The following is a 72,089-nucleotide window of genomic DNA, read 5'->3' on the forward strand; positions in this document are numbered from 1 at the left end:
ACCCCCACACAAGTATGCATGCTTCATCAGCATGCCACATTCAATGTTCTGGTCTTATACTTGTCCCATGCAATAAATATACCAATGAAGTTAGAATTAGGTCACTTAGGAGCCATTTCTTACATAAGTGTTAAATGTACAACTAGATCACTTCACTAATATTAAGTAGTTTTTCCAAAATGGAAACCAGTAGCAATATGTTGGCCCCAATAAAGATTACAAAATGTGGGTTTCATCAGTGAAAACTAAAAGCACATTTTCTTATACATACTTAAAAATTTACTATTTGAGTGAACTACTACGGAACACAAAATAATGTAAATAAGCATTTTGTGGGTATATTTTAGTAATGATCACTCCTGACTAACTCAACAATTATGCCAACTACCCATTTATTCCTCCTGGAATATATATATATATATATATATATATATATATATATATATATATATATATATATATATATATATATATATATATATATATATATATATATTTATAATCTGCACACGCTCTTAGGAAGAAAGCCCATCCAGGCCTAAGATGGCAGAGCTCAATTACATGGTCATAGCTCCTCAACATACCAAATTAAAAATAAAATTATTCCTGAACTGCAAAAGAATGCAATTTTGTTTTTACCATCTCCTTGTATGGGGGGGGTATTTGTCATAAGAATGCAACATGCTCTGAGAGAAAAAATGATCCCCCAAAAATATATGCAGACAGACTAAATTCTTGTTAGATATACATGCACAAATAACAGTAGCACAGAGTTTAAAGACAGGAATACACAGGGATGGCTTTATGTTCAGGCTACTACCGTGCTATGTATAATCTCAATATATGAAGTGACTGCAAACAAAAAAAAAAAAAGGGTTAAATCACTTCGTAGCAGGAGATGAAAATCAGACAGACAAAATGTATCTTGGTATCCCTAGTTTATAGAAAAATCAAGGATTGCAAGGCACCAAAATCCTATATACAGTATATAATAGAGAAAATGAAGGAGCCAGATAGACTTAAGGTGCCAACAAAGAACGCTTCAATAAAATAAGTGAGAGAATATATATATATATATATATATATTTTTCTCAAAAAGGAGGAATCTAAAAAGACCTAGTAAAATGGTCCTCCCTTAGGACCCTCCCACAGCATTATGACACATTTACCTCACCGATGTGCTAGGGGGTCGGTTATTGCTGTGGGAGGGTCCTAAGGGAAGACCGTTTTACCATCTGTGTTTTTCGGCTCCTTTAGGAATAATAAAATACTGGATTTTATTGAAGAGTTTGTTGGCAGCTTAAAAAAATTACATCTTGCTCCTTTTTTCTTTTAGAATCCCGCAATAACTTTTAAAAGCAAAAGAAAAACTGTACATCACTAAAACAAAAAAAAACACTACCAATAAATAGTCCCCAGCTGAAACGAAAAAGGCATTGGTGCCCCGACTCCTAGGATTCTTTCAGCCACTGATATTGCTTTAAGAATCTTAGTTTTAGAATAAAATAAAATTAAGTCTCTAAAATTATCACACTATACTGGCTAAAGAAAATCTGTCTGTCATGCAAATCAACTGGTTTTAGTACTTTGAGTCACTGACCCAGAATATCTATACAGATCTGGAGTTCTGACTTCACTCTGACATTCTAACCTACATATTTTTCCAGATCAGTGAATAGAACTTCCAGAAAGTCTACAATTGTTACTCTTGTTATTCTCTCACTACAGGTTCCCCTTAAGATGATTTAGGCCAAAGACTAATCGCATAAGGGGAAACCAATTATACAATAGTCACATAATTACTATTTTAGGTCAAAAGTGTAATTTTACACAATTTTTTTTATTTTACAAGACTAAGTGATCACCACCAATCTTAGGATCACAGCTAAGGCTGCATTCACACCTGGGCGTTTTGTCGCCTGAAGCGCGACGCTCAAAAACGCTAGAGGGGAAAACATACATTATTCCCTATGGAGATGGTTCACATCTCCATGCCAAAACGCCTGATGCCGAACGCCTGAAGCTCAAACAAGTTCCGGACCCTTTTTTGTGTCACGCGAATTGGGCGGTTTGGGCGTTTCCATTTCCCATAGAAAGTAATGAAACGCTTGATTCAAGCGACTAGCGCGACGAGCGTTTGCTACGGGCGTTTTGTCGCTTTAATCAATAGAACATTTCACCCAGGCAGAAGATAAAAAAATCTACCAACATAGCAACAAGTGATGAAAAGATGATCATTTTTCCTATTGGATAAAATTAAAAACGTCGGACGACGCTGTATGCAAACGCGCAAATAAGCATGAATACACGTGACAAAACGCCAGAAAAAACTACCGAACGACCTACGCTCAGGTGTGAATGCAGCCTTAAAGAAGTCTCAAATAGTTACTGAGCAATCAGGCATCACAATAGGTGTTTTCTGTAAAAGATGGCAGTAAGGAAAACTGGGGAGGTTTTGCAGCCAATTAGGTAAACACATCAGTTTTCTAACTTTTATTTAAAAAAAAAAGAAAAATGAAAGCTGGAGTATGATCGATGTAGTCGGTAATCTTATTTGGCTCCAGTTCCTGATGCTTTTCCTTCCCCTACAAAGAGATGGGGAACACACAACTATAAGAGACATCAATACCACATAGGTTTGTTTTATTTTAAAAACCACACCAGCCTTCGACCTCCTTTCAGTGAAAGCAGGCATGGACCACTTTTTTTTATACAGACTTAACATGTCGAGCCATTCAACTAGGTATATTTTAATACCGTATTCTTTAGATCTGGACTTTGTATTTTTTTCTCCCCACAGTGTTTAGACTGGAGTGTCTTCCATACTTGGAACAGTTTATAGGTAGCAAATTTATACAGGACAAAGGTCAATGACCCTGGAACAGAAAGTGATGCTATAAGGCTTAATTTATACATGCAGATTAGGAAATTTCCACAAAGTAAACCAGTAGGAAGAACACCCAGCAAAGATATACTTAAAAAAATAATAATAATAATGCTCTCCTGCTGCCTGCACTAAACTTGGCTCCAATGTTTTCAGGGGTGCATCTTCTGGGTCCCCCACAACTCCCACTGGTTCCTCAATTTATTACAGATACATTAATGACATGAAGGTCATTGAGAGCTGCAGGAGACCCAGAAGGACAACACTGCTGACACATTGGTTTACCAGCAGTCTTTAACCACTTAAAGACCGCCTCCTGCATTTACGTCAGCAGAATGGCACGGCTGGGCACGTGCTGTGCTATTGTCCAGCCGTGGGGGCGCGCCCGCGACCCGGTCCGACGCTCCGGGACCCGATTGCCGCGATCGGTCCCCGGAGCTGAAGAACGGGGAGAGCCGTGTGTAAACACGGCTTGCCTGTTTTTCACTGTGGCGGCGGTGGGATACATATTCGATTACGTCACACCTACAGCCACACCCCCCTACAGTTGTAAACACACATGAGGTCACACATAACCCCATCAGCGCCCCCTGTGGTTAACTCCCAAACTGCAACTGTAATTTTCACAACAATGCATTTTTTGCTGCGAAAATGACAATGGCCCCAAAAATGTGTCAAAATTGTCCGAAGTGTCCGCCATAATGTCGCAGTCACGAATCGCTGATCGCCGACATAAGTAGTAAAAATATATTTTTTTTAAAAATAAAAATGCAATAAAACTATCCCCTATTTTGTAAACGCTATACATTTTGCGCAAACAAACCGATAAACGCTTATTGCGATTTTTTTTTAACAAAAATAGGTAGAAGAATACGTATCGGCCTAAACTGAGGAAAAAAAAAATTATATATTTTTGGGGGGTATTTATTATAGCAAAAAGTAAATATTGCATTTTTTTCAAAATTGTCACTATTTTTGTTTATAGCGCAAAAAATAAAAACCACAGAGGTGATCAAATACCACCAAAAGAAAGCTCTATTTGGGGGGGGGGGAGGACACCAATTTTGTTGGGAGCCACGTCGCACAATTGTCTGTTAAAGCGACGCAGTGCCGAATCGCAAAACCTGGCGGGGTCCTTCAGCTGCATTTTGGTCCGAGTCTTAAGTGGTTAAGGGGCCATGTCGCAGTGTTGTAGAGATCTGTTGCGTAGGCAGCAGGAATAGCGCACATTTTCTGTATTTTTACAGGTATATATTTGCTGTCTGTTTTCTTTATGGAAAGCATTTTACATTGGTGGTACCCAAACTGCTGTCCATAGCCCGATGTGGTCCTTTGCCTGCCTCCAGCCCTTGGGGAACTAATCCTTCCACAGACAATGATATGGCACCATTTCTGTCATGGATACCAGCAAGGGGCAGTTTTCCCCGCCCCAATAAAACCAGTGGGGCACGTTTACCCTCTCACATTGGGGCATTTTCTACTGTTCAAAGTTCAGCCCCCCTAAAGCCTGGACGGCAGTAAACTGGCCCTTTGTAAAATTTAGAGACCCCTACTAGGCATCAGAGGCTGCTGGGGAATGAATTTCAATGTTTGAGCTGTGATCAAGGCGGTTGTGCCAAAACGTTAGCCCCTTGTACCCTTTTATTTGTACCCAAGAAACCATTTACTAAGGATTTGGAGTGCCAGCTTCTTCTGGAATCTGCTGGGGAATGAGACTGTTCTCCCTGCTTTTAAGAACCCAATGTTAAAAAAAAAAAATCATAACTGAAGAAACATCTGCCTTAGTGAGCTAGGGAAAGGGAGGAGCATCTGATAAAGTAGTAGATGCAGAAGTCAGCCCAAGAGATGCTTCAGCCCTAGATTTCCTGGAAAGACGAGCTTTCCAATCTTTCTGCATCAATTTCCACCTTACATACATTGCAGGCAAATGTCAGGAGCAGATTTGTTGTCACAGAGTGATCATGCTTTAGTGTGCCAAGACACGTTGCTTACAGTAAGAAAGCCATTGATCTTCTAGAAATACTCCAACCCACTGACTATATGCCGCTTGTCACTGCAAGCAGCAAAAAGTAGTAATATGCAGACTGTCAAAACTTGAAAAACGGCAAAGCTATAGAGCAGCAGCGCATGTGTTGTGGGTAGATGCAAGAGCCACCAGAGTGCAACCAGAGCACTTGTTACAGGGCAGACAATGAAAACTCTCAGATCAAGAGAAAGTCATTCAATCTAATTGGCAAGGAACTCAAAACAGCAACATGGCTTAGAAAACAAGCTGCCCAGCTGTAAGCAGAAAAACACTGCCCAAAAAGAAAAAAAGGGAAAACCAAGTCCACTACAAAAGAAGCCAGACAGCAATGGTAATAAAGTGCTATTCTCTCAATGATGTTTGCGAGACAGCTTTAGTACATGGCAAATACTTGTTTGTCACAGCACATACTCATGATGTACTACAGGCCCTAGTCCCGACGTTCAACGAGGAATCCCCAGAGAAATACTGGACAAACCATAACTAGAGATCTGTGGTTGCTGGAAAAGATTGGGTTGTCATCGCCAAGAATGCAGGGCCATTGCAGAGAACACCAGCACAGAAAACTGGAAAAACCTACATTCAGCAGACACTTCTAGGATTTAACCCATCCAGCATAAACCAAGCAGTGCTCATTGGCTGACTGGAGAAGCTTCTAGGATTTTAAATATCCAGCATGAATCTACCAGCAGAGGTTAAATGAGAACATATTCCCAAAAGCAAGCAAAATCCAAGCAGAAGTACATACTAAAAAGACACCCAAGTGCAACTAGTAAAAGCATGAGATGAGGATTGTAGTCTTAAGGGGGCAGACCTTCAGTTTACATGCTTTGTGCGTTTCTCCTGTAGGCTGCAGTATAACCCTACATTGCTTAATACCATCCAGCCGGGTCCCTTAATGGAAAGAGTACACCTAAATAAACCAGTTAACTTTAATAAATTCATATTTTTGGTCTGAAAGTATCCTTTCAGATATTTCTGAATCTGCAAGTTAGTTACACTGCTAGAGAGCCAAAGAGTAGCTGGCATTATGGCTGTTGCAAAACACTTAAAACTGAAGTTTATTCAGCTTGTATTTCACCTCTCACCCCCCCCCCCCCATAACACACCAATGTTAAATAAAAATGTATTTACAGTGAAAAAGAATGTGTACCTCTTGGAATTAACTGGTTTTCTGCAGTAATCTGCCATAAAATGTGATCTGCTCCTCATCTAAACAAATACAATGTGCTTGATAGACAGGAAAACTAGAATTGTTTGTGTTCTTTATTGAACACGCCCATTAAAACACATTCACAGTGCTGGAGGAAAAAGGTAAACTTGAGAATAGCTAGTGGGACCACCTTTGGCAGCAAGGACTTAAAGCGTTTTTGGTAGCTCTGAGCTGCACAACGTTAAAAGGAGAAATTTGACCATTCTTTAACCACTTGCCGACGGCGCACCGTCGAAATACGTCCACAAGGTGGCTCTGCTGGGCGAGAGCACGCAATATGACGTCCTCTCTCCCAGCTGGGCGAGAGCACGTAATATGACGTCCTTCTCTCCCAGCGCGCCCCCCGCTCGCCCCCGACTCCCGTGCGTGTGCCTGGCGGGCGCGATCGCCGCCGGGCACACGCGATCGCTCGGTACAGAGCGGGGAACGGGAGCTGTGTGTGTAAACACACAGCTCCCGGTCCTGTCAGCAGGGGAAATGCTGATCTTCGGTTCATACAATGTATGAACAGAGGATCAGTGTTTCCCCTAGTGAGGCCACCCCCCCCCCCCCCACAGTAAGAACACACCCAGGCATACTTAACCCCTTCCCCGCCCCCTAGTGTTAACCCCTTCACTGCCAGTGGCATTTTTATAGTAATCCAATGCATTTTTATAGCACTGATCGCTATAAAAATGCCAATGGTCCCAAAAATGTGTCGCAGTACCGAAAAAAAAAAAAAAACGCTGATCGCAGCCATTACTAGTAAAAAAAATATAATAAAAATGACATAAAACTACCCCCTATTTTGTAAACGCTATAACTTTTGCGCAAACCAATCAATAAACGCTTATTGCGATTTTTTTTTACGAAAAATATGTAGAAGAATACGTATCGGCCTAAACTGAGGAAAAAAAATGTTTTTTTATATATTTTTGGGGGATATTTATTATAGCAAAATGTAAAAAATATTCATTTTTTTCAAAATTGTCGCTCTATTTTTGTTTATAGCGCAAAAACTAAAAAACGCAGAGGTGATCAAATACCACCAAAAGAAAGCTCTATTTGTGGGGGAAAAAAGGACGCCAATTTTGTTTGGGAGCCACGTCGCACGACCGCGCAATTGTCTGTTAAAGCAACAGAGTCCCGAATCGCAAAAAGTACTCTGGTCTTTGGGCAGCAATATGGTCCAGGGGGTAAGTGGTTAACAAAACTGAATCAGCTCAGACACATTTGTAGGATGTCTGGTGTGAACTGCTTTCTTGGAGATTATTCCACGGCATCTCTATGGGGGTTAAAGGAAAAAAAAATGTTTTGCTGAAATTACTGTTTACAGGGTATAGAGACATAATAGTTAACCGATTCCTTTTAAAAATAATTAAAAATAAGATAAAAATCAATCATATAATGTACCTACAGTTTCGTTTTTGGATGCCGTTTCCTGCTTCTGTGATGTACAGAGACTCAGAGCCAATACAGGGCAGTGGTGGTTTGTAAAACGAAACCGATTACTGTGTGTCTAAAACCCCTCAACACCAATCACACCTCCTTGATTAGTGACCACAGAGAGAAAGCTCCCATTACCTTTTTCCATCAGGAAAAAGACAACCAGGAAGTGTTCAGAACAGAGAAGGATTACAGCAACATCAGAGCAAAAACGAACAATGAGGACATGAAACCAGGACTGCAGTAAGGTAAAGGAAGCCATTTAGTTAAAAAAAAAATGTTTTCCTTTAGTGACCCTTTAAGTTCTGGGCCACGCCAAAAAGGAGTTTTTTGGAAGCTAGTCTATGGTGGTTTTACTTTGATGCTTAGAGTCATTGACACCCTGACATTATCCTGCAGGATATTTTGGAAAACTTGGGAATTTTCTCCTTAATGATGGCAAGTGGTCTGGGCCCTGAAGCAGTAAAGTCCAAATCATGATGTTCCATCATACTTCACTGTTGGCATAACGTTTTGATGCTGGCAAGCGGTGCACTTCTTGCACCATACACAGTGCTGAGCACTCCTCCCGAACAATTCAACCATTGTCCACAAAATATAGTCCCAGTAGCGTTGCAGTTTACCAAGGTGCTCTTTGCTGTACATTTGAAGTTTTGCCAATGTACTTTTTTGGCGAGCAGCAGCTTCCTCTGTAGTGTTCTTCCATGGACACCCTGCCTGTTCAAAGACTTACATGTGGCACTCACAAATCAGGATGTTTGCCAGTTCCAATGAGGTCTTCAAGCTTTTACTCTTGGATTCTTTACCTCATTGAAGATTCCGCTTTATGCCTTGGAAGTCATCTTGGCTGGGTGCCCATTTCTAGGAAAAGTAGCCACAGTACTAGCGGTTTCCAGTCAACAGTTAAATTGTTTAAATGATGGGTGCCCAAGAGAGATTGCTTTGTATCCCTTACCAGCCTTATGCAGATCAACTACTTTTGATTGTATGTATTCAGAGACTTTTGAGGCATTTTTCACATCTGCTGATGCTACTCAGCAAATCTTAAAATGTTTGAGTGTCAAATTGGCTCCCAAGCCACACCTCCACTCATTTCATTAATTGGACTCCAGATGTGCAAGCTACTGACTCCAATTGGCTTCCTTTGAAGTAAATAGTCTGTTGGTTCACTTTATTCTTCTCCGTCACTGTGAATGTTTAATTCCTTGGGTCTTTATTGACCACATATATTAAAATTGTTTGAATGTTATCATCTTGCTAGATAGACTTGCTACAGCAGCTTGTAATGCACATTAAAAAGTTTACAGTGTGCAGTGAAAATCCAAGGTAGAAATTTTAGCACAGGAGGGGTTTGTACACATGTGTAAGGTGAAATGCAAGGCCAGAGTTCAGTTGTAAATGCATTAAAAAAAAGTTAAAGTTGCCATTTTAACTACTGGCCTTATTAACCTAGCCCGATGAGCCTCAATATGTTGTTCTCTTGTAGCTAGTACACAGTTAAATCAGAGAATGTCTTTTTGCGTGTCACAGACTCCCTTTAAAAGTGTTGCACGTGGTCACTGAATTAGCAGATTAGTAATTTGTGCAACATGCTAGCTGCTAAATTTTTTAGCAGCGGCTGCCCAAAAAGTATATTAGAACTGGCATTGCCTAGGATTTCATTAAGTACATTTTGGTTTCCATTTTTGTTTGCATTTGCATTCTTTTCCCTGAGAGGCAATTCTCTGGTCCATTGTTTCCTTATAGAAACATGCAACCAAGATACAAGGCTGAAATCATCCTCAAATGAATCATTCCATAACATAATGGAAATCATGCTTGACAGGGTCCATCAGCTAATGAAGCAGGACTACACGGTATTAAATATTTAGATTGTAAGCTCCATGAGCAGGACCCTCCTATTTCTGTACTGAACAGTGTTGGTGCTATGTAAATCCTGTATAATAATAAAATAGTGTGTAGGTTTTCAGTTAAGGTATGCAAAATTCATACATTAAATATATAGATTTAATGTCTATACATTAAGGTGATCCAATATGAGAAGAAAAAATAGGACAAAGCTTGTCGTAAGGATTACTCTTTATTTCCCCATGACAGCCTAGCTTGTCTTCTACATTTTACAAGCTTTTTTGTATCTAGTTTTAAACTTTAACCATGTTTCAGATGACAAGGAATGCTGCAAAAATATTCTAATCCAACAAAGTTTATAATCACAAAATAATCTGTATCCATTCTACAGTGTTTCAGAATTACCAGTTAACTTTAAACACAAAAGTAGATAATGATGCTCATGGTGGCTAACTCAGTATGTTTTATCATAGCAACTTGTTGTTCATGCAACACTTGTGCTCAAGGGGAAGGCACAGCAATTCCTACAATGAGCCACCTTATAAAGAATTCAGATAGTTATACAAATACATTTATGTTGCTTTAATTTAGTATGCATTACCTCTGAAAGAGGCAGTCTGCCAATTAAAAAAAAAACACTTGCATCTGTACAGCCAATGCAAGTTTTAAAAGATACAAAGTTTATCTCTTTAAAGTGGCTCAAAATAGATTGTTCATGGCTGCCTACATCTAAAAGATAAAACAATTCTAAAACAGACTGCCTAGGCAGAGTAAAGGTGGTGAAACCATGAATCAGTTTATACAGATAATCACACCTCCTAATAGTCTGAATGTAGCAGTACATATGCACCAAATACCATTGTGGGTTTCCATATCATTTTCATAGAAAACAAACGCCTGAAAACAAACAGGGTTGTAATACAGCACAGCTTCTACCACAACTGAAACAATTTGTACAGGACTGAACAAAATGGATCTAGAAAAACTATGCTGTCCATTTCCACATGCAAAATGGATCAATGTTCAATTTCAAAACGAAAGGATTGCTTCGCTCATACCACTCGTTACGTTGCTCTACACGTTCACGTACGGTAACGCTTGTACTGAAAGGGGGGGGGGGGCAAAAAAATAAAATAAGGGATAATCCTGTTCTTTTTGAAAATTCCTGTACACAAATCAGCATTTACTATATGGAACAGACTGCATAACAACCATTTCATCTGGTGCAAATGCACAGGGTTGCCTTCTTTCAACTCTGATGTATAAGCAACCAACTTAAAAAAAAAAAAAAAAAAAAAAAAATTTACAAGCCATACAAGTTAGAAACTAAAATGAAAGGAAAAAAACTGAGGCAAAGTAAAAAGAAAGCACACAGGCTGTAGGAGTAAACCAAAATCTGCTGCTATACCGGTCTTTGTTTTCATGTCCAGTGTAAGGTAACACTTATGAACTTATTGTGATTTTCTAGGTTTTTAGTATCATCCCCCTGAAGGCGATTCAAGCTTGCATGCGTCCACATACAGCACCACACCCATACTCTCGTACACACGCCACTCCTGGACTGGGAGTCTGCTTCATGAGTGAATAGCCTCACGTTCGTAAGACGAGCCTGGCTCCACAACACTGTGTCCAGACATTCATTCAATGCTGTCCATTCATACGGAGCTTCTTAGCAAGGCCTGGGGCTTATTCTCCTTGGACTTATGCGGGCATCCTACCCATAGGTTTCTTTGTATGCTTACAAGGCTTGATGAGAGTACTGCATTTTCCTCATTTGCTCTGTAAGATCAATGATCCCTTTCAGGCACTGAAGATCTTTGACCTGTAGCCCTTTTCCTCTGCACAACCTATATAAGCATTCGGTGTGAAGTTTTCATTACATTTGCCATTCATTCTCACTCGCACCCACTCGCCATCTTGACATCATTTGGTCTTTACTGTCATCCAAATGAAGTCCGCACATTTCTGTCTCCGATTTAATGCAGCAGCAGATCCCATGAGCCAAGCTTGATGGATCAAACCAGTTTTCAGTGCTGCACTGTACCTAACTTCCAACAAATCTTCCTAGAAATGAAACCCTTCTGCTGGTACGTTGGCAGACGAATTGAAATTGAATGTTCCACCTTGTATTGTTTCTGGAACAAGGCTAGAATCTTCATCAATCTGCCAAAAAACAAAAAAAAAGAGAATAAAAAATTAAACCAAAATAAAAAACATTTTTTTACTAAAAAAGTATGGACACACTACTTGCAGGGTTACAAGCAGCTAGTGAGATCCTTCTTAGAATATCCCATTACAAATACACCAATCCTCAAGCCAAAGGAAGTTTGGCTGATGCAATTTTATCAAGATGTTTAAGATCATATTAATGAAATGCATACAAGGTTTGGGATAAGGCAAAACATTTTCAGGCTAGTGCAAAGTAATGCGATTCAGAAGTGAGCAAATTCCAGCACAAGCAGAAAGTAAAGTGCAGAAGGAAAGCGACAAAATTTGTTCATCACACAGTAACAATATCACCAAGCTCTGCATTCCAGGGCACACCCCTCATCGCCCAGCACCCAATGCCACCAATAAGAGTTGAACTCTTGTTCATCGTTCACACGCCAGCATTCCACCAATGACATCTGGATTACTGTGCACAGACTTGCTTTTTTAAAAGTCACAAAAAAAATCAAGAGATTAAAAAGGTCAAGTTATCCCAGATAAACTTTCACAATACTGGCATAAACCGTGAAAGCGTGCTCTGCTGAAACAGCTTCTCCCTAGCAAGTCTATGCAAGCCAGTACTCATCTTTACTTGCGACAACCAGGTGGCAGTAATAATACTAGATGATGCTTTTAAAAACCAAGCAAAGGGGACCTTCAGCCTGAAAGAAGTCAGTTTACATCTTCAACAATTGCAGCTGCTCCAGACCACCACAAGCGAAAGTTAAGGACAAATTGATAATCTATCCCTTTACAAAGTTTAATCTTTTTTTTTTTGCCCCAATAGTGGCTTGGAGCATGCATGCAAGCAAGCAAGCAGACTGCTCCTGGCTTGGAGGCTCCAGTGTCTAACATCTATCAGTAAACAAGTACCCCAGCAACTGACTTAAGCAGGCTGCATTGACGAGTACTGAAACAATAGAAGAACCTAAAATACTTTAAATGATGGGGGGAAAAATACAAAAAAAATTCACTGCTTCACAATCCTGCAGAAGCCATTAACATTACCATATACTTAGAAAAAAAAGTGACATGGCTTCTGAGGAGGGAATCTTATTTTAACCTTACCTCCCTTCCATCGTATGTCAAGTTATGAATAGTTTTCGGATTCCGAAGCGGCCGCCTATTCAGTAAAAGTCTTTAATGCCTTTTGTAACCATTCCTAAGTCTAACCACTTCAAAACTGGGCTAATTCTGTGTGATGTGGAGATTGAGACCCTTTAAACTCACCCCCCCCCCCTAAATCTATCTGGCTATTGAACTTTATTGTCGTCAGAAGGGATGAATAATATCTCGTTATAGCATTGGCCCTGACAAGTCCTTTTCATGGATATCTGGATCTATTAGACCCCAGATCTCTCCTCTGGCCTCCAAAGTAGCCGATCAAACTTCTGTTTCTTCACAGTGCATATCTGCATCATGGCTGCAAGTACCACCATTGTTCGACGATAGAGAGATTGTGTGTGTGTGTATATATATATATATATATATATATATATATATATATATATATATATATATATATATATATATATATATATATATATATATATATATATATATATATATATATATATATATATAACATTACACACACACACGCATGTTGGTCATAAAGTGATTAAAGTGCAGAACCTCCATTCTTTATAAACTTGTGCTATTACACAAAATTATTATTCAGTCACAAAAAACACCAAGCTAATCAATGTAGCATGTTTAAGTTACTTGAACTATCCTGTGTACAGAATTTGTGTAATTGGGAAGTTAAAAAAAAATGTTTTAGCTTGTCTGGACAAATTTAGCAACACAAGCATTGGACTTACGTCTGATGAGAAAAACTGGTCAATTATTTCAAAAGCCAATTTGTAGATATCTTCATTCTCATGGCTTTGCAGCTGTTCAATCTTCTCCAAGCCTGTTTTAAAGGGTAGGGTGAAATATTATGCAAAACATTAACAATGTTTCCCCCCCCCCCCTCCCAAAATGACTGGGCACCCATTTGTATTACAAATAACCACAAAATGTACATAGCCGTAACTTGGCCCTGGCTCGTTTTGCCAGCATATAAATCAAGCAAATATAAACAAACATTAGGAGTAGGTCCAGCCTGGATGAATTATTATTTTTTTTTAAGGGCACTTGCCTGTCCAGGAAGCCCACAAAGTTGGCATTCCAGCCAATCTTCGGATCGACTCCCAGGTGTTGCAGCAGTCATTCCTGGTAAGGGAACCAGGCAGTGAAGTTTCCAATTGAAACTTGGCCGTGGTCAGTCTTCTGGAAGTGGGGAAGGGAACCTGTCAAGCTGTTCCCCTCTCCCCTGAAAGGTGCCAAATGTGACACTGAGGGGGGTTGGGGGGCTTTAAAGAGAGGAGTGGAAGTTCCACTCTTGGGTGGAACTCTGCTTTAAATTAGAGGAAAAATAAATATAAAAGCCTAAATAGTCTATCCCGATTTCCATATAGCAAAACCTGAACAGTGACAGTTGGAGAATAAAATGCTTACATGGTTGTAGAAGCAAATCCTCTTACCTGGCAATCAAAGATCCATGGGCTTAACAAAGGAAAAATAATGAAGACCAACACAAGCACTTGTAGGCATCACAAGGCGTCAGCACTTCTGCAATGTTACTTTAGGCACTTTTTAGGCCGAGTTTGGTTCAATTAAAAGGGATGGGTTACAGGGGGAGGTTTGTGCAGAGCTAATTTTCATTTGTTTTGGATGCTGGCGCTAGCCTCCTGGCACTAAGGCCCATTATTAAAAAAATAAATAAAAAGGAAATGATATATATATATATATATATATATATATATATATATATATATATAAAAAAAAAAAAAATGGGGTTTAAAGGGGTTGTAAAGGTAAAAAATGTTTCCCTAAAAAGCTCTCTTTACCTTAGTGCAGTCCTCCTTCACTTACCTCATCCTTCCATTTTGCTTTTAAAATGTCCTTATTTCTTCTGAGAAATCCTCACTTCCTGTTCTTCTGTCTGTAACTACACACAGTAATGCAAGGCTTTCTCCCTGGTGTGGGGAAAGCCTCTTGAGGGGGCGAGCAGCAGTGTCAGGACACTCTACTTTGCAGATAGAGAAAGGAGCTGTGTGTTAGTGGGCGTCCTGACACTCAAGAGGCTTTCTCCACACCAGGGAGAAAGTCTTGCATTACTGCGTGTAGTTACAGACAGAACAGGAAGTGAGGATTTCTCAGAAGAAATAAGGACACTTAAAAGCAAAATCGAAGGATGAGGTAAGTGAAGGTGGACTGCACCAAGGTAAAAGCCATGGGGGGGGGGGATGTACCTTTACAACCCCTTTAAGTGAACCTGTATTCCTTTGTATACTCCTTTCAGTGCTTTGTATACTCCTAAACATGAGTGTCTTGTCTAAAAGCAATTACTTATAACCATCACTTCATTACTGAGTCTGTCACTCCCCATCGAATGAAGATACCTCAGTGGAAAATAAGGGAAGGGCATAGGCAAGGCAAATGTAAGAACGGGGATAAAAGCAGAGCTGGTCTCTGCATGTATAACATACCTCCACACTCCTCAATAAGGTTGGCTATGGTCTCAGCCTCATCATCGGCCATTTTCAATATATTGCTTAACCCGTCCAACACTACTTGTATGACCTGGGCATCTTTTACAGTCAACAGATTGCAGAAAGGAGGAATTACATTCTGTTGGATTAGATAAGCCACCTACAAGCAGAAAACCATCACAATTTTAAAATCACAAATCTCATCCAGCTGATTAAAAAGTCCTACACACCAGCTGATTTAGCTACATTAACTTACATTTTACACAGTACATTTTTTATATTATACACTGTAATGACTACTTTCCTTCCTGTTGTCCTTTGCTTTGACTATAGGAATTTGCTATAGTGACAAACACATTCAGACAGACTCTTGAAAGCTACAAAAAAAAAAAAAAAAAAAAACCACCCCAAACACACACAAGCTTCAAGTTCTGATTACATAAGATTTAATTGATAAACTCCTGAAAATATCTGCTATATGTCCCATTCAGATTTTTCACACAACCGCTCGTTGGGAAAGGCTACCTTTAACTTACAAAACCATCCATTTCTAATATTGCTTTAATCCAGGGGTCTCCAAACTTCCTCAGTTCAAGTCAAGGGCATATCCTCAATGTGCACAGATTGAGGATTCAGGCTAGCAGAAGACACCCATGGTCTCCACTTCCCCCTGCCCTAGCATTCACAGAAGCAGGGACCAGGCATGCTCCATCGCCTGGCTCCAGCTGCAGCCAGTCTGTAAACCTTACAGTAGCAAGGGAGACTCTGAAGAGGACCCAAATTAAGGGGAGAGTATCATTTTTACATAAAGATCCAAGTAAAACATACTTATAACTGAATACTGATCCCCCCCCCCCCTCCCACAAATATCTAACACATACAATGTAGCGCATGTACTGAAAAGTTTGGAGACCCCTGTTCTAATCAATACACAGCCCCCTCTACCAACAGTTGTGTCCGATATGGAAATGGTGCATACATGCTTTATATAGCGCCAACAGTCTATTTTATAGAAGATTGAGTCACTGAGAAATTCTTAGGAAATCAGAAAAACTTAAGCGGGGAAGAAGTTACTCACTTGATCTTTCCTTCCACTGATCGTTAAATTGCTTATTGCCCATGCAGCCTCTTTCTGAGTGCCAAAATCACCCTGCGCAGGAGGAAATGCAAAACACAATATTTAAGATATTACTTCATGTTATGGCTACTACAAAAAAAAAACCCCACACAAAATCCCATTCAAATTTACCTTATCCAATAAGTGTATGATCATTGGCACAAGGTTAGCATCAATAACAGCTTGAACTTGTTGTTGGTTTCCTGCAGTGATGTTGGACAAAAACCAGACTGCCTCCTGCAATATATACATACCGCATATCAAAATTCATACATAATCACAAAATGCAACCAGAATATGAGACAAAGTCACAATAACCTGTTGAAGCAGATTTCGACCCACTTTTACAAGGTGGTCTTAAACTAAAGACCCCCCATCGTTTAGAGAGGGAGAGATGGAATTTTATATATCTATATATGAAAATTTTGAAGTAACAAATGTAATTCCATCCTAAGCCAGCCACGGTGTTGGACATTATGTCCTCTTCTGTGGCGAGCCCCCCTCCTTCACCCCCACTGCTTTCTGGGACTTGTGTGTGTCCCAGGAGTTGAGCTGGCCAGTCACAAAGCGTTGTGCAACTCACACACGCACAGTAGAAAACCAGTTCTGAAACCTGAAGGCTCCACTACCAGTTTCTTTTAGTTGGAATGGCGGCACCGGCTCCCGAGCTGGTGGACGAATCGGCCTCGGAGGGCTGACATCACAGGCTCCCTGGAAAGGTAAATTTTCTTTATATAAAGTCAGCAACTACAGTACTTGTAGCTGCTGTCTTTAAAAACACACACACACACCTTTTGTGGCTGGGGCTCCGCTTTAACCCGAGTTGCTAGCACTTTTTTTGGTAGAACTGGGAAGGGTTAAGATCCAATTTTATCACCGAGTGCTTATCAGGGAAATGTCCACTACTTTCTGTAGTGTCTATACAGGAAGGCAACAACTTCCTCATGGGACAAAGCAAAAATGCACTTTAAGAGTTGAGATTTTTGCTGCCATCGTTGGCAAGGATCCCCTCATGGTTTTGTTGGGCAACCTGAACGGGGGTGGGGGGGGTTGTATTGTATCAGAGGCTCCAAATCTGTACACACCCTTCCCCCAGACTAAAAATGTTTTAGCTAGAGCTACAACTTAATACCCAATCCAAGTGATCAAGACAGGGCACTTAAGGTTGCTTCACACTAGCCCATACAGTAAAATGCAGCATTTTAATCATGTGGGCAGTTGTTAGTGTGAAACCCAGCAAGGAGCGGTCCAATACGAGTTTCAGCACATAAACATCCCCCAATTCTATACTTCATTCAGGTCTCTGCTCAGCAGTGTGGTGTGTTGCGATGAAAAGCGGCGACATTTAGTGCACTGTGGGAAAATGCACAGTGTGGAAAAAAATGCTAGTCACTGCACACCCTCTAAATTTTAGTATTAATTTTCTGGAAGGCAACAGTCAAAACACAAATGTCCCTGATTAGTTAAACTTATAGGACAATGTGCTGAATACTTAAAATGTGAGAATAAAAGACAGTCTGCTGAGTAAACTCATGCAAAGACCTGGTGTTCATTTTAATTTCTTTTTAGGGCCTTGTACTCTTAATTGATGGCGAGAAGTTAACACATGTATAGAAAGTGAGAAGTACTTACCTTGTTAATCTTTTCCTTTATATGAGTAAGCAAGGCTGGGAAGTGTGACAGAGCATCACAGTTCAGAACAACTTGCGTCTGTTCATCTGTACCAGTGACAATGTTACCTACAGCTCTTAAAGCAGCAGTCTGGAAGAGGAATACAAAGCAAAAAAAAAAAAACTTACTCATTTCTAGAAAATACTTTAATAGAAATATGTTCTGCATAATCTTTGTAAGGCTCACCTGCACTTTCACCTCTGGGTTACTTAGAAGGGGAACCAAGTTTGTCACGATGGAAGAGTCTATAACCATCTGTATTTGTTCATTACCAGCATCCGTTAAATAGGAAAGAGCCCAAACAGTGTCTACCAAAATCTAGGCATAAACAAAGTAAATTTGTTAAAAAAAAAAAAAAAAAATTGTTTCCATCCTTATGGTTTGTTCAATACAAAAAGTAAGAATTTTGCAGTAAAACCCTTCTCTTAGAGTTCGCCGATGACAGAAAATTATATGGTCGGGTTATATTGCCACCTACAGGAGGATTTGACACCAGCAAACAAATTCAGTAAGCCAGCCCAGGGTAACTCGTCCCATCATGAAATACAAAAAGCATGATTATAATACAAAGAGGTGCACTCCTGGAAAGGGACACAGGAAGCGAGTCAGAAAATTGAAAGGCGATACAACTGAGGTGAGCAACAGCAAACAAAATGCAAAAAAAAAAAAAAAAAAAGTCCGCCTCCCAAAGCTGACAGAAGACGTTTTGAAATCTCTGAACAGAAGACCAAATGGCTGCTTTGCAAATCTGGAAAAGGTTTAGCCTGATGCTAGAGAGCCCAAGAGGTATGCACAGAGCCAGTAAGAAAGGAATTAGACTCTACGCAAGTGGAACTTTAGTCAGAAAATTAAGTCATGCTAGATCACTTTAGGCTGGCCACTTTTCCAGATATAGCCAAATAAAACAAAAAATAAGTGCCTATTCTGTGTAAAATCCAGTAATACACGGTCTCACCCTATTCTGCACATGCGCAATTATTTTTTTAGACACTGTGCCAGTGGGGTCAGTGTAAGGAACAGTCGCCATTATTGTGTCAGTGGAAAGAATAAATTACCCATCAATAGGGTCGGTGGGAGGGAAAAAAAATAAATAAAAATACACCTCACTGGTGTCAGTGGAAGGAATGTTTCCCATGATTGGTGTCAGAGGGAATATATTTCTACCCCACTGGTGATTACAGTGCACACACATTTTTGGAGCACAATTATTAATCTAGAATAGGGGTAGGCAACCTTAAAGAAGGCGGAGATCTACCTGAACATGGAAGACAAAGATCACCGAGCACAATGTCACCTCCTCACACCTGAATTAACCACTTAAAACCCCTTCCCAACTAGACCAATTTTCAGTGCGCTCACATTTTGAATGACAATTACTCAGTCAGGCAACACTGTACCCATATGAAAAAAAAGATAAAAATTGTTTTAAAAATGCATTTTTCTTGGTTATAAAAATGTTGCATCTGTCTTTGTGAAAGTTGTAGAGTCTACAAGCTATGGTGGCAATCACCGAAAATTGATCACACCTTATGTTCTGACGGCCTATCTCATTTGAGACACTAACAAGCCAGGAAAGTAAAATGAGCCCTTTTGGAAAGTAGACATGCAACGCTGGTTCACGCTGCTGCGTTTTGACATGCGATTTAACATGTCAAATCGGTGGCATTTGCCAGCCATGACACCGTCCTAATCTGTGCGACGCCGCATCTGTGGCGCTGCACCGATTTCAAAAAGTAGTTTCTGCGCAGAGGTTTCCAATCGCAGCCGAAATCGGGACTGCCAGCGGGGGCTATATCGCGCGGCTTCACTTCCGCAGCCCAGCGTGAACCTGGGCTCCCACCAAATTGTCATATTAGCAGGTTATTTCTCACACACCAAGTAGCAATTGCGTGCATTGCAATCATTCGTTTAAATCAGGTGGTGGAGGAAACATATCGCTTCCTCACCACCCAAACACACCGATTGCTTTTTAGGGGAGCAGCAGTGCCTGCCACAGCACATTTGCAAGTTTCTTGGGTTAGCTGTACTTTGCTCTAGACTTACTATATCCTGCAGGAAAGGTGCACTTAAAGTGCACCAAAAACTCTTGCACCAGTTTTGGTGCGATTTCAAAAAGTGCACCAAACCTGCAGGATATATAGTAATATAAGTCTAAGGCCAGCACAGGAAAGCTACAGCTAGGTCTGGGCAAACCACAGCACAGATCAGTGTGAAAGCTGCCCTATACCATTATGCCCAGTGTATTGCATCACACTGACCTGAAGATCTCTTCTTCCCTGCTGCTGGCACCACTCTGGAGACAGATAGCTGGGATAAGAGGTGGACTGCAGTTTGTATCACTCTGCATGGGAAAGGAGCCAGCACTACAGAGAAAGCATCAGCTTATGCAGCTCTTTCTCCCTACTATAGCTCCAACTTTACAAGTAGTCCCTTCTGCATTGCACGCCGATACGGTAGTTCAGCAAGCCCAGACCACAATCTACCAGTCATCTGTCTGCGATCTACTGGTTGCCGACCCCCGATCTTCTTTGCTAAAGAACATTTTGTTCATCAAGTTATGTTAAAGTGCAACCCCCTTCCACCACCTGCAGAAGTGATTGAGTGGGTTATTAGCCACCGAGATCACTTCTGCAAAAAAAAAAACATCGCTGGCTGAAAAGATCCATACTGGGATACCTGTGGGCATCATCACAGTATAACAGAAAACCAAGGCCGTCCATGCACGTACTTTGGGCGTCAAGTGATTAATGACAAAAGGAAGCTCTCAGAAGAAGGTCGTCCAGGTATCCCACGATAGCAATCCCGCAGCAGGGCCAGAATCAGGGCGAGCACCTTGGTGAAAACCTGCGGTGCTGAGGCCAGGCCGAACGGGAGGGCCACAAATTGAAAGTGGTCCCCCCCGACCGCAAAGCGCAGAAACCTCTGGTGTTTTGCGCATATTGGGATATGCAGGTACACGTCCTTGATATCCAAGGATGCTAGGAAATCCCCCTGATGGAGCGCTGCTATTACTGAGCGAATCGACTCCATCTTGAATTTTTGCACTGACAAAGCAATTGAGGGCCTTGAGGTCCAGGATTGGACGGTCCCCATCCTTCTTGGAGACTACAAACAGATTGGAGTAAAACCCCTGAAACCGTTCCATCGAGGGAACCGGCACAATCACTCCCCTGACCAGCAGATCCAGGACAGCTCCTTCAGGCGATCCGGAGGTTGGAGGGAAAAAATCTTTGGCGGACAAGAGAATTTCTATCTTGTACCTTGAGGAAACTACTTCGCAAACCCAACGGTCGGAAAGAAGAGACCTCCACCGAGCTGCAAATTCGCAAAGCCAGCCCCCCACCCGAGATATGGGCGGGGGCAGACCTATCCGCAGGCTTAAATGGGAGAAAATAAATTTTGGACAGCCGCACTCCAATAAAGGTAAAAAGGTGGTGCCTTTTATTCTGGTAAAAAAAAAAAAAATACTACAAAAGCAAGAAAAACAAAAAACAAAACAGCAAACAGTTGGGTAATAGAGCCAACTAGTTTCACATTGATAACCAATGCTTAGTCATAGCTAGATTTTGGGCCATTTTATTCACCACTTAGGTACATCTGGAGCGGCGGTTCCTTCTCCCTTATCCGCAGGCTTGTTCGGCTTGCGCAACCAGGGGCGCTTTTGCCTTTCAGTGGACGCCTTAGCACCCTGGAAACGTTTTCCTGCCGCACTTGGCGGGCAAAAAAAACGCTTGGGGGTAGTAAATGGGGGCCCTTGCTTACGGCGAGGCTCCTTATCCTTCCCAGATTGCAGGAGCATAGTGCTCTTACTGCCTGTGGCACCCTTTATGATGTCATCTAGGGACGCCCCAAAAAGCCGTTCACCCTTAAAGGGCACGTCCACCAGGGCCTTCTTAGAGGACTGGTCCACAGACCACCACTTTAGCCACACAAGGCGGCGTAGTACCACCACGTAGGCAGAGGCCCTGGAGAGCAAGGGGAGCGTATCCAGGGCTGACTCAGACAAATTTTAGGCCTTGCACCAACTGGTCGGCCAGGTCTACACAGAGCTCAGAAGCCTTCTGCGCCTCCAACTCCTGCACCAAGGACTTGGCCCGTTCGGTAAGCGTCTGAAACAACAGAGCCCCGGCCAAAACCGGTCTCACCGCCGACCCCACCACTGAATATGGAGCGGGCCACAGCCTCAGCTCTCCTATCTGCGGGGTCCTTTAATGCGGGAGCCCTTTCCACAGGTAACGTGGTAGCCTTGTTCAGTCTGGACACCGGAGGGTCCACTGATGGAGGAGATACCCTTTTGAGGAGGATTTCCTAAAAAAGTGGGTAACGGACAGCAAAGTATTTTGGTACTACAAAAACTTTCTGCGGCCGTTCCCATTCCTTGTACAACAGTTTGTCCAGATATGGAACACAAGGAAACACTTTTGCGGTGAGGGGGGGGGGGGGGGGGAGGGGCTTGCGGAACCCAAAAGGAACCGGCATGTCTGATGCCTCCGCCAAATCCTCAACGTTTTTGAGTGTCCCGCACCGCAGTGATAAGAGCTCCAACAAATTCCTTATCATGCTTTGACCCTGAAGCAGAGTCATCCTCACTGTCCGTGTGGGCCAAGTCTGCATCATCCAACATAACGGAACCAGAGCCAGATACAATAGCAGGGCCTGATTCCGTGTCAGAGACATCCCCAGTAGCAGGGAGGGGGCGCTTTTTACCCCCCTTCTGGCCACTTGCTGCTTCAATCCTGGCAAAAAACACCTCAAGGACTGCTGCCATATCATCCACCGAGGTCGCAGGGGCACTAAGGGTTAACTCTGGCATGGTTGGGGTAGAAGCCTCTGGTTCAGACTCCATGCTGACCCACCTATATATGCCGCCTTCGTACTGCAGAAAAAACGGGACCCACAGGCCACCCTCCCGGTTGTTACAGAGAGCAGGGGACTCACCACCAAGAAACAGGCTGTACTGCTGTGCAGAGCTGAGAGCGCTGACCGTGCTGTGTCATCCCTCAGGATGAATGCTGCGGCTTCGCGCCGCTATTCCAGACACTAGAGGCCAAGACTTTTCCAAGATGGCCGCCGACATGCAGAAGAAACAGCAAGTGGGCTACAAGAAAATGGCCGCCAACATAAAGAACCGCGTCACCGGTAAAATGACGGCCGTACACGTGTTTTAAAATACTCAGTAACATACAGCAAACACTGTCCAGCACAAGTAAAAAAACACCCCACAGCAGCACAGCGCCCCGACAGTAACAGAGCCCCCCCCGGTGGACCCCCCACCTCACAGCCGCCACCCAGAACGGGGGAAGGAGGGAGGGGAAGGGAGAGAGGAAAGCAGGGCGGACCCTCAGTCGACCTCCCCAGGAATGCACCAGCCGAACCACCCTCCCGAGGCAAGGGGATACTACTTACCCATTCTGCGACCACCAGCTGGAGGCATTCCAGACAGACCCAACGTCCACAGGTAGATACGGCATGGCTGTCAGCCCGGCACACTGTGACACGGGCATAGAGACCGGTCATATGTGTGCCCTGTAGCATGTAGCTCACAGGCCGCCCCTGGAGTAACGGGGCATGTCGTGGACGGCCTAGCTAAAGGCCGACAAACGCTTGATGGCCAAACATGGGGGGACTACAAGGATCAAGATCCAGCCTGTCACCCAGTCGGCAGTTAATAGTAGATTCCAGGAAAAAAATCAAATAAAGGCGAAAAATCTCAAAAAAATCTCCAGAGCACATGGGCTCCAGAAGGGCCAGGTCTTCTATCGCTAGGCAAAGAAAAAACTGAGGCTGGATGTTCCATAGAGTGGGATGTACCCGGGGGACACGCCCCCTGGGAGGTGCTGTACTAAGAGAAGTGTTTTTAACACTTAAAGTGCTGTTTTTTTGCCTAGTCTCTCCTGAAAGGAAATGTATATAACCCTAAGGTCAATGCTGCTGTGTCCGTCCATGAACGGAAGAGAAAAAAAAGTTGCTGGCTCTTTCCATAAAATGCACAATGTGAACATGACCTATAGAAAACCATGTTTAGACTGTAGTGCATTTCTGCAAAACTGAAAATGCACTAAAAAATGCATAGGTGTGAACCAGGCCTAAGTGAGGGGTTCACGGGGCTAGCTGCTTCTCCTCTGGCAGAGAAGGGACCTTGTGGAAATTCAAGAATGTAATGGGGGAGAGAATGTCCCACTGCTAGGATACTTACAAAAGTAGCCTAGAAAACCCCAGATATGCGACCCCCTCCAAGTCCACTGTCCTGAAATCATGGAAAAGCATATACAGGAAAGCACCTGCAACTAGCATGAAGGCCTGAGGGAAACTAAAACCATTGAGATGTTCCTGCTAGGCTGGACAAAAAAAAAAAATATATACTGTGGACACTAGGTGACTGCTTTTTGATTGTGGATGATGGGTTTCCAATTTTAGGTAGGTGGAGCAACCCTTTCATGTGCTGTCCTGGGGAAAAAAAAAAAAAAAAAAAAGCCCATCCTCCAAGACACTAAAACACATACTGGGGAGAAGTTAGCATTATCCTGGGCTCACCTATAATTTTTGTTTTGCAGTGTTCAATCCTACAGTAGGCAGCAGTATAGGACATCCTATGCTCATCAATGGGCAGGAATGAAAATGTGTTTTAGCGTCTTCAGTTCATTCTAGGTGAGTGTAGATCAAGTTCTGCTATATGGGATGCCCTGAATCCCTGGGAAATACAATAAGCAAATACTATCCCAACTGCCTGGATAACAGCCAGGTCCCATTCCCTCTAAACGTACACACTTTTGCAGCCTAAACTACTTCATATTTGTTACATGTTCCCATTATCATAGCACAACCTAAAAATGTTTAAAGAATGTCAACCCAGAATTTCCCATACCATGTGCTTGTATGAACAAGTATTTTGTGCTCTTTGTATTGCTTTGAGTGAAATCCCTGGTGTTCTTGCCAGTCCCTCTGCTTTAATAAAAACTGACCACAATAAACATTTACTTGCTCTAGGCGAACAACATACTAAATGAATATACATTTCATATTTAATTACAGCATAGCACTCCACCATGTGTGCTTTGGTCTCCTTACTCATTTTGAAGCTGATTGAGTATTAAACGAATGCCAGTAATTTGCTGCCAAGAACTAAAAATCTTTATGTGCAAACTGGTGAAAGTTAAGCAATACAGTCACCAAGGAGCATCTAGGAGGGAGATGGAGATATACAATGCTTATTCAGATACTTACATTGACATCTGTGTGGTGGATAAGGACACACAGCGCTGGAAGAATCTATAAGATACAGAATTACCAAATAAAACAAAAATTATTCAAGAATTAAAAAATGCATTCCAACATAAAAAAGGGGTGGTGCCCTTTGGTCAGATCACAGATACACAATGTAAAGCATATCTGTTAGAGATTTGGGGTTTAAAGGTTATCAAGAAGACCCAACAAAGGGCCATAATCACAGGAATTGCTGCAGGAAAGCCCCTTAGTTTGCAACAGTCCTCAGATGCACTCCGAAATCAGCAATGTAATTTCAGAGTCTCCCTGTATAACCCAACACACATCCAAACACTCACACTTAACAGCAAAATAAAAATGTTTGTATTTTTATAAAATTAAACGTATAGACTACATTAGCTAACATTTTTTTCATATGTATATAATACTAATGATATAATACCAATGACTCACTCATTCTCACAACACCCAATACCTCCATGTCATCATTTCCAAGAGCAAAACGTTTCCAAAAAAAATATGTATACATCTGCCATGCGTTCTCAACTGTTGGAAATTGTTGCATTACCTCCTGTATGGTTTCCATAGGTGGTGGAGGATCTTTATGGCGACACAGATTTACCATTACCCAGGTGACATTTCTCAAGAAAGTAATAGGAATAGTGGGACTGATGAAAGACAGCAAAGGCTTGACCACTCCAAGGCTGATAACATAATCCCGACACTGAGGCCCATCACCTGTTCACCGTGACAAGAAATTAAAGTAGTTGTGGTCGTGAACATACAAATGTTAGACACTTTCTAATACAATTCTAACTATTCAGACACCATAACTTTTTCTTTTTTATAACAAAAGAAGCCCTTTTACAAGTTTAAAAAGTTCTGGTATGTGACCATGCTTCTCTTCTTCCTGATAGTGTGAGTGTGAGGGGGAGTTTACAGGACACTGCCTGTATTCCATAGTCTTAAGTCTGAGGCAAGATGCTGGCTGTGCTTGAGCAGGGGATGTGTTCAAGAGGCAGCTTGATTGGGACGGGGCATGTACCAGAGGCAGGTTATAATTAGTCTAGGGAACATACCCAATTCGGGCATGCCGTGTGTCTGCACAGTGTCCTGTAGCTTCAAAATGGCCAGCCAAAGGATGCAAACTGGCCATGAAAAGCACAGATTGGCTTCTGTGCTTTGTGTGGTCAGTTTAGAGGAAAGGTGACTTGCAGGATTAACCACACATACTTCAGATGAAGAAATACATGAAAAATGGAGACTACGATTTATAAAATACACATGAAAAAAAAAAAAATTGTATTTAGGGTAACAGACATTGACATTTAAGGACAACTGGATTATTATCTCTTTAGACAAAAGAAGTAAAAACAACGCAACAGGAAAGAGTAGAGCAAGATACATAAAACACTTACCAATTATATTTCCCAGTGCCCACACAGCTTGCTCACATACATTCTGATGGGGAGAATGCAGAAGCCTCAAGAAAAGAGGAACAGCATCTAAGATGATAAAATCAAACCCAAGGTGTTAAAAATGCAGGGGCATAAAACATCCATTATCATTGGTCAATAACTGTAGTAAAATTTTGACTGACTTGTATATTTAATTCAGAATATGTTCCAACACAGACATTGATGAGTCAAAACCTAAACCCCCCCCCCCCCCCCAAAAAAAAACACACGAAAACAATTCAACTAAAAATATCTAAAACCACGTGTACCCCCTGAATTTTTAATGGATTAGAGCAGGGGGCTTCAAACTGTGGCCTTTATCTGGCCCTTGGGGCCTTACTCCTCCCACTGACACAATGGGGCACTATATCTTCCACCAATACCAATGATGGTATACTGCTCCTCTTCCTATGGACCACCAACCCTGGGGCCATATTTATTTTCTCTGATGCTGGGCCATTGACATCTATTGCCCCTGCTGGCCACAATCCAGCCCTCCTAAAGTCTGAAAGACAATAAACTGGCCCTTTTTTGTCGATCCCTGGATTAGAGAATAGTTGAAACCTGTGTCAGGTTATTTGCCATCTGTTTCCCATTACTTCCTGTAAAAAAAAGGCAGAGGAAATCTCTCCAAAAACGAGGGACCATCCAATCAGATATCCCCAATATAAGTGTCCCCAATTAAAAAAAAAAAATCTATTCCTGTTCCAGTAACTCAGGACAGATGCCAATAAACCCAAAAGCAGTTCAAACATTCATATCTCCTCCAAAACAAAAAAGGTAGCTTTAGACAACATTTTTATAAAACAAAGGGCTCATTCACACTATTGTTGCCTGGACATGTTACCGTTTACATGCGTTGGTGCACTGCTCTCCTAATAATTTTGACTGGCACTCGAATGCACCTTGCCAACTGGTGATCAGTGTTCTGCCAGAAATGCTACATGAACTTTTGGTACATTAGGTAGGCCATCAAAATAAATGGGCTGCTTTAATGCACGCATGTTAAAAAGTGTGTGGCAACAGTGACAAAAATTATTTTGCAGAATGTAGATTCAACACCAGTCTATTTAGCCATTTTGAATAGAATGAAGCATTTGTCATATCAAAATCCTGGACCAAGATGCTTCTGGGGTGAATGCTGGTTACACTTTTCCATATTTGGTCACTTTAGTATACTGAACCATTTGTCTCATTAATAAAATAAAACTGGTTGTAAATCACGGTTTGTCAGTAGTAATAAGCTTGCCTAAAAATCCAAACTTACAGGCTAGATCAAGATACACAGCCAAAACAAAATGTTTGCTGTTGCTTGAACTGCAGGGATAACAAGTATATGTGATCAGAGCCTTGATTTGTGAGAACAAAGATGGTAAAGATTTAAAGCTAAAACATCAATTTAAAAACAGCCTGAAATTTACACAGGATAAAGCAAAAAAAACACTAAATTTCATGTTTTTTATCCAACTCTTAAATATACTGACGTGATTGGACCACCGCTTGCGTTTGTTCAGATGTTCCTGAAGCAATGTTTGTTAGAGCCCAAGCAGCTTCAAACTGGAGAGAAGGGCTAAAGAGAGAAAGATGGCCAATGAGTAATTAAAAACATAGGTACGCTCAATTATGAACCAAAAAGAAAAAAAAAAAAAAAAAAAAACGTACTTGTCATCCCTTTCCAGACAGTGAACCAATATTGGTAAAATTCCTGATTTAATCAAATCATCAATTGGTGGATTCCGATCACTGGACAAGAGTTTCCTGTAAACACACACACACCATTATAAATAAATCCAAGTAGAAGTAATTTATAGCAAAGTGTATTTGGGGGTGGGGTAGGTTAGGAAGCAGACGGTCTACAGTCTGTTTGGCCTTTATACACAAAGGTTTTACCTTGCAGCCTGGACAGCACTAAGCTGAATTCCTTGGTGGTCACTAGATGCATTCTGTAACAAGGAGACAGTTGGTTAAATACAAGAAAAAAGGCCAAACAATGAAAATAAAAAAACACACTACACAAATACACTACCTGCACAATTGCTTCCAACGATGTGTTTTGCTAAAGAGAACAAAAAACAGATCAGTCATATTGTACCATGCTACAAAAACATTTAACACCTTTTTGGTATGGATGCACCGATATATCAGATTTTTTTCAGAGCGAGTACTGATACTTTCCCTCAAGTACTCACCAATACCAATTAACACCTTTTTTTTAGTGCAGTGCGATTTGCGCCCTTACAAAATGAATAGGCTCAAATCACACTGCAAATGCGATTTGAACAAGAATGCGGTGCAATTGCTGTCCGAATCACATGTGGTTTCACACAGGAATGGAGTAGAAAACCACATGCAATTCAGACACGAATCACACTGCATGCCTGTTCAAATCACATGCGATGTGATTTGAGCCCATTTATTTTGTATGGACTCAAATCACACTGCACGAAAAAGGTATTGGAACGAGTACAAGTATTCACGCAAATGCTTAGTATCGGCACCGATAAAAATCGGTGCAATGCTACCGTTTAGCACAGCCTAGCAGTTAGTATAAAGTCACATTCCTTTCTGTATAGCTGTTAAATTGCAGAGGTTTGTATTAAATATGCAAAGATACATATTCAGCCATTTTACAGGACAGGAAGTGCTGGCAACCAACACCACACACAGACTTACCACTTTGAATTCTGCATCAACATCCGAGTCCTCACAGACATCTTCCTGGGGAACATTTCTCCTTTTCAACAAGTGCTCATCCCTTTTATTCTAATATAAAAAATAAAAATAAAAAAGTCACGTTAACGGCTTTGAAATGTGCAACTTTAAAACCTCTACTCGATGGAAGCAGAACACGGCAGGAAAAAAAAAAAAGCATCTTAGTGTAGCAGTTTTGGTATAGAAACTTAACAAAAGTGACACATTTTTTGGTAACTATTCTAATGAATCCTCTGCGGCTGCGCTTACAATGGACATTGCCCCCAAGACAGAAGGTAGTTCAAAAATCCCGCCTTACCCCAACAATCTCACTACATTGTAAATAAGGTAGAGAGAAAAAAAAAAAAAAAAAAGTGTATTTAGAGCTGCACGATTAATCGTTATCGCGATCTTTTTCCCATTTCACGATCTTTGACATGATAATTTTTTCTCTGCACTTTGGTATGCAAAGAATTTCCTCTCTGCTCTCAGCCAAAAGTCAGTCTGGGCAATCTGCCAAGTTTTAAAAACATTCTTTATTAGTGGAAAGTTAAGTCTAAACATTGTATCACTTCAAAAGGAATAAACTTCTGTATGTAAATTAGAAAAAGGTTTGGTGGTTAAACGTTCCCTGACAGCTCTTTTCAAGTTAAAATCATAATTTTTTTTGCTAGAAAATTACTTAGAACCCCCAAACATATATTTTTTTAGTAGAGACCCTAGAGAATAAAATGGCGGTTGTTGCACTATTTTATGTTGCACTGTATTTGCGCAGCAGTCTTTTTAAATGCAATTTTTTGGGAAAAAATTACTTTAATTAAAAAAAAAAAATAGCCAGTAAAGTTAGCCCATTTTTTTTTTGTATAAATGTAAAAGATTTTACGCCGTGAGAATCGTGATCATTCTAAGCAAAAAAATTGTGATTCTCATTTTGGCCAGAATCGTGCAGCTCTAGGTGTATTAGGGAACTAGAAAACACTTTTTTTTTTTTTTTTTAAAGAGGATTAAGTGTAGTTCCACATTACACCACAGTCCCCAAGACAGCCAAGGGAATCCATATATTTCAAAATACTACAACTGAAGAAGGGAGCTGTATATACACGGCACATTTTATTAAACCACTTAAAAGGAACACTAAAGGTTCCTTTTTTATTAGATCAATTGATTGCTGTAAGCTAGAACATTTAAATATCACTTACCTCGTTTTTCAGTGGTGGTGGGAACAATTTTTAACTCCAGACTTGACTATGCAAATGCCCTTTACCTCGGACTCCCAAAGTACCAAATAACTCGCCTGCAGGTCGTTCAGAATACGGCCGCGCGACTTGTGACTGGGAAAAAACCTTGGGAATCTATCTCACCCTCACTGAGAAGCCTTCACTGGCTGTCAGTGAAAGACAGAATCACTTTCAAAGCACTCTGTCTGACTCAAATGTATTTTGGGAAATGCCCCCAAATATCTATGCGAAAAACTAAAGGCTTACAACCCCAATTGCGTTCTGTGATCCACCAACCAAAATCTACTCCAAAACCAGATACAAGTCCAAAGGAGAAAGGAGATTTGCTGTCCAAGGCCCTCTACTTTGGAACACTTTACCAACCTCCATTTGGTTGGAGGAGAACCACTTGGCCTTTAGGAGAAAGATCAAAACCCATCTCTTTTGAGGTCAAAGGAGAAATGGTCAAACAAGCGTCCAGAGGCGATTCAGTTCGCATGTGCAGCGCTATATAAGTTTTTCACTCACTCATATGTGTCAAGCTTAGAATTTAAAAAGGTCCTTAGACTGAGACCATAAAGACCCCTGGGCTTAAATGGAGAAAAAGCCAGTAGCGATCAGGCCACAATATCCAAACCCTTGCAAATACTAACCAGAATTTATTAAAGACAACAGGCATAATTGAAGGGTTCAATGCTTGCTACTTACTAGTCAGGTAGGTAACACTTCAATTCATATCCAAAGATCTAGGTTTACCCACAGAACAAACAAAAAAAAACACATGTGTAAAACAAAGTACATATGAAGTTTACCTTTCTTAGTTCCACAACAACTTCATTTCTCTGTCTTCTCATGCTCTGCAAAATAAAACATATATATATTAAATGTAATCTAGTAAAAGCATACCATCTATTTGCATAGACTACAAAAAGAAGAAATATAGAATTTAATATATATATTAAAACACCCTCATTTCTTGGGCAACTGCACAAATCTTTCATTTTCAGATAGGCAGGTATGCTTACTACAGTTAGGCCGGCCATAGACTGTTCACATCTATGTGGCTGGAGGGGGAGACGAGGACGGCATCGGGGGCTTCGATCCAAGGTTAATAAATATAATAGTCATACTAGCTCATTATGCCTTTGTCTTGGAGTTTTTTTTTTAAATGGGATTACAACCACTTTAAGCACGCTAATGCATGCATTGAGGAATGTGCACGGCGTCGAAAAAGTATGAACCCAGTCTTTCACCTTTAATGGATTCACAATTATGCATTGTGGTAAAACATGCTTTTATCACAACACACATGTATATGGGTTGTCAAAGCATCACTAAAGGCAAAATTTCTTTCCAATTTTGGATAGAGCAAGAGGAATTTCTCTTCACTTCCTGTTCAAACCAAAAACAGGAAATCCCTCCACAAAAGGGAGGGAATCCCAGAGAGTACCAGAACTGAAAGTGTCCCCATTGGAAAATTTCCCCTCTATCCCTGTTCTGATGTCATTCAAAAACGTAGTGCTTTCAATCTATCCAATCAAGAGCCGAGAAAACGGCAGAGAGGCTCAGGTGAGTAAAAATGGGGGGCTCGTCAGTGTAGGGCCAAAACAACTAATCGATTATGAAATTAAATCGATTACAATTTTCATAATCGATTAATCGGCCAGTAACATAATGGGGTTAAAAAAACAAAAAATAGCCCTTTATAGTACTAAAAAGCAAAACGTTACTGTAAATATTACAGTCACTGTCCCACAAATTAACCCCTTACAGTAGAGATTTGCTCTTTTTGTACTTTTTTTAACCCCATTATGTTACTAAACATCTCGGGCCGGGGTCACACCTGTTTTTTGCAGAAACACACTACAGTTAATTTACATGTTTTTTATTTTTTTAAGGCTATTATCCGATCGGAACAACGATCAGCCAACTAATCGATTATGTAAATTATTGTTAGTTGCAGCCCTACATCAGTGTCAGAAGTTTTTTCACCTTAATGCATAGGATGCATTAAGGTGAAAAAGGACGAGGGTTTACAACCCCTTTAATTTAAAAAAGTCTCTATGGAGCATCGGATGTCAGCAGAGACATGTCCGCCGACATCCGATCTGAACCGCTAAAATCAGACTGATGGCAATTGGACAAGCCCCTCCCGTCTCAGTGAGTAGAGAGGGACCTGTCATCCGCCGACTCTGCAGAGATCCACGGCGAGATCTCCCGCTGAACTGGCGAACTCCGCGCAACGGATTCCGCCTGGTGTAAAAGGGGCCCCCAACTCCTCCTAAGTGCCATCTCACTGCTTGTGACCAGACTGAGGATTCTTGATTCAGGGTGTTGATGTTTTCAGGAAGTTGTATACAGCATCCTACCTGCACCTCCCAACCATCATGACCTGCCTGCATGGTATAGAGAAGCACCAAAACCTTGTGAGGTGGTCACTGGGTTTAAAAAGAGACCGAGATGCTAAGGATCAGAGAGGAGGCACCGAGAACTTTAGGCAGATGAGCAGGGCTCAGCAGAACTTCTACATGAAAAAACTAAAAAGTATATTATAGATACGACAGAGATAGACGCGTACTATTTTTTTCAGGGTGAAGATCCACTAACCACTTGCTGCCCACCCACCGTCAAATGACAGAGGGGCAGTGCGGCTCTCGTTCTAAAGTGACGTCATCCCAGAACGGCCGCTAGCGCACGACGACCGTAGCATGTTGCCAAGACGACCCCGATCTCTAGAGAGCCACGAATCTTCACTCAAATTGTATTGGTGTTAAATTACATAATTGTGTGTAGATAAAAGTATTTTGCTTTTCACGTGTTTGGATAAATACAGTGAATCTTCACTCATTGGCCTCATTGCATCTGCTCTTCTAGGAGCCTTTCATTAAAATGAAACAAATACATTGGAAGGATCACTTGATTTCTGCATCCAAATGCACTGGACATAAGCCACTGTCCCCAAGTACACAGTGTCCTACAACAGAAGCCCGTAACAGGAGGCATGACTGTGCAGTATAAATTTAGACAGACTTTGAAATAAGATAATGCTGCATAGCAAAACATTATAATAGCTCACTTTTAAAATAGCCAACATATACATACATTTCCTCAGCAAGAAAAATTAGTAATGTGAACGCAAGACCGTGCTACACAAAACATGCATTCAAATAGAAGAGACCTTTATGCAAGCAAGCAGTACAAAGAAGGCTGGTTAGGTCTTATATGAATGGGAAACGAGGTGGCATGTGTGCACTTGTCACAGTTTAGGTATTAATGCCGTATTCAATCAAAAAAAAAAAAAAAAAATATATATTGAAGATCACAAAGTCTTAGATGTAGTGGCTGAATTCGTTTTTTTTTTTTTAGGGCCCACCCCCTTTATTTTCACCTGGTGATTCAACCAGTAACACTTGCTGGTTAGGGTGGCAATACTCTGTATGGAGGAGCAGCAAAACCACCCTTGGACAGCAGCATTGTCAATTCCGTCCTGAGAAAGCTAGCCAGCTGTAGCATTGTCCGACTGAACCTGAACAACTAGTCATCAAAAGGGAGTAAAAGCAATGATACACAAGATTGCTCAACACCAGGATGTTGTCAGATGTTGTCCCTTTGGAGACAAACCCTGCACTAACAGAAGGTCCAGAGCCCTGTCCAACCCAGAAAGATGGCATTCATCCTGACAATCTTCCAACGTAATGGATGAAAAAAGCGCTACTACAATACATCTTGGAGCAGACATCCAGACGATCAAACATTTTGGACTTGCCCGACATCAGGAGACAATCCCTTTAAAGTTCTGACATAAAACTGAGCAAAAAAGAACCACCTCTGCCAGGAAGACCAGACAACATGATGTCGAACCTCACCATACAGGTTCATCCACTTCTCTTGGGGTGTGAAGACCCTGGTTTCCAGGAGAAGGCTTGCATATTCAAACTGAGCTGACTGAATAAGATGACTGATGTTTAGGATCCATCCAAAGTCCTCCAGAATCTGCAGCATTATTGACATAATCAAGTCCAATTACAAAGCAGCTTAAGGCCCAGAACCTGTGCCAAGTCTTGTGAATCTTCTTGGGGGCAAAGCTGAAGAGAAGTGCCATTATAAAAAAAATTCTATGCTGTGCCATTTGCCCATCTTGTATGGACGCAAATCGCATCGCAAAGTATCGGTATTTAGTATAGGCGAGTACTTGACCAAAAGTATAGGTACTCTGCGATAAACTGGTGTCAGTGCAACCCTACCAACATGCATTGCAAACAATGCCAGGACGACATGTCAGCAGGAGTCAGAGAAATACACAGATGTTCCCATTCGAAAAGCGGTGCATGGGAGTGTTGGCACCCGTCTTGGCCTATGGAGGACAGGCAAACTTCTCCTAGCACAGCCATAAAATGAACTATGTTGAGATGGATGCGCTTATATGCCTAGCATGGTCAGTTTAGGACCAGAAAGCAGGGGAACTTGCAAGATTCCCTGGTATTTCACACAAAGGAAGAACTACAAAGAAACTGATACTTTATAATACAAGTAAATGCTACAACATACACATCAGGAACGTCAAATGTTGGGGCAACATTCACTTTAATAAGGCGCTACCAACCCCCAAGGAATACTAAACGGACAATGTACAAAGGGTTAAGCAGAAGAGGTTTTGTGTTATTTTCCATTGCAGGCAACAGTAGTAGTGTAAAGTCTATCAAAACTTGGACACCTCTAGATAATACACAGCGGAGCTGCCGATTCTAGATAAGAATGAGACTTACAATTTTTTTGCTTAGAAAAAAAAAAAGATCATGGGGGGGGCTGAATAGCAATATCGATTTTTTAACGATTAAAGTGGATGTAAAACCTCAACCCAGTGAAGTGAAAAGCCTCCGATAACAGAGATTAAACAAAGCTCCCTACATAAGTTTTACATGTATATCTTATATGTCTTCGGCTTTATATACCGTTTAGAAAGTGCACGTCCTGGTAGAACTTTCTCTTCCTGTTCCAGCAGGGGGAGGAGAGTCTTGTCATACACCGAGGAGGGAGACTTGCAGAGCTGTGCTAATTTATAGCACCCGCCTTGACACAAAATTTCAGCCTAGTTTTATCACGTGTCAGAGAACTTGTCAGATGTTATGCTCAGAGTACAAGAAAGCCACAGGACTTGAGGCTTTGGAGAGAGACATTACCTCCCCACTTCTGCATACTTTTTTTTTTTTTTTTTTTAAAGAGAGACCAGTACTAAAAAAAAAAAAAAAAATCCACTTCAGTGCAGTCTTATAATTGAGAAGCTGCAGCTACCATGTTAGCGATTTGCTAAAGGAGCATTGACAACAGGCGGCAATGGAAGCCAGCAGGCGATGCCATGGCACCATATGTTCAGTCCCATTGTCAAGCACTCCCTGCAGCTAAGAAAAAAAAAGACCAACTCTCTTATAAAATGGTATGACTGAGGATGGGCAATTTTTTTTTTTTTTACCAGTCTTGTTAGCTTTCACTTTTACTGACAAGGTGTTAGGTTAGGGCCTAGGGTTTTAAAAAGGGCACACCTTCAATGTGTCAGTGTGTTCATTTCTCCTGTAGGCAGTGGCATAACCCAAGGCTGCTTAAAGGCATCAAGTTTTGTCTTTTTTTTTTTAACTAAACTGTCAGTGGCACACTACCATGACCAGGGTGGACTCTGAAACAGTCTCTTACCAATATCATGGAGTTTCAATAAATATTAAAATCTCTATTGGTGCAATATCCAAGCTTCAGTACCTAGCTTAGTACACCTAAAGCGAATGCAAACTGGAGATTGTATTTGACACGGAAATATAAAATCTTGCAAAATAATATTTAGCATTCTCTCCTTTTGAGCCAGCAAGTGGTCTCATTTTCTTTGCTCTCGGTTGTTAGATATTGGATCTTTTGAAGTGGAGCTCCAACCAAAAGGGGGGAAGCTCCGCTTGTCTGCACCCTCCCCCTCTCCACTGTCACATTTGGCAAACCTAGAATTTGCTTTTTAAGACTAAAATTTGAAATTCATCCAGTTCCTGCTGGATCAGCCAATCAGTGTATGGCCACTCAACAGAAGTAGCCTCTTCAGTGAAAGGAGCCCATTGAAAAACAAATATACCGGTGAGCCCACAGTGGCTGCAGTAACTGTTGCAGGTATTCTAACAACTCAGTGTATAGCCAGCTTTACTCATGAACTGTTTGATGCTTTGAGGGCCAGTTTACACCATAGAAAGGCAGTGCGGATGCTTTGCTGCATGCACATTTGTGATGCATTCTGGTAAATCTTCTCTCGTCAACTTAAGGAGTCATGTGTGTTCCAGTACAATTTTTTGTGCGTTTAGCCGCATTCCAGTACAGTTCAGAAAAAAAAAAAATGCAGCACGTTCAATTATTTTTTTCTTCATTTATGGAAAGCACTGGAACGGACTGCACTGGTGTGAACCATGCCTTTGAAAAGCATATAACCCACCATCCATGCATTTTTGATGCAGAAAAAGGCCAGCCCTAAGGGCTAGTTCATAACACAAAAATGTCCTCTGGATCCAGTGTGGCTGAGTTTCGGCATGCATGTTTGATGCGTTTCCAGGGGCATTCCAGATGCTTTTCCCCACTGGGGTCCAGTACATTTTTGACATGTACTGCGCAGGAAAAATTCAGCACGTTCTACCTTTTTTTCCTGAAACTGCAAGCACTGTTGTGAACTATGCCATTGAAACCACATAACCCACTTTCTATGAAAAAAACAAAGGGAAAAGCACTGGAATGCATATGGTGTGAACCAGCCCTCAGAAAAGTAATTTCCAGCTCAGAGTCCACTTATCTACACTATTCTATTATCAGTTAGCACACAGCCCCAAGTAGTGTAGCAAAAAGATTAGCACAAAAACACTACAATGGGAGGATATCTATCAAACATCTGTATGCAAACATTCAATATCTTACTACAACTACTATAAAAATTTTGAACAAAGCTTGTGTTTTAGTCATTTTCACTGGGACAGAAATGTAAAGGTTACCTCTTCAGAAAAATCTGTAAGGTGAATTTACACAGGATACCCCCTCGTCACCCCCCCCCCCCCCCAGTCTGGCTGACCTGCGATCTACCCTTCTGAGACCCGGTATAGCCCCCCCTCACGGCTCCAGGGATTAGAGATCCCAGAGCTTAATCTCCTACACATACCCCGTCAGGGGGTAGGTTTAAGAGCATTCCAATTGGTTGGCGCCATCATATAAACGGCACAGACCAATGGGAACCCACGCAGCACATCCCCCTCAGCAGGGGAAGAAGAAGAGTGGGGATTTCTAAGCCCCGGAGGCGGCTATACCGGGAGATCGCCGTGCACGTATGCGGGGGGTCCTTTGTAAGTTCACCATACAGATTTTTCTGTAAAGGTGAACTGACTTTTAAAAGAATCCCAAATTTTGAGTTGTCACTTATTTCAGAATTAGAGGGGAAATCTTCCAATAAGGACACTTCTTCAGGGAACTACTGTGTACCAGAGAATTTCCCTTACTTTGTTTCACCTGCCCTTTAGGTGTGGTGCACTAAAAATAAATTCCAGCTTGTGCAATCTTTGATGATCGATACTTTTATCAAAATGCATGTGAACACTGATAATGCACCTAAAACCCATGTACACCACAATGCACAGATCTGATGCAAGCCTAATGCCTCACACACGATCAGATAATCATACGACTTATCATTCGCATGTTGCACTCTACGAAAGTACAATTTTTTCCGTACAATTCTGGAAAACCTCCCTGTCTGGGTAGCTACGCATCGGAAATGTCGTCAAATACATGTGACCCGTGTCTGCCATGCCTTTTGACCATTTCCGTACGTATTGGTCTCCCATCTCCTTCTGGGTTATTTTCGCGTTTCCGATCATGAGTGGCGTTTGTCTATCGATTTTTAGCGGATGCATATTGTACTGATTAAAGTATTGTCATTCACTGAGCTAGCGTCCGAGCAAAGTTTTCATGTTTGTCCCTTCAGATATTGTTGGATGAACTGATTAATCCGAATGTGATTTTTATCATCGGGTTGTCTGGCATAAGGCTGCAAGGCTACAGGCGCAAGGGCTAGTGCGTCTGAAATACGCTATACCCTGCATATGGGTGCAACGTGATGAAAGGTGAACTTATTCTTTAGCCCTAGTTCACACTAGCAACCCACACAGATGTCGCTGAAGTCGGGACTGACATGCGGGAATGAAAATGCGCAAGTTTAGCTTAACTCGCACAATTGCATTCCCACTGTCAGTGTGAACCTGGGCTTAAAACAAACAAAAAAACACACAAAACTGCAGCCGACGTACAAAGGTGCCATTACCTTGAAAGTGAAAAAAAAAAAAAAAATGAAACAGCGCTGGCAGCATATATTATTCAATACACATCACAGCGATTAGTGTCATACATAAATGTGTTTGTGCCATACAAAATCAAAATGCAACAAAATTATACAATAAGCACAAAACTATAAAGTGCTTCAATGGGAAAAGTGCAATCAATGGTTAATGTGAACAGGAAGTGTGTCAACGCGTTTCATCCCTTCATCAAAGGTCCACGTTAACCATTGAAGCAATTTCTGCCTCCGTGGAACGCACACCATACAGCGGTGAACTTGTGTTTTTCACTGATGTCCATTTTTTGCCAGATATCCTGTAAGTGGCACCTTTAATGCGCTTGATAACTTATTTTAGCGGTATTTCACTACGAGTTCTTTCTTTATTTACTCATCTATGGAGTATGGTGCATCCTGTTATAAAGTACCCTCTTGGAGTTTTTAGAGGAACCATCCTACACATCCCAAGATCAATGGATCACTGCTTTTTTAACCCCAAACTGCGAAGCTGAGGGTTCATTGTTTCTGGTGAGGGGTCGCCGAAGGGGGGAGTCACCTCACTTTGCAAGTTTGGAGCACCATTGCACCTCCACCCCACCATTTAAGCACTTCATAGTTTTGTGTCCATTATATAATTTTGATTTTGTATGGCACAAACACTTATGTATACGACACTAATCACTGTGATGTGTATTGAATATTATATGCTGCCAGCGCCGTTTCAGATTTTTTTTTTATCATGGCTTAGAACAGACAAGGCAGTAACAGCAGTCCCTGGGTATGTTAAACCAAGGCTATTTTATAGCTCTGTGTAACTTCAATACTAGGTCAATGACACAGGCCACTGGACAGGCAAGAATAAAAACCTCATCACAGAGACCTTAGATTCTGATTGTTTTTTCTTTTGGAACCCAACAGTGGGTTTAACACTGCACGTGTTACCAGACTAGCAGTAACGAGTCGCAATGCATCAGGGCAGTCCAATGGGTCCTTTGAGGGAATGTTTCCCTCACTTTAGAGAGGTTTCTTCTAATGTCTTGTCTTTGGAACAGGAAGAGAAATCTATTCAATGGACCACAGAGCAGAGTCAGGTTTTTCATTTTCCTCCTCCATTTTTGTGTTTTGGACAAAGTGAGGAGGGGATTGAACTCCCCTCATTTTTATTTCGTCATTGGGACCAAAAGTGGAGGTAAACAATTAAAATGTTTGTCTTTCCGTAGGGACATGTTACATCAACAGTGCGCATCGAACTGTGAAGCCGCAAGCTATCACAGGCAGGTGTCCATACTTGTAAATGCCAGCGCCGGGAAGAGGCAAGAAAGAAGCAAGGGTTCAGGCGGCTGCATTGCTGGATCGTGGTACAGGTGAATGTGTGTTTGTTAAAAGTCAGCAGTTACACATTTGTAGCTGCTGACTTTTAATAAACGCCAAAAAAACTGGAACTCCACTTTAAAAAGAAAAAAAATTGGCTGCCAAACAGTGACTACATTCTTACAAAAGAAGCCACCATTCAGGTAATTATGCTGTGAGTATTGTAGTTGCCCGAATAGCTCATAGTGAATTCCTCCATCCACACGGTTTAGCATAGATGAAGGAATCCATTACGTCTCTTGTTTAGCCTGCAGGCTGGAAAGCAGAAATCCAATCCCCATCCATGCAAAATAGTGTGGATGGAGGAATTTTCACTATGGTCTATTCAGGAAACCACAATACTCACACTGCTTGAATACACGAACAGTGACTGAATGCAAAAGAATGTGACTTAATGGCCTTCAATTGTCCACACAATTTTTTTGGATTCTTTATTAATGTGTTGTTGAGCTAGGTGGTGCTGACAGTCACCCATGGGCTCGAATGTCTGCTGTTTTACCAGAAATTAGACAAAATGTGATCAATGTATGGCCAGTTTAATGCAGTATTATACCCAAAGGAAAAATATTGCAGCTATTACTTAAAATGTGGCAGCTGCTTTAGGTTTTTTTTTTTTGGCCCTCTTATTTCCACCTGGTGATCTGGCCAGCAAGTGTTAGCTTGTTCTGCTGAAAAGTGACCTGCAGATTTAGCAGTTACGAGTTGAGACAAACCATTAAAGGAGATGTATGGGGTACATAAAAATAACAAACCTTACCTCTGTGCTGCAGCTATTCCACATTGGCGCCAAGACTAAGAACTAAGCAACCACATCGCTCAGTTCTTGGTCTGCTCAGAGAGCAGTAACTAACCAAGTTACCACTCTGCCCCTTCAGCCGGAAGCTTTAAGGCCAAGAGGCAGGTTGTATGCAGTCCTATGTAATCACTTTTTTCTGTGCCGAGAGTGCGAGCCCTTAACAGTTACTGGTGGGAACTGGAAAGCTCCCAATGCATACTTAGCTTTCCGATCATGTGACTACTGCGAAAGCCAGTTACAGTGGTCACATGAACTTGATGCCCACCTCCACCTTCTGGCATTTAGAAGCTCTTAACCACCATCCGCCGTAGAGTGACACTATTGCATGAAAAGATGTACCCATACATTTGTTTAGTTTAATAGCGACTGTGGGCATGCATGGGTCAGGCAGCCGCGATGTCTGCAGATCCCCATTCTGACAGGTGAGTACAGAGAAGTTGTTTGTACCTAGTAATCAGGAACAGACATCTGTGTACTTCCTGCCAGTCCATCCCTCAGTTAGAAAACACTTACCCTTACACACTTAAAGTGGATGTCACAATGTAGAGAATACGATTTCCTATCTGTGCCCAGTCTTGCCACACAGAGTTAATCCAGCTCTGAGCAATCCTCTATTGTTCAGTGAAATAAAACAGACTTCCAGATAAAGACCAAAGTCCTTGCTTGAGTGACAGGTTATTTACATATCTCGTGCACTAGCTTGCAGACAAGCACAGCTTCTTGTCTATGTATATTCTGATGGCTGTTTGAGTTTACATCCACTTTAACCCTTTGATCGCCCCCAGTGTCATATACAGTGATCAGTGCTAATAAATGCACTGATCACTGTATTGGTGTCACTGGTCCCCAAAAAGTGTCACTTAGTCAGATTTATCCACCACAATAATCGCAGTCTGGCTAGAAATCGCTGATCACCGCCATTACTAGTAAAATATATAAAAAACTAAATCCATAAATCCCCCCCCCACACACACTTTGGCGCAAATCAATACAGTAAAACCTTGGTTTGCGAGTATAATTTGTTCCAGAAACATGCTTGTAATCCAAAGCACTTTTTTTATAGGGTATAAAAGAAGAGAGCCGCCTCTAAGTGTAGCAATAAGTTGTTAAATGATGTACCTTCATTAAATGTAACCATATTGCTACACTTAGAGGAGCCTCTCCTCTTTTTTACTCAGTTGTTACATGATGCTACTTTTATATCAAGGCAAAATGTATTAAAACATTTTGCTTGTCTTGCAAAACGCTCTCAAACCAAGGTTTTACTGTATATGCTTATTGGATTTTTAACAAAAATATGAAGGAGAAAACCTATCGGCCTAAACTGATGAAATCGTTTTTTTTATTTTGGGATATGTATTATAGCAAAAAAATAAATAAAACATTTTTTTTATCAAAATGTTCACCATTTTAGTTTTTTTGTATTTTCTTTGGTTATAGTGCAAAAAATAAAAACAGCAGGTGATCTAATACAACAAAAAAGAAATTAAAAAAATTACTTTGGTAAAACGTTGCATGCCCAATCAGTTTAAAGCGGAGTTCCGTGAAAAAAAAAAAAAAAAATATTCAGCAGCATAAATATTTTATATATATATATATATATATATATATATATATATATATATATATATACACACACACATATATATATATATATACACATACACACACACACACATATACACACACATACATACACACACACACACACACTTACCTGTCCAGGGTGCCCACGATGTCGGCACCCAAAGCCCATCTGTCTCAGGTAGAGGCGCCGCCATCTTCGGTAAGGGAATCAGGAAGTGAAGCCGCAAAGCTTCACTTCCTGGTTCCCTACTGCGCATGTCACGCTGCACGATCCCACTGGTCCCTGCTGTCTTCCGGGACGGAGCAGGCGCAAGACGTGGCGTAGGTTAACGCAGCGACCAATGCCCGGAATTGGGAGCAAATACCTGGATTACACATGCATCTGCTCCCTCCTGTCCCCTGTGACACCAGAGGGAAGGATTCCGAAAAGATGAAATACCATTTTTTGGATTGAACGCCGCTTTAACAGTGATGCATCACAAAAGTTGGCCTGGTCATTAAGGGGGTAAAACCTTCCAGGGTCGAAGTAGTTAAAGGATCAGGTGGCAGCAGGAGGGGGTTAAAGTGGTTCTAAAGTATATTTTTTTCTTTTTTTAGCTCAATGCACAAAGAAAAAAAAAAAACACTTAAAGCGGATGTTCCACCCCAAAAATTTTTTAAAAGCCAGCAGCTACAAATACTGCAGCTGCTGACTTTTAATATAAGGACACTTACCTGTCCTGGAGTCCAGCGCCGTCCACAGCAGGGCACGAGCGATCGCTCGTCACCCTGCTCCTCCCCCCTCCATCCACGCTGAGGGAACCAGAAAGTGAAGCGCTGCGGCTTCACTGCCCGGTTCCCAACGGCGCATGCGCGAGTCGCGCCGCGCCCGCCGATTGGCTCCCGCTGTGTGCTGGGAGCCGAGTGTTCCCAGCACACAACGGGGGGGGGGGGGGGGCGGGGCGACGGGATGTGACGCAATGCCTGTGAATGCCGGGCCGGACAGGTATCTGCACCCCCCTCCCCCCTGAAAGGTGTCAAATGTGACACCGGGGGGGGGGGGTTCCGATCAGCGGGACTTCACTTTAGGGTGGAGAACCGCTTTAACTGTCCCCCCCTCCCACCCCATTCCTAAACACTTACCTGACTCCTCCTCTCGTCTCTCAGGAAACAGGCAGCAACGAGAGCCATAGACCCCTGCTGCGGTCAGTCAAACTCTATAAGGATGGCTAAGCCAGGCTATAATGCACAGATCATTTTGATTTTAAGATAGAAATAAAAAAAAAAAAAATCTTCCTCACATTGGAGTGATTTCCTCTCACTTCCTGATGTGTCTGGAAGTGAAGGGGAAGCTCCTCCCTGTGGCCCAATATAGGAAAAACACCTGATTTTTTTTTTTTTTTTACCATTCCCCACCCTTAGCCAAAATATTGGCACTAGCTGTGATTGGCCATCGCCATATTTATGTCTCAGGTGGTTCTGTAGAGGGTCGGCTCCTGTGCTGCACCTGCCTCCACAAAGGGGGGGCCCCCATAGTACAAGACAGCCGCACCCCGGGCACCCCACACTAATCATCCCTGTGGATGGAGAAGCGGCATCCGCCCTAGTGTGGAGAGGATCGGCCTCCCAATACTCGAGCAGCGCCAGGCCCAGCGACGTCACAGCTGGGCCCAGGAAGCGCGTCGGGCCGGCCTAGTGCGTGCCGGTGTGTCGGAGCCGGGCTCAGAGAAGAGGTTGGGGGAGGAAAGGAGGTCTACCTCTAAGTCGCGCCCTTTGTTCTTGAAGTTCTTCAGCCGCTGGTTGTCCAGCTTGTCGTTGTCAGCCATGATGGGAGCGTCGGGGCCTCTCGCCCGCCTGTGTCGGAGTTTGCGGAGAAGGAGGCGGGGTGACTTATGGATACGGACACAGCTCCTTCCTGGATTGGGGAAGCGTTCCTCACACCGAAGCTGGCCGCTCACACAAGACTAGCGCACTCTACAACCGCTCGTCAGGGCGGAATGCCGGTAACAAGAAAGCCTCGAGCTGGGAGAAATGACCACGCCTACAGGCAGGGATTCCCCGAAGTTGATTGGTAGCTGCTTGACCCCGGGAGGGGGTTCGGATTGCGCAAGACTTCCGGTGGCTCGGCGCTCCCCCAACCACTTAGAACGCTGCGACACTGAGAAGAACGCGGGAGGATGGCGCTACTGGGAACATGGACGTTGTGCGTCATGTCCGGCGGGGGCGTCACGTATAGCGTGACGTGATGCTGTTATGGGGCATTATTTGGTACCGTACATGGACACGGGCATAAATTGGACTTTCAGCGACTGTTCCGTATTGTGGGTTCTCTGTATTAGGTCGGCTCTACAAGGGGTGCACTCAGGTTGTATAGGGAGCGAGCAGTGGCTTGGTAGCTGTGGTAGACTATGAGCCGTTATCCATCTGCTGGTGATAAGCAGTACTGCGGGTACCTCAGTTGTGTATGTTGTAGGTCTGGTGACAGAAGTGCTCAGGAGAGGGAACCTGAGTTTTGTAACAATGAAAGAAACACATACTCTGTGCCATCCGTGTGACCCTGCAACTCTCCAGTGGTGCTTCTATGTGGCAGTCTCTGTCACATAGGCCTAACTGCTGACTCATGCTCTGCAGTGGATTGCATTGTCATTAGAGATAAGTTTGGGGTGTGTTCAAAATCCCACGTGCCCGATTCCACCAGGAAGCCGACACTGCACAGCGCTAATCACAGGCAGTGAGACATTTCCTGGTTCGCAGCTGTACAGATCGGGAAATGTCTCACTGACTGGGATTAGCACTGTTCAGTCTCGGCTTCCTGGTGGGATCGGGCACGTGAATTTCGAACACGCCTAAGCCCATTTCTAGGTGTCATCAGCAGCTAACCTGCAGTCGGTAGGTGATATGCCGCCTCCTGCATGTCTGGTATAAAATGGGCATGCTGGACTCACTTTAAAACAACTCAACGCTTTCAGGCTCATAATTCCTAGACTGTAGTCAATGCTGGCCTAGACGTATCGAGTGAGCGTTGTGGGGTCCAATCTATATGACTACTTCGGTGGAGGACCGCTGGCACTGATGACCCCTTTCCCCTGGTCCTTTCCCCCCCCCTTTTTTTTTCTCTCTCTCTCTATCATCAACGGCCATGTTGCTATACTCTACCATTCCTAGATGGTGGGATTGGAATATTGGCAGACCTACTAGCCTTGGAATTCTTCTGCTATACTAATAGGCCCTGTAAGTTAAACATATGTTCATGTACTTTCATTGTCTGTTTGACCTGATGTTATGCTTTTTCTCAATAAAATTCTTTATAGGAAAAAAAAAAGGGATTTCACACCATAATCTTTATGAAGCTGAAGTTGGCTCCTTATTCGGCCAGCTTCTTATTTGAATGCAGAAGTTGGCTCCTTATTCGGCCAGCTTCTTATTCAGGTTAAATCTTTATTCACAAAAGTGATTATTTACTAAACAATCATCTGCAATGTTTATAATAAAATCGTTAACTTTAACAACAATTCTGTCTCCCTAAATGCCATGTATTTAAAGGGGTAATTCTAAATAAATATATGAAAACCATCTTGGCTCACCCAAATTCCACTTGTTTTATACTCATTGGGTATCCTTCTATTAGCTAAAGTTCAATTTGGCTCGAGTCAAGTGATATAAATTTTAAAATATTGTACCTTGACAGCCATGCATTTCAATTGGAAATTCTGAAAAGGAACCAAGCTTATTCCTGTATGAAAACCAACTTGGCTCACCCAAATTCCACTTGTTTTATACTCATTGGGCATCCTACTATATAGGAAAGTTCAATTTGGCCCGAGCCAAGTGATGGAAATCATAAAATATGGCAGTAAACTTGTCACCCTGCCACCCATGCATTTCAATGGGAAATTCCAAGTAAGAAGCCAAGCTATTCCTATATGAAAACCATCTTGGCTCACCCAAATTCCACTTGTTTTATACTCATTGGGCACCCTACTTTATAAAAGAGAGTCAAATTTGTCCCGAGCCAAGTGATGGAAATCCTAAAATATGGCACCCTGTCATCTATGCATTTAAATGGGAAATTCCAAATAAGAAACCAAGCTATTCCTATATGAATTTTGAAATAGAACTTGATTAAATATGCATCATCACAGGGTGACTACCCACTGTGAATGCATCAATGTGGGTGTGCCAACGTAAATGCAGGGCCTTCTATGTGGGCAAAACAGCCAGACAGTTAAGACAAAGGATAAATGATCACGTTTATTATTCAGGAAATGGCAAAATGCTGACATCTATCAGTCGGCATCTCAAGCTATATCACCGTTTTCACACTTCGGTTGCTTCCTTCTGTGTCCTGGCTGTCATCCCCAAGAGTCCGAGAGGTGGTGAATGGGATAAAATCATCCTCCAAAAGGCAGCTATATGGGTCGAGAGACTCAATGCTGTAAACCCCCCTGGTTTAAATGAAACTCAGTCGTATAAATGCTTTCTTTAAAAACTTAATAATCTATAGTACCCCACTACGACATTGCCTTATACCCCCTTTTTTATCGGTCACAATAATCTCAAGTGCACCCTAAGTTAACATTATACACATACGTCATATGCACTCTTAGCTATGTGACATTGTATCTGTCAGTCACAGGCCTTTATATCAAGATACACATAGATTATATTTTATCACTTTCTCTTGCACTTGAAATTTCCAGCAATATATCTGCTACTCTTAATTCATTTTATTATGTTACGTTTTAGCCACTTGTATACATCACTATTTGTTACATTCCTTGTCTTTAAATTTTACTCACATTTTTTTACATTTATTATTTCATAATTTATGATCCATACTTATTACTGCTGTTTATTATTTTCACATTCTTTACTATTCACTTATTATTTTTATCTCCACCTTTTTCACTGTTCATTCATTCATATCCACCTTTACCCACACCAGCTCACTTTTTGGGGTTGTTCTTTTAATGTCGACAGTGGATTATCTGTGAGTAACACTAGCATCTCCAGATGTAAGGCTAGAATATATTTTTTTTACTGATGTACAAAACGTATAATTGTTTATTCCCCGTTTCTTTCTTTATATTTTATTTATTTTTTATACTTGTTTTATTTTTCCCTTTTCGTCTTTCAGGACAGTCACAATGAGAGACATAGGCTTCTCACCTTCCTCTGGAAACACTGCGCCAGCCCATAAATTCTCACTTCCCCTGCCGGACTTCAGTTGTTAGTGTTTCCTCCGGCGGGGAGACACTGCTTGGAACCAGGCCGGTCAGTCAGGGGACTCAGGCCGTTTTTGAACCTGGAGAGAAGCAGGGGCTTCTAGGGTACTAATAGGTGCGGTACTTACCCACCATCTGGTGCCACCCCATCCTCGTCGAGCACGGCAGCAGGCTGAGGGGCTCCCCTATCGCAGCACGGTGGTATCCTGGCTCTCTCTGTTGTTTAAACAGACCACATTTTTTTTGGAACCAGCGGGCTGGACGGCGGGTGACGTCATTTCCGGCGGAGGGCGGATGCTTCCCCTTTGACCTGTGACTTCCGGTTCCGGGTTGCGGAGCTGATAGGGGACCAGGCACACGCTTAAGAGAGTCGGGAACGCCCACAGGCAGCGTAGGACTTCGTAGCAGCAACCACCTGCAGTCATGTCGGAAGCAGACGCTCAAACGACACCCAGTGACACTACCTCCAGCCTTCCTAAGGTAAGAGTGCCCTGGGGAGGGTTCCTCTCTATCTAGGAATGCCCCTCCATGCATGGTTCCTGTCTATGGGGGGGAAATTCCCCTGGGTGGTCGGGGGTGGGGGGGAGGCTCTGATCCCTGCAGGATAGAGGGTCAGTGCACTCCCGGGGTTGTATCTGTCTGCCCATTTTTTTCTGTTGTTTTTCTGCCTTTTTTTGTACATGTTTTGCAGAAAACTACTGACAAGTCAAAGTCATCGCATACCTCCAGTAGGAAGTGTGCCTCCTGTAGGGATGTTCATTGGCAAAAGTCCTATGCAGGAACTGTATAGACACCCTAGTTAGAGAGAGGGATCCAGAGCGGGAGTCAGGACTAGCTGCTTCTGTAAAGGAACTCTCGTCCACCTTTTCATCCTTTAAAGGGGTGGTTCCCCCTTAAAACAAATTTCTAACAATACATTTGGAAGACTGTTTACACTGCGGGTAGGCTGGCTTTTTTTTTTTTTTTCGTACGTACCTCGATATCGCCGTTTCATCCCTCGACTTCCGGGTATGAGTCTTGTGGCGGTGGGCGTTCCTAGTTGATTGACGTTCCTCCGACCGACGCATACTTGACGTCACGACTTTCCGAAAGAAGCCGAACGTCGCTGCGCAGGCGCCGTATAGAGCCAACTCTATACGGCGCCTGCGCAATAACGTTCGGCTTCTGTCGGAAAGTCGCGACGCGCAGTATGCGCCGGTCGGAGGAACGTCAATCAACTAGGTCCAGCAAGACTCATACCCGGAAGCCGAGGGATGAAACGGCGATATGCGATATGATCGAGGTATGTACGAAAAAAAAAAAAAAAAGCCAGCCTACCCGCAGTGTAAGCAGTCTTCCGAATGTATTGTTAGAAGTTTGTTTTAGGGGGAACCACCCCTTTAAGAGTCTCTTTGAAAGATTTCAACTCCCTTATAATTCCGTCTCTCAGGATACAACCGCTCCGCTGGTTCAGGGCTCTGCACCTGCCGTACCTGCCACTACACAGAGGGCAGAGGAGGCTTCAGGTCCTTCCGTTGAACAGGCACGTCCAGATAGTGCTACCTCTGATTCTCAGAGGAGGAGGGCCAGGATGGGGAATTCGGCAAGCCCTCCAGATATAAGTTGTCCCTGGATGAGGTAGAGGACCTCTTGGGGGCAATTTATACGACCCTCGGTATCCAGACCGACAAAAAGACCTTATCCCTCCATGACCAAATGTATCAGGGTCTGGGAGATCAGGAGAAAAGAGTCTTCCCAGTACATGAGGTATTGGTTAACACCGTTAAAAAGGAATGGGAGGATCCCAAGAGGAAACCCTTCTTTTCCAGGTCCCTTAAAAGAAGGTTTCCCTTTTCAGAGGACCCGGCGTCTATTTGGAATAAGACCCCCAAGTTAGACGCAGCCTTTTCCCACGTCCTCAGAAACACGGACCTAGCGTTCGAGGACAAGGGGGTTTTAGCTGATGTGATGGACAAGAGAATAGACTCCCTTCTTAAAAAGACATGGGACTCTACCATGGGTAACTTAAAGCCAGAGATGGCTGTTACAGTTGTGGCCCGCAACTTAAAGCACTGGCTCAACAAGATCCAGAAGCATATTGAGGCCGGTACGGCTAAGGATACGATCTTGTCCTCCTTTCCCACAATCCTGCGAGGTATTGCTTTTATAGCTGACGCCTCAGCAGAATCTATCCGCGTGACTGCCAGGTCGGCGGCCTTGGCCAACTCTGAAACCCCTGACTGGTGACCTACTCTTTGGCTGTTCTAGACCGCACGGCGGATGAGAAGAGATCCTTTTCTATCAAACGAAAGGCTCCGGTACAGTCAAAGAAGGGGTTTCGTCCGCAAAGACAGAGGGGGGCACCCAAGCCTGATGGTCAGAAGAAGCCTTGGACCCCGAAAGGCAGGGGCAGAGGAAGTGCGATTTTTCGCCCTCTTGAGCAGCCCAGCAAAAAACAATGGCCCGGATTCAGATAGCCTTTACGCCAGCGTATCTATTGATACGCCGCGTAAATGCTACGAAGCGCCGGCGTATCTTCTTTCTGTATTCAGAAAGCAAGATACGCCAGAATTTTACTAAGATACGGCTGGCGTAAGGCTCTTACACCGTCGTATCTTAGGCTGCATATTTACGCTGGCCGCTAGGTGGCGCTTCCGTAGATCCAGAGGCAGAAGAGGGGAAGGGGAAGGGATTCTATTCACACATTTTTGTTGTGAAGAAGCCTTCCGGAAGATTCAGACCAATCCTGAATCTGAAACCCCTGAACAGGTCAATTACCTACAAGCGGTTCCGCATGGAATCGATATTCGCAGTCAGGGCCCTTCTCCCCCGCAACTGCTTTATGGTATCTCTGGACCTCAGGGACACGTACCTACACGTCCCGATCACAGAAAACTCTCAGAGTTCCCTGCGGCTAGCGGTAGACCTAGATGGAACAATTGTACACCTGCAGTTCCAGGCTCTGCCATTCGGGCTATCCTCATCTCCCTGCATCTTTACCAAGGTCTTGTCAGAACCCGCAGCGTTTCTGCGACTCCAGGGAGTGTCCATCATAGCGTACCTGAACGACCTGCTCCTGTTCGCGGCATCCCCAGAACAGCTTTCCAAAGATCTGGAGATGACGATGAAAATCCTAACGGACCTGGGGTGGCTACTGAACTTGGAGAAATCCAGTCTCATCCCCTCACAGCGTATCACATACCTGGGATTCTGGTTGGACTCAACACTCTTAAGAGTGTTTCTCCCAACAGAGAAGGTCTTAAAGTTAGACAGAGCGGTGGCCCTCCTACAATGCAACCAGCAGGTCCCGATAAGATCTCTAATGTCAACATTAGGTCTGCTGACCTCCACCCTCCCAGCAGTCCAATGGGCAGGACTGCACTTTCGCCCCCTGCAGGCCTTCGTCCTAAGAGTGTGGGACCACAGTCTAGAGGCTCTAGACACCTTGGTTCAGGTACCAGATCAAGTAAAAAGATCCCTCTGGGGGGCGTGGCCAAGATGGTGCTGTGAGCGGCTGCTTTTTCAGAGAGCTCCGCTGTATTTCGGCTTTGATCCGGATCCTGGGCTATTTTAGGCCATCTTGCTCATCAGTGTAGCCCGGGTCGGTGCGTGGACATCGTGGGGAGTGTGGCTGCTCATCCACTTGCCAGCTTGGTTTTGGGCACACATCCTGGCTCCCTCGTGCAGCTAGGCCGCAGCTGCGGCCTTTCCTGGCGGATCCCGACGCTCTGGACTGGGGGTGGCCGCCCTGTAACCCCTACAAGTGAGGGGGGAATTCTGACATCCGAACGGCGGGGAGAGAGGCTGAAATACCGGCGGCTACCGGCTCTTCCTCAGGCACACCCGGCCCCCTTGTGCGGCTAGGCCGCAGTCGTAGTCTTTCCTGGCAACACCCAAAGCTCTGGTCGGGAGATTGGCCGCACTGCAACCCCTGCGAGTGAGGGGGGAGACTAGACACCCGGACGGCGGGGAGAGAGGCTGTAATACCGGCGGCTGCCGGGTCTTCTCCAGGCACACTAGGCCTCCTCGTGCAACTAGGCCGCAGACGCGGCACCCGAGGCTCCGGACGGGGCGTGGACGTGCAGTTTTCCCACAGGGGTGGAACCATGACCCGCACGGACGGCGGGAAGAGGGGCTGGAGCACAGACTGCTGTAGTCCCAGGACGCAACTCGGCGGGCCTCTCCTGACGGGCCCTGGAGCTCCGGCCTGGTGTGTGGCCACCCTGAAGTGCCTGATGGTGGGAGGTAGGACTGACTGAGCCCCATCCCCCTAAGAGACCCTCCCGGCAGTCTGTTGACCCCGCCAGCGAGGCCCTCCACGCTGCCCTCAGTGTGCATAGCCCACCATACGGATTCTGACATACCTGGTTGGGGCGCAGGAGCCTGGGCACACGACTCAGTAAGGGGGGCTGGACACTGACTCTACCATCACTGCTGTGCCCCCCCCCCCTTGCACCCCCTGGCGGAGGTCCGCGCCACACGGAGTACTACACACCTGTTGCGGTAAAGAAGGGTATCATCACTTTGCGCCGTATAGTCCTCGAGGGTGGACTTATGCACTTCCAGGCAATGAGACGAGCGTACGCCCTGCCTGTTTCTTTTCAGTTCCGATACTGGCAGCTCAAACATGCTTTTGAGGCCCAATTTCCTGAACCCCTAACTCTGGAGTCTGACTCCATAGAGCGACTCCTGGCCCCTAGGGTAATGGAACGCCCTCTCTCGTCCCTATACCTCACTGTTGCGTATGACACCAAACTCACCAAGTCCTGGGATAAGTGGAGGGCCGATATACCGTCCTTAGATGAAGAGGGGTGGGAGGACTGCATCGCCTCGTATATTCCCTCCATGATTGCTGCGAAGGACAGGTTTATACAGTTCAAATTTCTCCACAGGGCCTACTATACCCCGCAGAGGCTGGCCCGTCTCTACCCGCTACGGGATCCTAATTGGCAAAGGTGTAAACAGGAAATAGGTACGTTCTGGCACATGGTCTGGTCGTGTCCAAAACTCCAGCCATATTGGACGGCGGTTGCCTCCAGGCTGTCTGATGTGAGCGAGACGGACGTCCCGGTCGACCCGACAGTTCTGTTACTGAGCCATTTGGAGGATGTGGAGGGGGACAGGTACTGTAAACTATGGCTGACCTTCTCCCTATTTTATGCTAGACGAGAAATTCTGCTGAAATGGAAATCTGAGGACCCCCCCACCTGTGCTTCCTGGCAGCGCTCGGTGGATTCGGTCCTGCCACTGTACAGGTTGACTTATGAGAATAGACAATGTCCGGGGAAGTTCGACAGAATCTGGTCTGCCTGGACGGAGACCCGCGCTGCCCTTGACCCCCCTCCAGACTGAACGAGCAGGACAGTTGGCCCTCCCCTGACGGATGTTGTTTTTGGCACCCCCCCATGGTATTGTTGTTGGTTGTTTGAGGTGGCCAAGGCATACTTGATAAGATTTACTTGTTATGTATGTTTGACATTTACCCAATCCTCGTTGCTCCTGATTGCTTGGGTTCTGCCCCTGGATGTGATGTACACTCCTGACACACTGATTTCTACATTGCTGTAACTTCTGTAACGTATCTGTATTGTAATGCTGATTTGTCTAATAAAACTTTTTTCTGTTAAAAAAAAAAAAAAAGATCCCTCTGGTGGTGGAGGAAGGTTACAAACCTGTCGCAGGGTCGGCTGTGGCTTATCCCGGTATCTCGGGTAATAACCACAGATGCAAGTGGCAATGGCTGGGGGCTCACCTGGGGTCCCTTCCAGTTCAGGGCACCTGGGGATCCGAAGATCTAAAGAGATCGTCCAATTGGAAGGAACTGAGGGCAGTGGGGCTGGCCCTCAAATTTTTCCAAGAGGAACTCCGGGGACACCACACTCAGGTGAGGTCGGACAATTTCTCGGCCGTAGCCTACCTAAACAAGCAGGGCGGCACAAGGAGTGGAGTTCTGTCGGCCCTAGCAACAGACATCCTGGGAGATCAACACTCTCACTTTCAGCAGTCTTTCTGAGAGGCGAGAAGAATGTGTTAGCAGACTTTCTCAGTCAGAAGCAACTGAGAGAGAGCGAGTGGGTCCTCAATCAGGAGGTCTTCAGTCTCTTGGTCAAGAGATGGGGACCTCCGGAGGTCGACCTATTCACTGTCCCAGAGCTGGCAGTTCAAGATGTGCTACGCATCCCCACCACTGGGGTTATTGCCCACAGTTCTGAGGAAGTTTCAGCTGGAAAGCACTTCCCTGATCCTAGTGGCACCACATTGGCCCAAGAGGGCAGGGTTCTCAGTGCTAAAGCAGCTGGCTGTAGAACCTTCGCTTCTCCTACCGCCCCGAGAGGATCTCCTCTTGCAGGGCCCAGTTCTCTGCCCTCAGGTGCACAGGTGGAGGCTTTGTTTTAATAAGTGGTGCATAGGACGCTCCTGTTCGGTGCAGAGCCCCACAGCCATTCTGGAATTCCTGCAGTGTGGCGCGGATAGGGGTCTTTCTGTAAGTACCCTCAAAGGACAGATCTCAGCACTTAGTGCATACCTAGAAAAAACGTTGGCCTCTAACCCCTGGGTAGTCAGGTTTTTCAGGGATCTCTCTAGGCAGAGACCAGCTCAGGGCCCACCATTCCCCAGCTGGGACCTGTCCTCAGTTTTGCAGACCCTCACGGGTCCCCCCTTTGAACCTTTAGACAAGTGTTTTCTAAAGGAACTGACCTTAAAGGCAGTATTTTTGGTTGCAGTGACTACTGCTAAGAGGGTCAGCGAGATTGAGGCCTTATCCGCTAGACCCCCCTTTTGTGTTATTTTTCCGGATCGGATCATTTTTAAGACCGATCCAGCATTTTTGTCCAAGGTTACTTAGAAATTTCACAGAAGTCAGGAAGTAGTTCTACATTCCTTTTGTCCCAACCCCACAGGTGAGGGGGAGTTGAGGTTTCATACATTGGATGTCAGGGGATGCATCATGCACTACCTAGAGCTGACAAAGGAATTTAGAAAGTCAGATTCGTTATTTGTTTTCTGGGGCCAGAAAGGGTTACAAAGCGTCTCGACGCACTATTGTCAGATAGCTCTGAGCAACCATTGGACAGGCTTATACCCTAGCTGGTAAGGAGATCCCTACAGGGATAAAGGCACACTCTACCAGAGCTTTGGCAGCTTCGCAGGCGGAAAAGGCTAGAGCTACGCCAGAACAGATATACAGGGCAGCGACATGGTCCAACTACTCCACTTTCGTGAAACATTACAGAATGGACCTGGTGTCGGCAGGTGAGCAAGGCTTTGGTCGAAAGGTTTTGCAAGCTGTAGTCCCACCCTAGTTGGTAAGTGCTCGCTTATCCTCTCATTGTGGCTGTCCTGAAAGACGAAAGGGGAAAATTAGAGTTACTTACTGGTAACGTCTTTTCCAGTAGTCTTTCAGGACAGCCCTAGTTACCCTCCCTGTGATTTGGGGGGTCTTGCTTAAGACCAGAATGCAGCATGGTAATGAGTTTTGATGGTATGTTACTAATGTGTTCTTGTGTCTCACCAGCTGGTCGGAGGTGATCTTGTAAAAACTGAAGTCCGGCAGGGGAAGTGAGAATTTATGGGCTGGCGCAGTGTTTCCAGAGGAAGGGGAGGAGCCTATGTCTCTCATTGTGGCTATCTGAAAGACTACTGAAAAAGACGTAACCAGTAGGTAACTCAAATTTGTATTTCTATTTTTAACCCTTGTGTATCTGTTTCTAATATATTTCTTTCTACATGTGTTATTACCATAAGAATTCCTGGACGGCTCAACTAGTATATATGTATATCCATATAAATAATAGGTGGATTCTTGCCCCTATTTCCAGTTTTTTTTTTTTCTGTTCTTTACGTTGTTTTATGCTGTCCGTTTTTCCGTGGTGTTTGTAGGAATTATTCCCCTGTCCTGCTGGCTCACCTTTCCCTTTTTTGACACAATTACATACACTACGTGGTTTTCGTCGTGTCCCCGGCCTGTTTCTCTGACCGGGTACTCGACATATGGCGCTGTATGGGGACACCTTTGACCCCAGCAGTATGCCTATGCTGCCTTCGCATTGGCCGGTGAACGCCATTGTGGTGACGTCGCCGGCGCAAGCGCGGCAGCCCCTGCTCTTCCGGCGGGGATGCATAAGGGGACGGCACACACCGCTTCCTGGCCACAGCACACAGGAGAGACACCGCGAAGGATGCCCTTCCCTCCTCCTCTTGAATTTATCCACTTACTGGACGGTAAGGCAACCTCTATGATAGGCTCCCACGATTATGGTATGGTCTTTTTATTTTTACATTTAGATGGTAATTGGGTCTCTCCGTTTGCCTTTGCCTTTCCAGACCCTAGCCATTACTGTCCCTCTGTGGATGAATGAATGGGCAGATGTTACTATTTTTTGCCCCGTTCAGCCAGTATACCGGATCTACATCCCACTATCTGGGCTACTTACTATTTTGAGGAATCCTCTTCCTGTTCCTTGCTTCTGCTTATCAGCAGACTGTGTCCAATTATACCTCCTTTAATGGTGAGCCCTTCTTTCTATTTCATTCAATACCTGTTATGCCCCATTGTGACTGGGCATAATATATTTTCTGACACCTATACAATAATTGTCACTGATCTAAGCTACAATGTACATTTTTTTGAATATTATATTATATATCCTTCCCTCCTCCTCTAGAGCACTGAGAAACCCAGTCGGTTGTCTGGGCCAGCGCCATATATATACAGCCTTAATGGTGACATTCAGGCCTGTGTTCACCGATGTAGCACGACCTGTCTGTAAGTAAATTCAATATATATTGTTATTATATATACATACACACGTATAAACTTGTTATGGCAGCTCAGTACCTTCATTTATATCTAGTGCCTTATTAGTAGGTGGGTGTGTTTTATTAATTAATTTTTATTAGTATTTAAAATCATTGTTTTTCTGGCTCTTTCAGACTGGGGCTGGTGTCGCTGGTTAGGACCGCGACTACGGACACGGACAGCAACCTCGATGGTTTTATTGTATATTTTTTTGTTTTATGTAACTGTTTAATGTATAAAATTGTGAGATTTATTGACATCTTTGTTGATGTTTTGTTTATGTTCTGTGACAGGAAGCCAGGTAAATCTGGGGGTGTTGTCACAGACGGGAGATACATTTCTGCCTTGTTTAGAAAATTCACCAATTACTATCAGGTGTCGGCTGCAGAAGTAGCCAGAAAGGTTTAAGGACGTTGGATAGCTTCAGCTGTTCAGAATGAGGAAATTAAGGCCTCTATAAATTGTCCAGAGGATTACTACTCAATGCTGCATCCTGAGGCTTGTTGAGTTAAGGAGAGCAGTGAGCTGAGGAAGACCTCTGAAGGTGAAGTGGTTGTTGATATCTTTGCTGTGTGATAAGAAAATCAAAAAGACTATTGTTTTCTGCTGGAAGACCAGCAGTGTCTGCCCAGCAGTAGGCTGTGCCAGAGTCCATAGGTAGGTTCCTGTGTTGTGAAGGTAGACGGCCCAAGTGGCCAGGGTTTCTTTTATGTTCTATTTTGTTTATGCTGTTTTGATGCTTGCACTTGTTTCCAGCAATATGGAACAATAAACCATAACCCTTGTTTTTCAACCACCCACGGCTGCCTCTCTGTATAATTCAGTATGTACTGTGTAGTATGAACCCACTCAGGAGATCACTCACCCCGCTACCGAGCTAACCCCTTTACAGTTCATATATGTCTTTTATTCGATTTTCATGCTCCTGATGAAGCGTTTCTATGCAAAACATGTTGAGCAAAGCAAGAACTAATATCCTGCATACCGGACCCATTTTCAAGAACACAAACCTTATATTTTATTTTTCTATATGATTTGATGTTTATGCATCCTCCTAGGGTGAATGTATTGAAATTAGTATAAGGTTTTGGAAGTGTTACTGGAATATATGTCGGGTTCCTATGTTGATGTAATATTGTATTATTAGTCTAGATACCTTTTTTATATACCTACCTTTTATAATAAATATCTATAGATTTTTATACTTGTTACCTGTGTGCCGCCAAAAGTCAAATTTTTTCTAGTTTCTATTAGTTTCCCCTATTCCTATATGAAAACCATCTTGGTTCACCCAAATTCCACTTGTTTTATACTCATTGGGCATCCTACTATATAGAAAAGTTCAATTTGGCCCGAGCCAAGTGATAGAAATCATAAAATATGTCAGCAAACGTGGCACCATGATAGCAATGCATTTCAATTGAAAATTCTGAATAAAAAACCAAGCTATTCCTATAAAAAAAAAAACATCTTGGCTCACCCAAATTCCACTTGTTTTATACTCATTGGGCATTCTACTATATAAGAAAGTTAAATTTGGCCCGAGCCAAGTGATAGAAATCCTAAAATATGGCACCAAATATGGCACCCTGTCATCCATGCATTTAAATGGGAAATTCCGAATAAGAAGCCAAGCTATTCCTATATGAAAACCATCTTGGCTCACCCAAATCCCACTTGTTTTATACTCATTGGGCATCCTAGGAAAGTAAAATTTGGCCCGAGCCATGTGATATAAATCTTAAAATATGGCACCTTGAAAGCCATACATTTCAATGGGAAATTCTGAGTAATAATTCAAGATATTCCTATATGAAAACCATCAAAATATGAGTATAGCCTCAGTTAAATCTCATTAATAGAAATATCAAAGTACCGTCATCCATAAGGAATTATGAAAAATTGTACTAAGTGAGTATCGGGTGGTAGTTGCTAGTGCCACCTATACCCTTAATTGGTCACTCAGAAAAAAAGAAGGTTGATTGGACTTTCAAGGTACTGATAACAAAACACAGAAAATAATAATATAAAAAGATAATTTATTATACATCAAAATATACAAATTAATATCATTTGAGCCAAACCCCACAATCAAAGCAATAGTTGTAAATGACGGAGCCCCGTCAAGGTTTGCTGTGGTGGAGGAGGGCCGAAAACCTTGACCGGTTTCGCGGGGAGACCGCTTCTTCAGGAGGGGTATCTATACAGATGATACAATACAATGAACTAGCAAATACATAAACATATATACAAAAAACAATATAATAATATAAACATACTGTACACAGTCAAATTGTGTCGAACCGCTCACCAGTTTAGGTCCATGGGCTGGACATAGGCTCAATAGAGGAGACCCCCGCGGCGGACGAGGGGGAATGTATGTCGCTCTCTGGTAAAATAATTACATAATAGGTAATTAAAATTTAAGGTACATTTTTTGCCAAGGGCACCTCGTGAAGGCAACTGGCAATTCCAGGGGAAAGAAAAGAGGGAGGGAAGAAAGATAGATGGAGAAAAAAGGGGGGGCGGAAGAGGAAAAGAAGAAGAGGCTGCCCCTAAATTGGGACCGCACGGTACCTTTAAATGTGGGGACTGTCCTCGTTGTCCTTGGGTATTAGAAGGAAGAAATGTTGTTCTCCCTAATGGAGAACTTTTTCATTCGCGTACCCATGCAAATTGTGGCACCAGGGGTGTCATTTATCTGATGGTCTGTCAATGTCAAGCTTTTTATGTAGGCAAAACAATTAGGGAATTCAGGCAACGTATTGGAGACCATCTTTACTACTCTGGCAGTGGTAAATTGACCACTATTGGTCGACATATCGGTTTACACCACCGATACGACTTGTCGTGATCCAATTTTTGGTCCTGGAAGTTGTTCCTCCCAGCCCCAGGGGGGTGACTGGGATAGCGTGATCTTGCAGAGGGAAACCCTCTGGATTGAGCACCTCATTGGCACTACCCCTCCAGGACTGAACAAAATGAATTCATACAAACCTTTTTTGTAAAATGGTTTTGGTTGTTTCCTCCCCCTCTCCCCTTTCCTCCTTCCTTTTCTCCCCCCCTTTTCCCCCCACCCCCCCCTTTTTTTATCCGTCTATCTTTCCTTCTTCCCTTTCTTCCCTCCCTCTTTCCTTTCCCCTGGAATTGCCAGTTGCCTTCACGAGGTGCCCTTGGCAAAAAATGTACCTTAAATTTTAGTTACCTATTATGTAATTATTTTACCAGAGAGCGACATACATTCCACCTCGTTCGCTGTGGGGGTCTCCTTTATTGAGCCTATGTCCAGCCCATGGACCTAAACTGGTGAGCGGTTCGACACAATTTGACTGTGTACAGTATGTTTATATTATATTGTTTTTTGTATATATATATATTTTTATGTATTTGCTAGTTCATTGTATTGTATCATCTGTATAGATACTCCTCCTGAAGAAGCGGTCTCCCCTCGACCCTCCTCCACCACAGCAAACCTTGACGGGGCTCATTTACAACTATTGCTTTGATTGTGGGGTTTGGCTCAAATTATTTTAATTTGTATATTTTTATGTATAATAAATTATCTTTTTATATTATTATTTTCTGTGTTTTGTTATCAGTACCTTGAAAGTCCAATCAACCTGCTTTTTTCTGAGTGACCAATTAAGGGTATAGGTGGCACTAGCAACTACCACCCGATGCTCACCTATATGAAAACCATGTTGGCTCACCCAAATTCTACTTGTTTTATACTCATTGAGCATCCTACTATATAGGAAAGTTCAATTTTGCCCAAGCCAAGTGATATAAATCATAAAATATGGCAGCAAACGTGGCACCATGACAGCCATGCATTTCAATGGGAAATTCCAAATAAGAAACCAAGCTATTCCTATATAAAAACCAATTTGGCTGACCCAAATTTCACTTGTTTTATACTCATTGGGTATCCTACTGTATACTGTAGGAAAGTTCAATTTGGCCCGAGCCAAGCGATACAAATCTTAAAATATGGCACCTTGACAGCCATGCATTTCAATTGGAAATTCCGAATAAGAAACCAAGCTTTTCCTATATGAAATCCATCTTGGCTCACCCAAATTCCACTTGTTGTATACTCATTGAGCATCCTACTATATAGGAAAGTTCAATTTTGCCCAAGCCAAGTGATATAAATCATAAAATATGGCAGCAAACGTGGCACCATGACAGCCATGCATTTCAATGGGAAATTCCAAATAAGAAACCAAGCTATTCCTATATAAAAACCAATTTGGCTGACCCAAATTTCACTTGTTTTATACTCATTGGGTATCCTACTGTATACTGTAGGAAAGTTCAATTTGGCCCGAGCCAAGCAATATAAATCTTAAAATATGGCACCTTGACAGCCATGCATTTCAATTGGAAATTCCGAATAAGAAACCAAGCTTTCTCCCTCGTCTTCCAGGACGGCACGCTGAGAGTAGACTGGCCACCTGACAGGAAACACAATCAAAAAAGAGGTTAAAAGGCCCCACCCTTCCCATGTGCCTCAGTTTCTGATTGTGTTTCCCCTACAGCGAAACAGTTTTTTATTTTCAAGCTGACCTAAGGCCTGGGGCTGGTGGTCCCCCCCCCCGGAGTCTAGACCTCAGGTACTGGGTGCTTTTGGGTCCGGTCAAGGTGCTTGCACTTTCCCGGGGGGGTATCCCTTCTTTATGGTCTAGGGAGGCTGAAAGTGCTATCTAAGAAGAGTGCCTCCCTGGACGCCAGAGCCTCCTAGCTAGCAGGGCTTCCCTAGTGCTCTGAGGCGGCCGTACCTCTCTCCCCCCCCGTCTTCCCTCCTACCTTACAGGGAGACTTCCCCTCTGCAGCGTGGTGTCGGCTGGGCTGGGCGCCGCTCCGAGCGGCGCCGTCACTTGCTGGGCGCGTATTGATGACGCGCACGCCGTCCGACGGCGTGACGTCACTCCGCCCCTACAAGATGGCGGCCTCCACCGACGGATGCCACATTTCGCTGCAGAGCACAGCAGAGGCAGAGCAACGCGCAGCCGGGGAGAGAGAAGGGCCGGGCGCCCTCATCATGGAGGACCGTCTGACAGACATGGCTGCTGAGGAGTCCACCCGGGGTGAGTCCTCCTTGTGTTCGGGGGGGGGGAATGGCTGCATATGTTGCTAATGGGCCTTTCCATTTTACATTATGTTTTAGGAGAGGACCCTTCTGCCCAGGGGGAAGCCAGTAGATCCACTAAACCCCTTAAAAAAATTAAGAAATGTGGGAATTGTAATGATAAGCTCCCGACAGACTATAGCAAACCCTTTTGCTCCAAGTGTATCCTTAAACTAGCTGGGAAAGAGACCTCGCAAATCATGAAGGATTTTCTCTCTGTGCAGTCAGAAATGCTCGCCACTCTCAAGGATTTTAAATCTTCCTTGAAAAGTAGGGAGTCTGATCCCCCTGTACCTGGTCCTTCGTCTCAGGAGGGATCCACTTCTGCGCGGCTGGGTTCCCGCCAGCGAACTAGGAAGGCTCCTTCCTCTGACTCCGAGGATTCTGAGGTCACTCTTCAAGAAGAGGGCCTGGTGGAAAGCCAGGCGGAGGAAGAGGACGAGGATGCCAGGTCTGGGAAATATATATTTTCCGCAGATGATATGGAGGGTCTTCTCGCAGCCATTTACGCCTCTGAGCAGATCCAACATCCAGCGGAGCAGGTTTCAGCCCAGGACAGGATGTATTTGGGTTTAATTAAGCCTCAGTCTAAGACTATCCCAGTGCATCAATCCCTCAAGGATATTATCCGGAGGGAATGGGCTGAGCCAGAAAAGAAACTTCCCAAGTTTAAAACCTGGAAACGCCGCTGCCCCTTTAAAGATGAGGTGGAGGATACCTTTTTTAAAGTTCCTCGTCTTGACGCATCTTTAGCTCAGGTCTCTAGACAATCCGATCTCTCTTTTGAGGATGCTGGGAGTTTAAGGGATGCCATGGATAGGCGTGCGGATACCTCCCTCCGTAGAGCCTGGGAAGCCAATGCAGCCGCTTTGGGTCCTGCGTTAGCTTCAGCATGCGTCGCAAGGAACACTGCCGCTTGGACTTCCAGGCTGTTAGATCATCTAGCAAGTTCTTCCAAGTCTAGAGAAACTCAAGAGTCCCTCCAGGTGATCGGCAGTGCGGTAGCCTATTTGGCAGACGCAGCTATTGAGACGGTTCGCGCTTCAGCCAAGACTGGAGCACTTATTAATGCTTCTAGGAGAGCTGTCTGGCTGAAAACTTGGAGGGGCGACCTTGCGTCAAAAAAACCGCTTGTGTGCGATTCCGTTTGAGGGTTCCCTCTTGTTCGGCACCGCATTAGATCAGGCCCTAGCGAGATCCTCTGAAAAAGGAAATAAATTTCCCTCCAAACCTAGAGCAAATAGGGGGAAGTTTTTTCGTCCCAACCAGAGGAAAAACCCCCCCCCAGGGAAGAAATCGGCACCCGGCAGGCGCTGGGGGTTTGGAAAGGATAAGCCAAAGAGTGGGATTCTTTTTTCCAGCCCCAAGCCTGGTGAAAAGGATCCCAAGTGACGAGAGGGTAGGGGGCAGGCTCTCCAGGTTCCTTCCCGCTTGGGAGGAAATAACCAGGAGTCCTCACGTCCTTCAGATCATCAGGGAAGGTTACAGGCTAGAATTCCGCCAGTTTCCTCCCCCCATTTTTCTCCTCACACACCTACCAAGCGATCCTCGCAAAGCCGCTGGACTTTCCCAGAACGTTGCCAGCCTGGCCGAACAGGGAGTCATAGTCCCAGTCCCTCCAAATCAAGCGGGCCAGGGAGTATACTCCCATATTTTTGTCGTTCCCAAACCACTCGGGAAATTCAGATTGATCATCAATCTCAGACCCCTAAATGTTCATCTTCAATACAAGAAATTTCGTATGGAGAATGTGTACAGTCTCAGGGGCCTCTTGTTAGAAGGCGTGTTCATGGTGACAATAGACTTGAGGGATGCTTACCTTCACGTTCCTATTTGTCCGGATCACCAGAGATTCCTCAGATTCGCCCTCACCTCTGCCCAAGGAGTTCAGCACTGGCAGTTCTCGGCCCTCCCCTTCGGACTGGCTTCCAGTCCGAGGGTGTTTACGAAGGTCCTGGCAGAGGTGATGGCTTTTCTACATTTAAAGGGGATCTCCCTCGTCCCTTACTTGGACGACCTTTTGCTCTTCAACCTGAGTCGGGATCAGCTCCTTCTGGACCTGGCCACTGTCATAACCACCCTGGAATCCCTTGGTTGGATCGTGAACAAGGAGAAGTCTTCTCTCCTTCCAGAACAAAGGAAGATGTACCTAGGTTTTCTTATAGACTCCCTAGAAAGGAAGCTTGTCTTATCCCAAGACAAAGCACAGGGTCTTATGACAGCGGTCAGGTCCCTAGTGGCGGCTGTAGATTCCTCGTTCAGAGAAATCATGAGGTTGTTGGGACGGATGACTTCATGCATCCCGGCAGTTCCCTGGGCACAACTCCACTCAAGGCCCCTGCAGGCCTTCCTTCTCTCATCTTGGGGGGGAACGGAAGAGACGTTGGATACCAGGGTCAGTATCCCGGTTCCAGTAAAAGACACCTTACAATGGTGGCTATTGCCCCAGAACCTTTTAAAGGGTCGTCTGTGGAGTCAGGTCAACCCGATCAAAGTCACCACAGATGCCAGCAGCTGGGGGTGGGGAGCCCATACGGAGGAACTTCGAGCCCAGGGTTCTTGGAATCCCCAGCAAAGGCGGGCTTCTTCCAACTACCGGGAGTTATTGGCGGTTGGGGAGGCTCTGGAAGCCTTCGAGGAGAGAATTCAGGGCCGAGAGGTCCTAGTCCTCTCCGACAACGCGACTACGATCGCCTTTCTCAACCGGCAGGGGGGCACCAGGTCACACTCTCTCCTAGCCCTCTCCCTGAGGATCCTAACTTGGGTAGAACAGAGGGTGCCCTCTCTTCTAGCGGTCCATATAAGAGGGTCCCTCAATCTGGAGGCCGATTTTCTGAGCCGCCAGCCCATCCTTCAGGGGGAATGGGAATTATGCCCGGAGACCTTCAGCTGGATTTGCCAACAGCTCGGTCGCCCAGAAGTAGACCTCTTTGCGTGCAAGGGGAACAAAAAGGTGAGCAGGTTCTTTTCCCTCTCCCGAGAGCAGGGTTCACTGGGGGTGGATGCGTTGGCTCAACCCTGGAGATTCCGGTTGGCCTACGCCTTTCCTCCCTTGAATCTCATCCCAAGGGTTCTGCAAAAATTGAACGCCTCAGACACCAACCTGATTTTAATCGCTCCTTGGTGGCCCAAGAGGTCCTGGTTCCCCACCCTGAAACATTGGGCTCTAGCTCCCCCGCTTCCTCTCCCTCCCCGGGCGGGTCTTCTGCGGCAGGGGCTGGTCTCTCATCCGAACCCAGAATTCTTCAGCCTGACGGCATGGCTCTTGAGAGGTGGAACCTGCAGCAGAGAGGCTGTTCGGAAAAGGTGATAGGAACCCTGTTGGCTAGTCGCAAGAAAGTCACCAGACTCATCTATGCAAGAATCTGGGGGGTCTTTTCGCGCTGGTGCTCCGCGAAACAGATCTCCTACCCTGACATCCCCGTCATCCTGGATTTCCTCCAGGATGGGGTGGAACTAGGCTTAGCCACTAAGACCTTGAGAGTCCAAGTTACGGCCTTGTCCTATTTTTTGGACAGGAGCCTTTCTGGGGATCCTCTTATTAGGAGGTTTCTGACAGCCAGGGACAGACTTTCCCCTATAAAAGTCTCTAGAGTTCCCCCTTGGGACCTCTCCCTAGTCTTAAATCAGCTATCTAAGGCACCATTCGAACCTATAGATAGTATTCCAATTAAATTACTTTCCTTTAAATTTACTTTTTTGTTGGCTATCACGTCTGCCAAAAGAGTTGGAGACATGCATGCTTTTTCCATTAAGGAACCCTTTCTTCGGGTTTTTGAAGACAGGGTGGTACTGAGTCAGGATCCTCTGTACCTGCCCAAAGTGGCAACTAAATTCCACAGATCCCAGGAGGTAGTCCTCCCTTCGTTTTGCGCAGATCCCAAGAATGAGAAGGAGGCTACTTTTCATTGCTTGGACGTAAGACGTTGTCTTTTGATTTATTTAGAGAGGGTAAGTGAGTTTAGGAATTCCCCTCATCTTTTGGTTAATTTTTCTGGTCAGAAAAAGGGTCAGCAGGCAACAAAAGCTTCTATATCCAGATGGATCAGGCAGGCTATTTCTTTATCCTACACCTTAGCGGGTAGACCAGTTCCTGTTATCAAGGCCCATTCCACCCGATCACTGGCAGCCTCCTGGGCAGAAAGAGCAGGAGCTTCCATAGAACAAATATGTAAAGCGGCGACCTGGTCAAGCCAGAATACGTTCGTCAGACATTACAGAGTCGAACTGCTGTCACCGCAAGATCTGATGTTTGGTAGGAAGGTCCTACAGACGGTGGTCCCGCCCTAAGGTAGGCCCAAAGATTGCTTGCTTTTCTCTCAGCGTGCCGTCCTGGAAGACGAGGGAGAAATGACCAGTTACACTTACCGGTAGCTGGATTTCTACGATGTCTTACAGGACGGCAGGCCTACTTCCCTCCCTGTTATTTACTGCTATTCGGAGTTATTTTTTTATTAGGTCCTAGGACCGTGTTCTAATAGCGGTTACTTATCTACAAACTGAGGCACATGGGAAGGGTGGGGCCTTTTAACCTCTTTTTTGATTGTGTTTCCTGTCAGGTGGCCAGTCTACTCTCAGCGTGCCGTCCTGTAAGACATCGTAGAAATCCAGCTACCGGTAAGTGTAACTGGTCATTTTTCCTATATGAAATCCATCTTGGCTCACCCAAATTCCACTTGTTGTATACTCATTGGGTATCCTTCTATTAGTTAAAGTTCAATTTGGCTCGATTAGCCCAAAGCTATTCCTATATGAAAACCATATGCATGGCTGTCATGGTGCCATATTTTAAGATTTATATCACTTGGCTCGGTTTACAAATCCCTTATGGCCATTTAGGAGGGGGAAGAGGCAGGAGTGTCCTCTCTCCCCTGCACTGTTTGGCCTAGTGATGGAGGCCCTGCGGAAGTCAGATGAGGTTTCTGGGATCCGGTTCGGCTCAATAGTTGAGAATCTAGCGCTATATGCCGACGACCTAATCCTCTTTTTGTGAGACCCTGGCCCCTCACTTTCTGTGGCGCTCCAGATTCTGGACCGCTTTGCCACTCTTTCTGGCCTCCACACCATCTGGAGCAAGTCACTCATTCTTCCCATAGATCCAGGGGCGAAGCAGCCGAGTGATCCTAATTTACCTCTACAATGGGCAAATACCATTAGATACTTAGGGATCAATATGTCTACCAATATCCAGAATTGACGTAAATCTCATTTGTCCCCGGTGCTGCAATGGTGTAAATCTGAGTTAGAGGCCTGGTCAAATCTCCCACTAACACTTATAGGAATAATTAATTTAATTAAAATGAAATTGCTTCCAGTTCTATTGTATATTTTAAGGCATTCCCCAGTCTGGATACCTAAAACCCTCTTCCATCAATTAGATTCCCTAGTAGCTTCCTTCCTGTGGCAATCACATCCGGACAGATTTAGCAGGAAAATTCTATGCAGGCCCTGGACACAGGGGGGACTTGCCTGCTCCGACTTCCACATGTACTTCTTGGCAGCAATACTCACTCATGCGCACAACTAGCTGGTCTCAAACAATACCAGTACGTCAGTGGTCCTAGAACCAGCACATTTGAGACGCCTTCGCAACGCCCTCTATAGGGGATGGGGGGTTCTCTGACACTTTTGACACAGGCTATGAAAGCGGTTATCAGGGCTTGGCACATTGTGGTAATAAAACCTAACCTAGTGAAAGTCATATGGTCCCCTAATACATCGCTCTGGTGTAATCACAGGCTGAGGGAATTTCACTCTCTACAAAACCCCAGCCTGTGGGCTGGAAGGGGCATCAAATACTTGAAGGATATTTGCGATGGTTCGGGGTTGTTCGCTTTTGACAGACTAAAATACAAATTCCAACTTCCGAATTCTTTCTTCTTCAGGTTCCTGCACCTCTGGCTCGCAATTTAAATTGGTTCAACTCCGGATGGAGCATGACGATCTCGAAACTCTGCTAACCGAAGCTGAACTTTGTTTACTCTTTTTAAATCATAATGGCAACAGAAACCACCCAAATAACCCTGATCAAAAGTTTACATACCCCAGTTCTTAATACAGTGTATTGCCCCCTTTGACATCAATGACAGCTGGATGTCTTTTGTGGATGAGGCTCTTTATCTTCTCAGATGCTAAAGCTGCCCATTCCTCTTGGAAAAAAGCCTCCAGTTCCTGTAAATTCTTGGGCTGTCTTGCATGAACTGCACTTTTGAGATCTCCCCAGAGTGGCTCCATGATATTGAGGTCAGGAGACTCAGATGGCCACTCCAGAACCTTCACTTTATTCTGTGGTAGCCAATGACAGGTGAACTTGGCCTTGTGTTTTGGATCATTGTCATGTTGGAATGTCCAAGTACATCCCATGCGCAGCTTCTTGGCTGATGAATGAAAATGTTCCTCCAGTATTTTTTGATAACATGTTGCATTCATCTTGCCAACAATTTTGACCAAATTTCCTGTGCCTTTGTAGCTCACACATTCCCAAAACATCATCGATCCACCTCCGTACCTTTCTTCATAGGCCTTGTTGACACCTCTCCAAATGTAGCGTTTATGGTTTTGGCCAAAAAAGCTTAATTTTGGTCTCATCACTCCAAATGACTTTGTGCCAGAAGGTTTGAGGCTTGTCTCTGTGCTGTTCGGTGTATTGTAAGCAGGATACTTTGTGGCATTTGCGTAGTAATGGTTTTTTTTCTGGCGACTCGACTATGCAGCCCATCTTAAAATTGGACCAATATGGTGCACTGTCCAATTTAAAAATTAACATGTCCAAATCAGAGGCAATGGGTGTATCTATGACTACGACTCAAATTAACGCTTTAAAAATGTATTTTAAGTTTAGATGGACCTATACGGGCCTCAAATACCTGGGCACATTGATCCCACCTAAATTGGAACAAACCTTTGAGTTGAATTTTCCACCTCTACTGAGTAGAGTAAAAGTCTAACTTTCTAAATGGCATCAGGGCCTTTTCTCTTGGTTCAGTAGATGTAACATAATAAAAATGTCAATATTGCCAAAATGTTCCTATCTCTTTCAAATTCTACCCATTCATATACCCTCAGAATTCTTTAAACAGACTAATAAGAAGATAACTCATTTGGGCCCATAAAAGGCCCAGAATTCAACGCCGTTTAATGACAATGCCTAAACAATATGGGGGGTAGCGGTACCAGATATGCAGAAATATTGTTAGGCGGCTCATATGGCGCGACTAGTAGACTGGTGTAGGCATGCAAGCTCTAAAATAATGCCAAAGATCGAGCAATCACAGTGTGAGGTTCTATTGCGTCGTGCAGTTTGGTGCTTTGGAGACCTGAGTTCAGCTCTCAAAGAGCACCCAACCTTGGGCCCTATCCTGCTTATTTGCTCACGAATATGTTCTACCACTTTATTATCATCTGCCAACTCCCCCCTGTACCCTATTGTAGGGAATCCTCATTTCCCTCTGGGAGTACAGGAGGGACCCTTCAGGAAACGTTCAGACTCGCAGTGTTTTTAGGCCTCGCAATTTATACAAACAGCAACCGGGATATGGCCTTCATTACCCAAACTAACCTCATCCAACGACCATTTCGGTCTTGCTTTCTGGAGTGGAGCTCAGTTACGACATTTCCTTAACACTCTCCCACCTCGGACAGATTTTAACGAACATTGACACCCTTAGAACAACTATGTGAGGGACAGGGCCTTGCTCTCACTTAATCTTGCAAATGTATGCACTACTGGTTGCCCCCCAAGAGGATTATGTCCCTCCATATATAAGAAAGTGGGAAACAGTGTTGTAAGTAACAGCGGTTAAATAAACACCGTTACCTAACGCAGCCCCTTTTGAGGGTAACGAGTAATCTACCAGATTACTCTTCCCCTCACGGCAACGCCGTTCCCATTACTTGGGCGGCGTTACCGTAATTACACCTACCTGTCACTCAGCCGCCCGTCGCCGTCGGCCATCTATTATTAAAAAAGTGCGCCTCCCCCTCTGACTGTTCCGTCCGTGATAGGCGGAACACTAATTTTCCCAGCAGAGCCTCTGTTTTGTGTTCAGCCTATCACGGATGCCTTCTCTTCCTTAGCCTCGGATGAAAGGACATCCGTGATAGGCTGAACACTAAACAGAGGCTCTGCTGGGAAAATTACTGTTCCGCCTATCACGGAACAGCCTGAGAAGGAGGCGTGGCTTTTGAATCCAATGGATGGCCGCCGGCTCCCTCTCCCCTCATGCACCTGCACCTGAGCGATTAGAGATGCGCCGTGCAGCCGGGACTCCCCGTAACTTCGTCCGCAACTCCGTCCGCACCCACCCCCCCAGGGCTGTAGTGGAGACTTGACCCGGCGGGGACCGTGTACCAGAGCACGGTGGGTGTACTAGAGCGCGCGTACACCCGCGCACTGGAGCGGCTGGAGGAGATGCTATCACGGATGCAGCCAGTCACAGACAGGGTCCCTCGCTCCTCGTTCCTTCGCCTGACACCTCACCCGCTATCCCACCCGCCGCTTCACCCAATACTGACCTACGGACACCACTCTCTTCACTCTGCCTGTCACTCAGCCTGAGACTGCAAGACTACAAAAACTGCAAGATGCACTACAATTGCCGACAGGGCTTCAGGATACTCTGAGGGTATCGAGAGTGTATCGTGAGTAAATTGTTTCACAATTCCCATGTACTGTGTCCCACACTCTGTGAGTAGCGGGGGAGCAGTAGTAAATGGATTTACTGCGTGCACAAATACTCTGAACAAGTGTCTAAAGGTTGATATGGTTTATGATGCTTTGGGGTGTCTAAAGTGGCTAAAAATGTCTAAAATCCATGATTTTAGACATTTCAGATCTTCTTATAGGGAAGATGTCTGCTCACTACTTTCAATGTGAGACTGGTCTCACATTGAAAGTAGTGAGCAGACATCTTCCCTATAAGAACACACAATGGTAATAAAACAGACAGGAACTAGAATTTACATGCTGGTGTCATCTCTGAACCATTAATTCAGCCCAATAAGTGATTGTAGACACTAGATAATGCCTGAACACAAACGGCACCATACTTCTGGAAAGAACAGCAGACAAGGGCATTGTCAGGGGTAGTGACGCCCATCATACATGCCTCACTGTGCCATCATGCATGCCTCACTGTGCCATCATGCATGCCTCACTGTGCCATGTGTAAGGTTGGTGGTTTAACTAGTCCAAAAATTGTAGTGTTCATGGAAAAATTTATAGGGTCCCTCCCTACCACATTACAAAAATGAAAAAAGTAATGGAGATCCAATACCAGCAGACAAACCCGTGGAACTAGTGGAAAGGTATCTAGCTACTTTCCACCCCAAGACCAAACCATCCCCAGCCATGGGTAAGATGGGGATGGAGAGAGTGAAAAAGTTTGAACCAAAGATACTTTGGGGACTCCTAATGTTTGCTTAGAGTGGCCTGGAGCACTACATCTTTAGGAGAAGACTAGAAGGATAATTTGTTACCGCTGCCAGGACGAGGGACATGTAGTGGCAGATTGTCCAGTTGTAGATGAATCCATGCACTGTGACTTTCTTAGAGAGATACACCGGTCATAGTTCACAACTGTTTACATGCATTGCAATAAGGGGAAATGGAAAACCTTTATGCAAAATATGTATAGATGGCAAAAATGTTTTGGATGAAATTATTGCATTCCAAGTTTGTGATGCTCCTGTAGTTTGTAAGTAAACTCACCTGTATCGATTAACAGGTGCTGACAATATAGAAATCACACTGGCAGCCAGTTAAAATGGTGAAAAATGTATTCAACCTTTTCTGTTGTGTGTCTCTGTGTGCCACACAGAGCATGGAGAAGAGAAAGCAGCAAAGAATTGTCTGAGGATTGGAGAAAAATTTAGAAAAAGCATGGGAATGCTCCACCCAAAACCCCCCCGGGGAGGAGAGAATCAGAGCGGGCCCCTATATATATATGAATGGTCAGATTGTGAGTATGGATACTGTCTGTTAAACCAAACCATGGTCAGGTAGACCAACTAAAATCTCAGCCACAACTGCCATGAAAATGGTTCGGGATGTAAAGAAAAACCCACAAATAACTTCAGGTGAAATACAGGACTCTCTGAAAACATGTGGTGTGACTGTTTTATATGCACAATAAGGAGGCACTTGAAGAAAGATGGGCTGCATGGTCGAGTCGTGAGAAGAAAGCTATTACTACGCAAATGCCACAATGTATCCCGCTTACAATAAGCCAAACAGCACAGAGACAAGCCTCAAACCTTCTGTTAATTTGGAGTGATGAGGCCAAACTTATCATTTTGGCCACAACCATAAACGCTGCATTTGGTGAGGAGTCAACAAGGCCTATGATTAAAGGTACACCATTCC

General features: G+C 43.9%; 1 protein-coding gene and 1 non-coding gene across 2 annotated transcripts; both read right to left on the reverse strand.

Moving 5' to 3' along the window:
- Positions 1 to 9,609: 9,609 nt before the first annotated feature.
- On the reverse strand, positions 9,610 to 44,764 carry KPNA4 (karyopherin subunit alpha 4). Its single transcript, XM_040349278.1, has 17 exons — positions 44,349 to 44,764; positions 31,333 to 31,377; positions 29,286 to 29,375; positions 28,639 to 28,668; positions 28,503 to 28,555; positions 28,275 to 28,370; positions 28,097 to 28,182; positions 26,574 to 26,660; positions 25,724 to 25,893; positions 25,156 to 25,200; positions 18,118 to 18,249; positions 17,893 to 18,021; positions 16,393 to 16,497; positions 16,222 to 16,293; positions 15,141 to 15,303; positions 13,428 to 13,519; positions 9,610 to 11,559 (listed from the first exon to the last, which is right to left on the reverse strand). Exons 1-17 carry the CDS (start codon positions 44,415 to 44,417, stop codon positions 11,461 to 11,463), a joined length of 1,563 nt encoding a protein of 520 aa, XP_040205212.1. The 5' UTR covers positions 44,418 to 44,764; the 3' UTR covers positions 9,610 to 11,460.
- Positions 25,285 to 25,600, reverse strand: LOC120938448. The gene has a single exon (XR_005749064.1).
- Positions 44,765 to 72,089: the final 27,325 nt, after the last annotated feature.

Source organism: Rana temporaria, chromosome 4 (genome assembly GCF_905171775.1).
Source record: "Rana temporaria chromosome 4, aRanTem1.1, whole genome shotgun sequence".
NCBI classification, from domain to species: domain Eukaryota; kingdom Metazoa; phylum Chordata; class Amphibia; order Anura; family Ranidae; genus Rana; species Rana temporaria.

Coding starts and splice junctions, on each gene's coding strand:
- KPNA4 (XM_040349278.1), bottom strand. CDS start 44,417: ATGGCTGACAACGACAAGCTGGACAACCAGCGGCTGAAGAACTTCAAG. Junction 31,378..44,348: donor ACAAAGGGCGCGACTTAGAG/GTAGACCTCCTT, acceptor TTTATTTTGCAG/AGCATGAGAAGACAGAGAAA. Junction 18,250..25,155: donor TCCACCACACAGATGTCAAT/GTAAGTATCTGA, acceptor GTTTATGCCTAG/ATTTTGGTAGACACTGTTTG.